This window comes from Mercenaria mercenaria, chromosome 7 (assembly GCF_021730395.1).
Source record: "Mercenaria mercenaria strain notata chromosome 7, MADL_Memer_1, whole genome shotgun sequence".
Taxonomy (NCBI): domain Eukaryota; kingdom Metazoa; phylum Mollusca; class Bivalvia; order Venerida; family Veneridae; genus Mercenaria; species Mercenaria mercenaria.
Window position 1 is genome coordinate 21,048,307 of NC_069367.1, and position 72,089 is coordinate 21,120,395.

Below are 72,089 nucleotides of genomic sequence, written 5' to 3' on the forward strand. Positions count from 1 at the left end.
ATACAGGCTTGATACAATCTCATTTTCACATTGCACTATGTACCTTCTACATCCTAACAAGAATAAGCTGAGTTTAAATAATATCATGTGACCATTACACCCAGCTCTTTATTTACTTCCATGCATACATAAAAAACAAAGGACGTGGTCTTGAAGATTTTACACAGTTTTAATGAACTGAGCACTGAACATTTTGCAAAACAGCAGAATCTAAATCTAACAAAATACAGTGAGATACATTCATCTATTGTTGAAAATACAAGTGCACGGAACTACGCATTTGTGACCGAAAGGCGATGCTACGATAATGAAACCGCGATGGTACGATGGTGATAACGCGATGGCACGATGGTGAAAAGGCGATGGTACGATGGGGATAACGCGATGGTACGATGATGAAAACGCGATAGTACGATGGTGAAAACGCGATGGTACGATGATGAAAACGCGATATTACATCGACATTTCACCATCGTACCATCGCACCATTGCGATTTCGTCATCGTGCCATCGCGTTTTCACCATCGTACCATCAGTGTTTCATCATCGTGCCATCGCATTTTCGTCATCGTACCATCGTGCATCGCGGTTTAGTATTAAATAAAAAGTCACGATTGTCCAAACGGAACACCGCAGGGTTGTCATCTCTATGTTTCAGATATATTTCATAACAACGGGGTGGGTACAAATGTGGTTGCGGAGTCTGGCTTAATTGTTAAATGCATAAATGACGACATTCCGTTTCAAGCAGACCTTCCATTCTTCAGCATGATATGAGCCGCGCCATGAGAAAACCAACATAGTGGCTTTGCGACCAGCATGGATCCAGACCAGCCTGCGCATCCGCGCAGTCTGGTCAGGATCCATCCTGTTCGCTATCAGTTTCTTTAATTCCAACAGGCTTTGAAAGCGAACAGCATGGATCCTGACCAGACTGCGCGGACGCGCAGACTGGTCTGGATCCATGTTGGTCGCAAAGCCACAATGTTGGTTTTCTCGTGGCGCGGCTCATATGTGATCATATGCTAGACGTAGCACTATTAATTATACATATTGGTCGATTAACAAAAGCCTTCGTTCAGTAATTGATATACGGAAGTAGAAACGTATAAACGTAAAATGGCTATTGTTCATTGCTCTATCATACAGCAACGATGAATAGTTACATTAAATAGTAATCAGACGGATGAAATGAGACGCAAAATCTGTGATTGAATGACAGGTTTTTTATCAACAGGATGATTTTCTTTAATTCAATTTCGTTTGCAAGAATCCTAGTTTCGATGAAACAGCCATTAAATGGGGACACTGGTGCACAGCTTGAGCAAATCGGGATACCAGTTATTTTCACTGAAGTAATAATATTAAACTTTTCATTACATGGGAGATGATGGATTGGGAATTCTCGCAGATAAAACTGTAGAAGAACTGGAAATCAATTATATTTTAGTTCCGAACGCTCCGTCAAAATAGGTGGTGTGAATTGAATCGTTTTATTTGATCATGGTCATTTTTACCGTGCAAAAACATTCAGTAGCGTGTCCAATTGTAATTTTGTGACATATGGCTTAGTTTATACAGAATTTAATTTAGGTCGATTGAGCAGCAAGTTCTACAACGAGGGTATATGAGATGAGAGGCCAGTTTCCATTGTTAATGCTGAGCGCCAAGCAAGGGAGCTACTGGGGCTATTTTCAGGTCTTTGGTATGACGCGGCTGGGGGTCGAACCCACGACCTCCCGCACTCGAAGCGGACGCTCTACCACTAGGCTATCTGGCTTATATGTATATAATGTGATCTAGCATCATGGTTATTTCCAAGACTGCTGAAACCTACGGGTCTACGTTTACTAATTGTGTTCTTAATGTTGATCCTTGTTTTCAAATTTCTTTATCGTGATCAAGATATTAAAAATAATATAAACCGGGTCTGAATATGGTCTAGTCATAGATGTAGACTGTGTCCGTTGAATCACATATTTGTGAAACTGAGAAAAGCAAACATGGTAATCTTTTGATTCTAACATGACTCGATGTGACTGCCAGTTAAACACAAAATATTTGTTTGTTTGTTTTGGGGTTAACGCCGTTAAACAAAAGTTTGGATCAAAGACCTGTAAGACGACATTATAACCGGCAGTTTTGTAGTCAGCCTTTTTAACGAGAGGCTTCTGCATACTTCCTGACGATACGGAACTTAAATACGTAACCGTTCACTTTTAGTATTTAGCAGGATAGAGAAGCACCGACGGATGACAAATTAGCACTCGACTAATATTTAGCAGGATAGAGAAGCACCGACGGATGACAAATTAGCACTCGACTAATATTTAGCAGGATAGAGAAGCACCGACGGATGACAAATTAGCACTCGACAAATTGCACCTGCAACTCGGACTGAAGGAACACAGCAAAACTCGGCATTGGAATGGTCAGTGGTCTTAGCAGAACTAGGAGCTTCAACCGAACTACTGTTGTCAAACCTCACTCTCTCGAAAATCCCACAAAATCCATAATACAGTGTAAGAAATACCCAACGCCAGGTGGATCCCTTTACCACAAGAACATATTGTTACACATTTTATAAATCAAATTAGTTTGTAATCAATGGCTTTCAAGAAGCCAACTTATTATCATACTTTAAGTACAACAACAAAGGGGCTTGAATACTTAGCATGCAGTGTATTTCAGTACAGGCATAGCTTCTTTCGAAACAGGCATAACGTATCATTTTGTCAAAGGTTAATGTAACTTTTCAATTTAGATAAAAATACCACAACAAACGCTTTTCGATATGTTTATTTTTGTGATCATAAACTTACTTATGACAGACATAAAGCATGTTATTTAACAGTCTTCTAGAATTTCAAAACGGGATGCAGTAAAGAGAATTTGGATTTGAGCTCCAGAAGTCTGCAAACTGACGTCTAGATGTAATTTTGATCGAGTGATAGAAAAATCAATGTATTAGAAATAACTATAGAATTTGATGAATATACTGTCAGAAGTAAAACATATTAGTTATTATTTCGAATTATTTACAAACATACAAAAAAGTCAAATACTCTAAAAAACGTACTAAACACCGTAATATTCTGAGACACATTGAAAGGTAGCTTGTACGCTTTAAAACATAATTTATGAACTTTGAAGGAGCAAATCGTTTTAAAATGAATTATGTTAAAATATACTAAATACACTGAATACTTTTCAGAACAGTTGGGAATATACTTTCCGAGTGCTTTCCGAATTATGTTGAAGCTTACTGAGAATAATTTGGAAGTTGTTTATAGCCTGAATCTTCAGCCCTTCAAAACGTACAGTAATATGTTGTCTTTTAGTCTGTCTGTGCGTATATACAATGATAACCTCTTGTTAATAATATTAATAAAACTGATAAAACAGGTATCGTTGGCTATTGAAAATGCAAGTGATATCTTTGTCAAAAAACAAAAACTGTTGTAAGAGGTTTAGAGCATATTCCGGAAAAACAAAATAGTATTAAAAAATACAACAGTTTTTAAACAACTTTTTCTTTTCCGTTTCCTTTAGATGTGTGTTAAAGCCTTTCGTATAAACTCAAATCATTTAATTAGTGATCATTGCGGCTGAAAATGAAGATGATTTCTTGTTTGATCGGTAAATGAGACCGTGGGAGACTGCATTTAGTAAATAGATTGGTAACTACAGCCCTTTTTTACATACTTTGTACATGTAGTTGTATAATTCAATAAAACATGTTTTATGTGCATGCAGATAAATGCCTCGTATACTGTACATCATAATACATTCGTGAATTCATAGAAAAGCACCTGTTATTAATCGATAATTGGTTTGTTTATATCGCCTTTCAATTATAGAAAGTTAAACAACACTATATGCACGAATTGTCCTTATATCCCTTCATGTATTTCTATTCTGATTTATCTATTTTTTCAGTTATTAATATTTCCCTTTTTTGCTGTTTGATGATATGCTATTCAATCGGCGAAGTAAATGAAAATGGATTCACACGGGTTAACTAACCTATTTAAATGTTACCAGTATGTTGAGATGGAACAGTAACTTTGTTTATCTATTTATCTTAGAATATCAAACTCAAATCGACTGATATTTTATTCATTTGCGTTTCAGGTTTGCACCTGCAACAGCTCGTAACGGAAAGGTTTTTGCAAGACATGTATGGCAAATGGAAACATCAATAAATCACTAGGAGAACACAATTGAAAATAGCATGCATTTATCTGATGTGTCGTTTCAATTAGGATGCAAAATGACTGTCGTATTCGTAGTTCTTATACTTGTATTTTCATTCTGGATTGTTGCGTGTAAAAATGACTGTATAACAATAGGTAAGTTTAAATAGAGTTTATTTTAGTGTATGAGTACTGAATAATTTGATTAGAATTTATGATTTTTAAATTATTGTTGTTTTGTCTGGCAAAATACTAGTAACTCGGTTCAAATGAAATTGTTTTGTTGAATGGCGTTCTCTTTTACTGTCGTTGATTTCGGACCACCTATCCTTCACTGGTGTGCGTTCGATACCCAGCAATTGATATAGATTTTGAGCATACCCGATTCAGACAGCCAGTATGCTGGCAGAGAACAGGGTCATGATGACAGTTATTATGATAAAGTGATAAAATAGTCAATATATACAACACAAAAGAAATTCCATAAGCTCATCAATTATAATCAAAAGATGAAATTCAAGAATTCAAGGAGAATCAAGTAGATCATGATGTCAACTTGTATTTGAGTATGCCACACCGTTAATTTTCCTAGGCCTGTTTAAAAATAGACTAAGGTTTAAACATGTGTTAAAGCACAACAGTTGTTTTTTTTATAATTATTTTATTTTAAACTATTGCTTAATTATATTCCTTGTTTATCTTCCTTTTGTTGAACGTCCTCTAGATTTCTTTCATAATGATATTAATTAGTTCACATTGAAGTACTGTATTCTACTAATAGTTTTGCTTTTTACAGATTTTATTAACTATCACAACAGCAATCTGTCTCCCCGCACTTGGATTCATTGTGGTCCTTTGGGATCACGAGTCAATTAAATACATGTGTAATAGAGTTCCGCTTCAGCCGGTGTTAGGGCGCGTGGAAGGTGTTGCATATTTCATTACCTTTCATGAACTGACTCAATCAAACTGAGTCTGCTATTATTCTCTTTGTTAGGTTTTGTTAGGTTTTATGCCAATATCAACAATACTGAAGGATAGTTTGCTCGATTTCGTGCTAGAATGATTTTACCTCATAGAATTATTTTTAGTTCTTAATAGATTAAACTTTATTTCATACTGGATTCAATCCGTTTTCACTAGTAACCCTTTAACCACTGGTATCCGACACAAGGGGTATGATAGCCTCAATGGGAAGCATACTGTTATACATATTCGTTTCTATATTTCATGATTTGAGCATTTCATTCTTTTTGATCACCAACATCCACAATACTTTGCACTTTTGAACATCTTCCCATTTATGTTCTAAAAGAACGTTATCATTTATACAATTTTTTAAATAATGTATTCATTATTATCAATACATTTTCTGTCTATTTTTTTCTCACTAAATTGCCCCATTCTGTTACAATATATGTTTTCATTTTTCCTCTATATAGCTTATCACTTACAGTATTCACATTTTTAAATAATTTGTTGTGTATGACCGGCTAGAGACACTTGTGTCATCCTCGTTGAATAGAATTATTGTTAACATTATTATCATCATCATCATCATCATTATTATTATCATTTTTACAGCAATCACCAAGAGATTTAAGTTTTAGGCAAAATACAGGAAGAAACACGCATTGCCCTCGTCATGAAAGGAAACAGTAGAACAGATTTATTGTAATACAAGTCTAAAACATTATTTCCTACTGATATGCAACTGTGACTTCCGCAAAAGTATTGCATAACATCATTTTTACCTTCACGAAATCAATAGATCGGCGCTTGTTAACAGCTCGTTTAACCTAATGTTATTATTGTAACTAGATCAGATCATAAAAATCTTTCTGGGAAATCATTGTTACGACAATGGTAAAACAATAATGTCTGTTAATATTTATGGATATCATCGACGTACATTGAGTATTGTTTATGTATTTCGAGGGGTGTTTAAGAATGGTTGCAATCAGTTGAAATTGTCTTAGAATGTAACAGTCCTGGATATTATGGAAGAATGAATGCACACCTAACCCACTATTCCGAAAGAAAATTGCATACAAAGTCACGTTTATGTTAATACTAGATCTCTTGTCACCATTATGCGCCCACTCTCTGTATCAACTTTGCGTTCTCGCTTATATAAACTGTCATATGTAGCTTATTACGAAGTTACATCGTGTCTTTCTCAATAACATTGAATTTGGACTGACGTTATAATGTTCTCAGTGTCTCAGCTTCAGCATGTTTTAAACTTCCCTCGTACATATATCAGCTTAGATAACTGGGGTTATGGCCATTAACGCAGCTGTGCGATTTATCCAATTATTTTTTTCTCTCCAGGGACGTTTCATTACTGTTCCATAAAATTGATAGTGAAAACAGTAAAACGATTCCGATCCTAACAGCAATAAACAGATACATGGTATTCATAACGTAATCTAAACGTTATTTTCTATGTAAAATATATATAGCTAACGTATATTATTGTATCACGTTTAATAACAATCCCTCTAATCTAGGCCCGAGTATATCAATACAAATTCATATACATGACTTTATGTTCGTAACTGTAGAACGCTATGATAAATGTCGAAGAAGAAATTTTATAGATTGTTAAAAAGAGGAACTCGCCGTAAAAACGTAAAAATAGATAAGCATTGTAATATAATGAATACTTTAAATGAATTATAGGATTCTTTTTATAGGTATTATTGCTAACGGAACAGGATTGGTCGAGTCCGAGACATTTGCAAAACATGAACGGACCTTTGTGATTGTAAAACATCTCGTCGATGTGGCAGAAATCTTCTATGTATTCCGTGCAGGTGAGAACACTTACCTTAGATGCCAGTCTACACTTACCTCTGCTAGATGCCATCAATAGTACTTTGTCTATCATTAATTCTGAATCGTATCAGTTCTCTGTGGCATAGAAGTTTAAAACAGATCATGCTGCAGATATTTTACTTCTTAAATTGACTCAATTTCCATCGACAGAGTTGAGATAAAAGGAATTCAATTGATTTATATCTGCTATTTGCATTCCAGACGCTGAAGAAATAACTAGTTTTTTTTAAGATAATGCAGTATACTAGTTGTATATAATACAATTTATTTTCTGTAGACATCAAAAGCCTTGTATAGAATTGTGTGTTTTTAATCACGGCTACATTTTATTAGTGTTCTACGGTTGGATTTATTTCAGAAGTGTTTGCCATTTTCGTAATGGATTAAGACAACACAATGAATTTATTTGCTACGAAATAAAAGCAGAATGGTTGAAAACTATGTATTTGGGTCGTAAAAGACAAAATTAATTCAAAAATAAATTTTTAATCTAGGATGGCATGTAATCAATTATCGTTAATTGCAAAATTGTGTCAATTAGAATATTTCTAAACGACCCAAACGAACGTACCTTAACGAAACTTGCATTGCACGTAACATAAACAAACTTCTAATAGAAGATAAACACGCATTCTTGACTAGTTGAAATAGAGCGAAGGAGCAATGTATAAAGACGATCTGATTTTATACGCCAGACATTGTCAAGAGAACATCTTAATCATTGAATGCAAATATTAACAAGGACATGCACATGTGTCAATTTCAGTTCAAAGATTGGACGCTAATTCAAGTGTCGATGTGATCATCTTGCTTGAGTATGACACTACAGTTTTGAGAAAGCCACAGATTTTGGCAACACAAAACAAGAAGCTAATAAAACTAGGGGCTCGATCTAGGCATCAACATAAGGTATTCGAGTTGTCATTTCTTTGTCTATTTAGTTTGCAATTGAACTACATGCATTCTGTATAATAACATAATTTCTTTCAGTCTTCTCGAGGTTGTTTCAAGATATATTTTGAAATGCCTTATATAGTGATAAAAGTAACACAGCATTACTTTATATCAAACCGAATTGTGCACAGTTAACCCAAATCAAAGGTTTTATTGCATATGTTGCGATTTTTCATATAAAACCATTTACTGCTATTTTAGTAAATGTATTTTGTTACAATGTTCATTTTCAGACACCGGTAAGCTTTAAAGAAAGGCAGATGACGCCACGTTCATGTGATACTAATGATGGTTTTATTCCTGACTATACGTCTGAAGAAACCTATTGTTTAACAAATCTCAACATCACAAACATGAATGGGTAACAAATAGAAATTACATTCGTTCCACGCTGTTTTTTTTTTATTATTTTTTTTTTTTTTATTTTTTATTTTATTATTTTTTTTTTTGCAGTTTTAAATCCAATCGAAATAATTTCGGTTTTATATAATGGTAACTTTCCACTTTGATGATCAGCAAAGACTCCTATATGCCTCTTTCGACATTTCATATCGTCATATGAATATACACAATACATGTTTCTTAAGATAAATGTATCATTTACGAAAACGGTAATACCTTGATAATTTCAAACAAAATTAATTTCTTTAGGTTTCATTTAAGTTTTTTAAGATATTTATATTTGTATGTTGTTGCATTTTCAATTTCAATTCTGAACAGGTTTGCTTAACACCTTGTTTTCTTATCTGATTTAAGGAAAGTATAAATGTTTTTACTTTGATGCATATTTGTTTACACACATTTTATCATAAAACTACGAGTTTCTCATAATTTTCTCAAAGAATTCTCCTTGACTTCAGTTTTGATTCATCTATTACTCTCATTAAATGAAACATAACATAAGAATATGAGGCAAATAAATATTGACATGTGATATCGTTTAACCGTCGATGTCTCAACATGAAAATTAGCTTTGTTTCTCTTTGTGATAAGCAAACTGCATTGTTTAAAATATTTACTCTTCAATTTGCTTTGCAGGGATGATGTTTTGTTGACATTGCCGGTACCTCGGGCAATTCGTTCTTTGGTAAAGTCTTTGAAGTGGCATTTCATAATTATATTCTACGAAAGTTCGACAGGTAGGCTTTTCCTGTACTATTAGATCTTCATTTTCAATAGAGTGAACGGCATTGCCATCTGTTGCAATCATGAAACAGAGAGCTATAGTTTGCAATTAAAAGAAAATAGTGTGCAAAGATAATGGTAGATGTGTCTTTGTCTTACAATCTCATTGTTGTTTCATGATTATAGATTATGTTCAATTTTGCTGTTTACTAAAATGTTGTTAAGATGTTGCATATTTTATTCCCGCTCATAAAAATATGGATTACAGCTAAGCTATTGGACAAAGTTATATCATGTTGTTAGTATTTATTCTTTAGATAGTTGACTTCATTATTCTTTCAGTAAATAAAATGGTTTAAGTTAGTGTGTACCTATTTCATGTCTCCTTCAAAGACGAAGAATCGTATTGTTTTGCTAATTGTCTGTCTGTCAGTCGGTCCATCTGACGGTTGGTCCGTCTGTCGACTGGACATTAAGCCCGTTAGTCGTCCGTCAGTCCGTCGGTTGGCAAACCATTTAGTTCTGATAAATAGCTAGAGATTGAGAATACTTTTTCTCACAATAGTCAAAATTTATTTTAAGGAGGTAGGTTACCTTGATATTTGTAAGTGCGCATGTCCAACCGGAAGCTAATTTGACGACTTACGACGACGTTTACGACAAACTAAATGTGTTTGTATATCCATTCTTCTGGAAATAAAACTTGAACCTGCCTCCGATCTTATGTTTAATGGTTCAATAATGCAGAAATAATGAATGAATTGCCGCAGAAACGCTTCAAAACATTGTTGCCTTGAAATGACGTCATTGACGACATGACGTTACGTGTCAGTTACCGCGCAAAATTAATAACTTTTATTTGAAAGTACGTTATTCTGTGCTTTTTCTTTATTTGAACTATTTTTAAACAGCCATTATTTGCTGAAATACTTTTTATTAGTCTTTTGCTCTGAAAAATGATCAATCATTTTGCTTCTTTTATGTAATTATATTGAAATGTTATGCGGAATGTGACAAAATGGATGATGGTAACTGATGTGATTGGGAATATAGTTGGCTGAAAGGTATCTTATTACGGTCATTTACAAATAAAAATTGGGCAGTTTGATTTGTTATACCTATTTCCCAGTTTCCGTTGATAATTTGTTACTTAAATACTAAAACTAAGCTCTAAAATTGTTCAAATTTCAGTATAAAATTGTGGTGTCTTGAATTAAATTGATGTTACCATGGAAACGAAGCCCGTGACCTATATGTCTAATTGTAAAATTCAAAAGCGTTGACACTGGTCTATTTAAGGAACACAGCTCCGGCTTTTTATTTTCATTTCAACAATATCCATGAGAATAATAGCAGCATGCAGAACGGTTTTTCAATAAAAATGTCAGACGACGGGCACTGCTGTAAGTATTTTAAGCTGTGAAATTTGTTAAATTAACTGCAATTCATACGAAAATATTACTAACGTTAGAAATAAGATGTTTTAAAGCTACATTAAGAAGAAAGATAATTTTATATAATATTTTTTTTATAAGAAATTACGATAAAAAGCAACATATAAGCTATTTTAAACATCTCTGTTGCCATGGTTACTCTAATCTTTAAGAAAAACATAGTACTATGTAAAGTTCTTGGTATTTTGCTTATCATATTACCCAAATATTCCATGTTGGTCAATAACAGAATGGCACTGAAGCCGTCGAAAAACCCGTTTTCATACATAATTGTTGAAAAATGAGAGAAAATGCGTTACCATGGAAACACGAGCCCCGCGACATATACATTTTAAGCTTTTATAAGAAAGCTAATGCGCATACTAGTAAAACTATTAATTATGCAGACTTCTACGGATAACAATGAAACCAAAATACACTGAAAAGTGTTAAATATCCGTATTTTCCTTCTTCTTTCTATATAAAATACCTTAAGAGGGTCATGTACTTCAAACCTGGATAAAAATTGTACTTGAAGGGACAGAGATAAACGGAACTGAGATTGTAGCAGTTAAAACATTAAATTACACGAAATACAAAAAATCACTGCGGTTCAACTAATTTGAATTTACCCTGGTAACAAGGTAACCTACCTCCTTAAGATTGTCTGTGATCAGTAGCTGATCCCTCAATTGTCAAATGTCGTAGTGACCGTAAATCTGACAACGGTTTCCGCTCAATAACTAAATAATGATTTGGCCTACAGTAGTCAAACTTCAAAGGATGACTTCCTATGGTCAACAGACGGCTCTTGTTGGCTGTTTATGGGGACAGTAGATCAAAGGTCAAGGTCCATGACAACTAGGGTTTTCAAACTGCAAACCCTTTTTTCATAATTCTTAAACAATGCATAAATGAGACACTACTCAATCTATGGTGATGAACAAGTGTTAATAAAGTTCAATGTCAATGTGTTAAAAGACAACGCAAAAACAAATCTCAGTGCGTAAAGCATATTCAGAATTATAGGCTGTACTCGTCTATTATATTGGTTAATCGGTTTTGAAAGATGACTATCAATTATATTAAGGAGGTAGGTTACCTTCATATTTGTAAGTGCGCATGTCCAACCGGAAGCTAACGTGACGATTTACGACGCCGTTTACGACAAACTAAATGTGTTTGTAAATCCATTCTTCTGAAAACAAATCATGAACCTGTCTCCGAGCTGATGCTTTATGGTTTAATAATGCAGAAATAATGAATAAATTGCCGCAGAAACGCTTCAAAACAATGTTGCTTTAAAATGACGTCATTGACGTCATGACGTTACGTGTCAGTTACCGCGCAAAATTAATAGCTTTTATTTTGAAAGTACGTAATTCTGTGCATTTTCTTTATTTGAACTATTTTCAAACAGCTATTATTTGCTGAAATATTATTTATGAGTCTTTTGCTCTGAATAACAATCAATATTTTGCTCCTTTTATGTAGTTATATTGAAATGTTATGCGGAATGTAAGAAAATGGATGATGGTAACCGATGTTATTTGGAATATAACTGGGTGAAAGGTTACTTGTTACGGCCATTTTCAAATAAAAAACTTGCAGTTTGATTTGTAATACCTATTTTTCAGTTTTCGTTGATAATTTGTTAGTTATATACTAAAACTAAGCTCTAAAATTGTTCAGATTTCAGTAGAAAATTGTGATTTCTTGAATTGAATTGATGTTACCATGGAAACGAAGCCCGTGACCTATATATCTAAATGTAAAATTCAAAAGCGTTGACACTGGTCTATTTAAGGAACACAGCTTCGGCTTTTTATTTTCATTTCAACAACATCCACGAGAATAATAGCACATGCTGAACGATTTTTCCATGAAAAATGCAAGACGAAGGGTACTGCTGTAAGTATTTTAAGCTGTGAAATTTGTTTGAATAAATACAAATAACATGAAAATATAACTTACGTTTGAAATAATATGTTTTGAAGCTACATTAACAAGAAAGATAATTTTATGCAATATTTTTTATAAGAAATTGCGACAAAAAGCAAGATATAAGCTATTTTAAACATCTCTGTTGCCATGGTTACTTTAAACTTTAAGAAAAATAGGGTACCATGTAAAGTGCTTGGTATTTTGCTAATAATATTACCCAAATATTCCATGTTGGTTATTAACAGAATGGCACTGAAGCCGTCGAAAACCCCGTTTTTATACATAGTTGTTTAAAAATGAGCGAAAATGCGTTACCAAGGAAACACGAGCCCCGCGACATATACATTTTAAGCTTATATTAGAAAGCTAACGCGCATACTAGTAAAATTATCAATTATGCAGACTTCTACGGATATCAGTGAAACTAAAATACACTGAAAAGTGTTAAATATCCGTATTTTCCTTCTTCTTTCAATATAAAATACCTTTGGAGGGTCATGTTCTTTAAACCTGGATAAAAATTGAACTTGAAGGGCCAGAGAAAAACGAAATTGAGATTGTAGCTGTTAAAACATCATATTACACAAAATACAAAAAATTGATGCGGTTCAACTAATTTGAATTTACTCTGGTAACAAGGTAACCTACCTCCTTAAGTATAATATAAACAACAGAGACACCAACCACAAAGAAGATATTAGCAGAAATTTGAAATGGACAAACACATCAACAGAACGTGATTTACATGCTCACCAAACATTTCACCTAAAGACAAGCATGTGTAAAAATAGCACATCTTTGTTTATACTCACTGAAATAAACTTTAATGATATTGTAAAGAATTAATTGTGACGTTTTCCACTTACAGAAACGGAAACGTCGGCGTTAGTTGATGGATTATCAAAGGATGGTGTACTTTTCGCTATGTATAACACTGATCATGTTGCAAATGTGAAGAACGTTTTACAAGAAATTTACCAAAGAAATGGAGATGTAAACAAAGAGATATATGTAGTTGTTGTTTGCAGGCTTTACAATACGAAACAGATTATTAAATCTGTGAGTAACTTGTTTAGTCCGGTTAGACTGTATTCTTCATTTAGCTACAAAATATTTGTCACTATGGCAACCGAATCAATATCTCGCACATAAGGTAGACATAAATAGTTCTTTTATGTAGTGTTTGTCTGGTAATCTCATGATTAAGGTACACCAGGCGTATTGAGCCTTTATTGCAAATTCAAAATTTAAAAACATCTACTAAACATACTTTGAATATAATTTATTAAAGTTAATTAATGTAACATTCTTAAATATCTAGTAAAGGAAATCTGGTGACAATTAGTTATGTTATGAGTAAATTGCTTCACTCCACTGATACACTCCATTCATGTGATGAAAACTTGAAATCATTGAAATCCCAGTACGATGATATATTTATGACTGAAATGAATGACTAGACATAGTGTAACACAAATAAGTATAATCCGCTCTGAAATGTCTCGATCTTTTATTTTTACTATATCTACGGACATTATAAAATGTATGAATTATGTAAAAGAACGGCAAATATTATACTTTATTTTAGGGACATTACAAGACATGACATTGTTTGGCTATAAAATACTTTTCACTTCTAGGCAAACGAATTTGATTCATTAAATAATCGAACGACGCTTCTGCAAATGTTCTCTAGATGGTTGATTGTGTTATACGACTACAGTCGGGGTGCTTCCGAAGCTCTTCAGGATTGTGGGAACGACCTTGACAACATCGCCATACTTGCAGTGCCAAAACTGCAAACCATTGGTATAGAGGTTAGACATAGAGATAAACACGTTAGAGGAATAGTGTGATAATTCTAAAGTCTTTTAATTTTTATTACAATTTTATAAATTAAAAAGATTGATTTGCATAGTGCTTACAATAGTACCACTGTATATGAAATATGGATACTTATACAAACGATAAAACATTCTATAAAATAGAAAATGAAAATGCGAAAAAAATCTTGGAAAATTATAAAATGCAAATTGTCTGAACTATTCGAATTCGAATCAAACAATGCTTGTAATAAGATTGAAATTTCTAAAGGTATACCCGCTAAAAATCATATCCAACTGTAATGATAAAGTAATCTGTTCGTTAATAACCAGTCCTCTAAATCAATTGCGAGAACTTCCTTTGTTATTGTATCGCAAATGATATCTCACAGGGGAGTCAAGAGTATCATGTTCAGAAATAAGAGCCTTAGTAGTTTTCAGTTCTCATGTAGCGACAAAAGAACAAACGACGCAGTACGATGTCCTGTATTGAACAATGAAATATACATGGTATTTTCATCTCTAAAAATGTTTTTTGTCGTCTAGCTAGTCTTCAGATAAAATGTTTGAAAGCATGTTACAATTTTTTAAAGGGTTTCTATAAAGGCATTGATTGCACTGTAATTGACATCCTAAGAGAAGATAAAAGCCATGACGAGTTTAGAAAGGAATTCATCGACAGGCTCGAAAAGGTTCGTTGAAATTTTACTTTCAATTCAAATATTAGATATAAGATATTCTGTCTTAATGTTTAAACTTACAGTTGGGCTATTCTAACTGATTGCAACAGAAAACTTTCTCAAGTAATTGTACACTGTAAGAAGTATTTTGTTTTGATTTTGTTTGGGTGAAGGTCACGCTATACAATAGGTTACATGGCGACTTTCCCTGCTTTCGATGGTGGAGGAAGACTCCAGGTGTCCCTGGCATTATTTCATCACGGGAGAGCACCTGAGTAGAAGCATCACCACCCTATCGTAAACTAGCTGGGTGACTTCCGCATATGAAGAATTCTACGCCCCAGGCGAGTTTCGAACCAACATCAATGAGGGAAAAATAATGTGAGGCCCCTCTTTATAGAAATGGGAAACATGGTGATGTAGTAAGTTTATCGAGGTTTATAGGTATTCATTGGACAAATATTCTTCCATACAAAATGAGTTTATTTATGTATCCAATATAGCCTTAACACATTTTTTTTTCAGCTTAATTAGTCAGTGAAACAGTGTTAATGATTTGCAAGATGTAACATTTGGTTTGTCAGTACCAAAGATTTTATTGTCAGTACTTACACGTTGATATTTTCAAGCAAAGTAATCATGTAAGAGTTTAATTGCCACCAAGACTACCACAATAAAAGATAAAAGGTAAGGATAGATTTCCCGGAAGCACAGAGCACCCCAAACACAGCCATAGAGAGCCATGCATCGCAAACGCTTATTCTATTACCCATCGTTCTTAGCGTCAGCCTTTGTTATTATAGCTTCATTTAGTATACTGTTGGTCAGAATAAAATGTATTAGATAAAATCACCGAAAATCTAATACGGCATTTCTGTATTATTAGAAAGCACCATCTTGGAATCCTAGTTATAAATGTAAGGGATATCACATCGACACATTGCTTTGGAAGGAACAAGGCAGAGCATTCAGTTCCGTCGGTCATGCTGATATCAACGGCAATATTGTCGTCAACCCGGACATCTTTCCAAATACAAAATATGGATATAACAGAAGATCCTTTCTCGTATCTACCTTAGAGGTATGTAATACATGCATCTCTTCATTTTACTTATATTGAAACAAAAGTTGTGAGCTTTCTTACAATCAAAAGACAGCTTTTTAAGTTACATATGTAGCTTATTTATTTTGTTTGTATCTTAAATATGTGACTCAAAACACCCGCAGCATGCACTTCTTGTTAAATTCTTACACACTGGCCTGACTTGATATTATCCCGTGTTTAGAATTATGCATGTAGTATTGCTGTTGGAGATTGTATGTACACATTGTAAGATATGATAGTGTTCGAAACAAAATTTCATTACTCTAAAATAAGAGTTTGATAATATATTTAGACAGATATATGAAAATTTAAGAATCTAAATGAATTTAACTCCAGCTTGAAACGTTTGAAGGAAACTGGAAAACATTTCAATGAAAACCGGCGTCTCGATTTTGTTTTCAAAAACCATTTGAATAATAAATCAAATCTTTTCTGATATATTTTCAGTTTTGCTGGATGTCCTACTTACGAACAAAGTATGGAATGTGATTAATTTTGTATATATTTATAACATTGTATATCCTAAGTTTCATTCTTTCAGTATTCGCCGTTCGTCGAAAAAAGAAAGGTTAACAACTCCTATATTTACGAAGGATTTTGTATGGATCTGTTAAGCGAATTAGCCAACAAGCTGAACTTTACGTAAATATTTTTTTTTTAATTTTACGTCACATCGTTACAACTTAGCTCGTATGGTGACTTGGCAGATTTAAATGCGTCCCTAAATATTAAGATGGAGGCAAGTATTTGAAGAGAATCAATAATCGTTTGCAAGCATGTTAAGAAGTTTTCTCATAAAACAAGAGCTTACATCCCAAGATAACGGGATTTTAAAAACACAGCAAAAAAGGAGCAAGTGATTCAATGTCAATGGTCACTTGAACATCAAACACAATTAAATGACCCGCGCTTGTAAATGTATTTATTCTCATTCCTAAGGCTTATCTGTTATAAAACAGAAAACGTAGCTTGGCATTTTTTTAGCCCACCATCATCAGATGGTGGGCTATTCAAATCACTCTGCGTCCGTGGTCCGTCGTCCTTCCGTCCGTCCGTCCGTTCCGTCCGTTAACAATTTCTCGTTATCGCATCTCCTCAGAAACTACTAGGGGGATTTTGACCAAACTTTGTCAGAATGATGTATTGGTACCCTAGTTGTGTCCCCCTGAAAATCAGACTGGTTCAACAATTTTTTAGTAAGTTATGGCCCTTTGTTTATTTCTATAATTTACATAGATTTATATAGGGAAAAACTTGGAAAACCTTCTTGTCCATAACCACAGAGCCTAGGGCTTTGATATTTGGTTTGAAGCATCATCTAGTGGTCCTCTACCAAGATGATTCAAATTATTTTTCTGGGGTCAAATATGGCCCCGCCCTGGGGGTCACATGGTTTATATTGACTTATATAGGGAAAAGCTTTAAATAACCTCTTGTCCAAAACCACAGGGCCTAGGGCTTTGATATTTTGTATGTGACATCATCTAGTGGTCTTCAACTAAGATTGTTCAAATTATACCCCTAGGGTCAAATATGGCCCCGCCCTGGGGGTCATATGTTTTACATAGACTTATATAAGGAAAAACTTTGAAAATCTTCTTGTCCAAACCACAAAGCCTAAGGCTTTGATACTTGTAATGTAGCATCATCTAGTGGTTCTCTACCAAGTTTGTTCAAATTATCCCCCTAGGGTCAAAAATGGCCCCGCCCGGGGGTCACATGGTTCATATAGACTTATATAGGGAAAAGCTTTTAAAATGTTCTTGTCAATAACTACAACATTCATATTTGGACCACATATATATTTTTGAGTGGCAAGATGAACCTTGACATGAGTTGACCTTGCTTTTGACCTAGTGACCTACTTTCACATCTCTGTAGCTACAGCCTTCAAATTTGGACCACATGTATATTTTTGAGTGGCAAGATGAACCTTGACATGAGTTGACCTTGATTTTGACCTAGTGACCTACTTTCACATTTCTGTAGCTACAGCCTTCAAATTTGGACCACATGCAAAGTTTTGTGCACTGGAAAAAACTTTGACCTTGATTTTGACTTAGTGACCTACTTTCACATTTTTGAAGGTACAGGCGTCAAATTTGGACCATATGCATAGTTCTGTGTTTCAAAATGAAATTTGACATTGATTTTGACCTAGTGACCTACTTTCACATTTCTCAAGCTACAGCCTTCAAATTTGGACCACATGTATAGTTTTGTGTACTGAAAAAAAACTTTGACCTTCACATTGACCTAGTGACCTTCTTTCACATTTTTGAAGGTACATGTTTCAAATTTGGACCACATGCATAGTTTTGTATTCCGAAATAAAATTTGACCTTGATTTTGACCTAGTGACCTACTTTTACATTTCTCAAGCTACAGCCTTCAAATTTGGACCACTTGCATAGTTTTGTGTACCAAAATGAACTTTGACCTTATGATTGACCTAGTGACCTACTTTCACATTTCTGTAGCTACAGGCTTCAAATTTAGACCACATGCATAGGATTGTGTACCGAAACAAACTTTGACCTTGACATTGACCTACTTTCACATTTCTCAAGCTACAGCTTTCGAATTTGGACCACATGCACAGTGTTGTGTACGGAAATGAAATTTGACCTTGAGCTAGTCAGTAAGTCTTGAAATTTGGAACACTCCAAAATGGCTCATTGGTGGGCGCCAAGATCACTCTGTGATCTCTTGTTCTGTTTTAGAATAATACAACATCATCTTTCTTTATAGGGTTCTTTCATTGAAATAAGTGGACACTAATCTTATATCTAACAAAATACAAATGAAGTTTATTTTGAGTCTCTAAAAATGGTGACAATGTGATTAACAATAACAACATATTTTTGTTGTTCTATGTAGCTACAACTTGACTGAACCTGCAGATGGGAAATGGGGGAGTTTAACCAATTCAGTGAATATTACATTCAATGGTCTTGTAGGACAGCTACAAAAAGAGGTTTGATTCATTAACTTACAGACTATTTTTAACCCACAGTGCGTGTTTGTTACAGGCCGCGGGAGGAATATGGGTATGCTTTGCGAAATCTTCGCGACAAAGTTTAAATATTACTGAAAGGTATTTTACAATCAATATATTGTGTCGGTAAGTTTCATTTATAGGCAAGTCTTTTGTCGAACATTTAGCTACTTTACTGCCCTTTTCAACAATTTGCCAAAAATATAAGCATTCACAGAAAGGAAGAGTACGCCACTTGTTCTGAACTAAACTGAAAGAACTATGATCTTTCTTTATATCACCGGTTGTTCACCCTAACTGGTTTATCACTTGTGAAATGATGTACGTTGATGAAGACAGTTAACTTGTATCACTTTTACTACTGCTTTGTTTTCACCATGTTACTTTTTACTACATACTACAATCGTTTGTATGCATGGAAAATTCCTGTTTTTCTAATGTACAAACTTTGCCTACTGTCCATGTTTATGATCTTTGTTACAGCTATTGCTATTCAAACAGTTCTGAATCTAGCAGCTATTATCTTGTTTACGAAGAAATAAGAATGTTACGATTTGTAATTACTTATCAATATGGGCTTACATTTCTATTGGCAATCCATATGCTAGTGAGTTGTGTGCTAAAAGAAGATGCTACTAAGTCTCAAACTTTTGCTTTCATCGCATCGCGCTTCCTATAGGACGTAGTTATTATATACAAACACAAGACATGTTTTATGTTTTATGACGAGGCAATTAAAGCCTGTGTAAATGAACATTTATTATTCTCATTAAGATACTTACAAGTTCTAGCAATTTGGTAAGTCATGCAATAAGATCTGATGTCTAGAAACTGATATGTTTATAATTATATTCTATTTTGGTATAGGAAGTTGATATTGTAGCTGCCCCAGTATCAGTGCAAGCTGAGAGAGACCCAGTGATGGATTTTAGCTATCCTTACTACTACGAATACACCACGGTGCTCGTGAAGAAACCAGACATTAATGCTACAAAATGGAGAACATTGATAGATCCTTTCAAATGGGAAGTTCTTATCACCATAGGTAAATGTAGGTTGTAAATAAAAAAAATAGAAGTGATAATGAAATTATGAATATGGGTAAAAATTCTGGCAGGTAATTAGTATTTTTCTAAACTGCTCCATCGCTCAATTCAGTTCATTTACTAATTTCTTGTCATTTAATTAGTTTGATTCTACCGTTTCAGAATAAAACATATCTTAGAGATTTCGGCCAAACCAAGTAAGTAATTCAATAACTTGTTTCCTCGCGGTTCCATTGCATTTAAGACATAATTAACGCAATATGTATAAGACATATGCAACAGCTGATTTTACGGTGTATTTACTTTTCTATCTTCTTTCTGTTTACAGGAGCGTCTTTGTTGATAGTTACAATTTTAACATTTATCCTTGAGAAGTACAATCCGTTCTATGATATACCACAGCATGCTGAAAGCAGACAAATCAATGGCGGCCTTCACACCTGGCATAGTTCATTTTGGTATGTCTTTGGAGCACTATTATGTCAAGGTATGTTCTACTGTATGTCAATGTATGTTTTATTATGATAACAATACATATATGTACATCACATGGTTTCTTTGAATATTGTTATGTCAAGGAATGCAACATTATATTTACACTTTTGAAGTTAGGCGCATTATATAAAGATATAGTGCAACATATAACAATATTACGCTGTCTTCGGAATATTTGTTAAGATATGTAACATTTCAGTATCTATTTAACAAATAATCTAGGCCTTCGAGTGGTTTATCGTCTGATTTACCACGGTTCAGAGATCAGATGCGTAGGAATTGAACCACGAGGGCGTTAGCCCGAGTGGTTAAATACTGAAGCATCTGAACGATGAACCGTGGTAAATAAGACGATAAATCACAAGAAGGCCTAGATTGTTTTCATTCTGACATGTGCATTGATATATTTTAATAAATATTATGCTGGACTTCATTTACGCGAGGAGTAATGTATCAGATGTCATGCGGCAATTTGACGTCATAATTGACGTCATAATGCTCTCGCGCGTCAACCGTTGTTAATCGCAAAATATACAGAGCTTGATTTCCTTCTTTGTTTAACTGGAAATCTAACCGAGTCATGTTAGAATATAATTTAGAACAAAATTACGTGTATTATGTTCATGACAAGTATCGTGTAAAATCTAAAAAGCAGCATCAAGGTATATGACGCAGTTAGATATTAACTGAGAAAGATACTTTGTAATTAAAGTCATTATATGTTGTAGCCTGTATATCATGCAGTGTCTTTGTAGTCCTGTTCGTCAGTTTTATCACATACCAGTAGCACAAGTTTAAAATTCTTCTGATCGCATGTAGATATTCTTTGCAAACTACAGCTTCTGATAATAAGCCGTGATGGATATACGTTTTGAATACACATGTAGAATGACCGAGCATTCAGCTATATGAATCTCACTTTATATGTGACATTATTATTCAACTTTACAATATTACACACTGTATTAGACCAATTGCAAACATCATATGAAACAGACAGAGCTAATACAAAACATAACTGAGCCAATATCAGAAAAACAGGGCCAATACGAGAAAAACAGGGCCAATACGGAATTCAAGCATTTTGATTGGTTCAAAAGAGAGGGCCAATATGGAGAAGTCACTTCCGTTAGATTTTTAAATGACGCCATTTTGTTTTACATCAGAGTTATAGATAACATTTTTTCTTTCACATTTTGACAAAAAATCATCTAACATGCAGTGCCGTAGCCAGACACAAATTTTAACCGAGGCAATTTAGGGGGTCCAGGGACATGCCCCCCCACCCCGGAATTTGTTTTCCCCAGGACGTCTCTGGTGCGTTCTGGAGCACTCTCAGACTGTATTATATCACAGTAAAAATCATCCTTTTAGCCATATTTATCACAGTTACTTTCATATTTTAAGAACAAATATATTGCCCGGCGGGCTTACGTCAGGATTTTTTTGGTAGCCCGACTAAAATTTATGGTAGCCCGCGGGCTCCGAGCAATGGATTTGTCGTACACTGACTTGTAACAAGGATAATTGTGCATTTATCCTAGTCTAATAGGGTCGATACGATCATCTTTGTAATTGAAAGGCAATAAAATCAGAAGCACATCAGTAAAGACATACAACAACATGCTATTTATCAGTTTACTAGTAGTTTTTTAGTTTATAGCCTGAGAGTGAGTAGGTACGGGAGGGGGCTCTGTCCGTGTTAGGGGTGGGGTGGGAGGAATCAGGGTTGTCGCCCTAGAAAATTTTGAAATACAGGTATAAAATGGTGGCCTCTGATGTTTTTTTTTATATTTGAGGTACTGAAGGGGATAACCTCCTCATTCTTAGGGTCTTGGGGGTGGTAGTGGGGTGGGGTGAGAGGGGGGGGGGGGTCAGGGGGCTCTGTTCCTGGGAAATTTTGAATACAGATACGAAATGGTGGCCTATGGTGCATTTTTGGTCTATGTTTTGAGGAATTGTATGAGAACCACCTCATTTTATGGGGCTCTCACCCTTGGAAAAAAAATGAAATACAGGTATGAAATGGTGGCCCCTGGTGCTTTTTTTGGGTCTAAAGTTTTAGGTATCGGAAGGGGTTCCCCCTCATTTAATTGGGGTCAGGGGCTCTCTTCCTGGAAAACTTTGAAATACAGATACGAAATGGTAGCCTATGGTGCATTTTTTGGTCTAAATTTTGAGGCACTATAGGGGATAGCCCTTCATTTTAGGGGTTGAGGGGGCTCTCGCCCTCGAAAAAAAATGAAATACAGGTATGAAATGGTGACCTCTGGTGCATTTTTTGGTTTGAATTTTAAGGTATTTGGGGGTTCCCCATCATTTTAGTTGGGTCAGGGGGGCTCTCTTCCTGGAAATTTTTGAGATACAGATACGAAACGGTGGCCTCTGGTGATTTTTTGGTCTATTTTTTGAGGTACTATATGGGTTCCACCCTCATTTAAGTGGGGTCAGGGGACTCTTCCCCTCGAAAATTTTGAAATAATGGTATGAAATACTGGCTTCTGGTGCGTTTTTGGGTTTAAATTTGATAATAGTAATAAATAATTTGGTGCAGCTTTGATAAGTATAGGCATGGACCCCCTCGGTCTGGCCTTGATCCGACTATCAATATGACCGCTAGGATTTCTGCCTCACCTTGCCTCAATGATGTCATGAGACAAATGATATTCTGATGTATTCTAATGATATTAATATATTTTTTGAACTTTTATAACTGAATTTTATCAGTGGCCTTCTTTTTACTGTCTTTTTTCTGGCCCCTCAAAATTTAACCGAGGCAACTGCCTCGGTTTGCCTCAGTGTGGCTACGGCGCTGACATGTTCATGTAATAACCAAGTATAACTGAGCGGGGTGTACGTCTTCATAGATTACAACGATACTTCGCTTATTCGGTACTGTGTAAAATGCAAGTGTTTCCTGTCAGAAATTCTGGCAGTTGTCAATGAAAATAATGAGAAAACACGGAAACTCAGAGTAATTAAAAGGATGAGACTTATCTTTAACAGACATTTTGATAGTGTGGACTATTTGTGCAATGATAAATAGCGATTCAAATGCTGGAAAATGGATGAATAAATTGGCGAACAAGAGTGTCAGTTGTGAACTGCAGACAATTTCGGATAAGAATTAAACGAGGCATGGGAGTGTATAATGTGTGCTTGGTTGGTTGTATTATCTTGATCAACACATATGTGTACAATTTTGTGTCTCGTTGCCTGCAGCCTAAAAGGAAATGAATGACTTTTAAAGCAGTTTTATCACAGTTCAAATGATAAGATAACTCACTAAAGAAAATAAATAGGAATTCAAAAAATAAGGTAAGTTCTAGTTACTCTTGATTATGTCACATCAAAATTATCTTTCAAAATAATTCTCAAGTACCCACATACATGATACAACTCATTCTGTTTTACCGGCTAAAATGATTATGATTTCTAAAATAAGTCTAAACAACTTGTCAAGATTTTTCACCTGAACGCGCATAGCTGCCATAAGGTAACTCACTGAGTTTTTGTACTGTTACCGCCTAACAGTCGAAAGTTGAATAATAATATTATCATTAATCAAGCGATTTCATATTGGCCTAGTTATTTGTCCTCGGGCAGTCGTATTGGCCCTCGGCCTACGGCCTCGGGCCAATACGACAACCCTTGGACAAATAACAAGGCCAATATGAAATTGCTTGATTAATAACATTATATTATGATACAAAAATGCAAAGAGATAATGTCGTATCAGACATGCAAATTGATATATTAAAACTTAAAAGGGTTATTATCGGTAATGTATAATTAAATATTATTTTTCAGGTGGTGTGCACTTACCAGAATCAACATCCGGGCGAACATTGATGAGTTGTTGGTGGTTAACCTGTATAATTATTGTCGGTACATACAGTGGGAACCTCATTGCCTTTCTAACAGTGACCAAAGAAAGGCCTCCTTTCAATACCCTGGAAGAAATGAATAACTTAAAGGGTACATACAAATGGGGAACGCTTGGTGGAACAGCTTGGGAGACATTGTTTCCGGTTATACACCTCTCTAACGTTTTCTGTTGTGTTATATAAAATGCATGTTATATTATGTAGTGCAAAATATGCTGCTATTGCCATTCCTAAGTATTTTTTATTGCATTTATGAATAATTTACTATGTATTGTCACTGGTACAATAGTTAAAACATTAGCATGTCTATTTGATATTTTGCTTACAAAATTTATGTCATTATAACCGCACACAACAGTATAAAATAAATTCAAGCACTCCATCTGATAAGCAAATAAGTACTTTTTAGAATTTACATAATTCTAAATTACATTTTCGTCACTGACAAACTTTTAAATAAAATCTACTGTAGAACTCCAGCCACCCGGCATTTAAAAAGATGGGAGAGGCATATATAGAATTCAGCAAAACGGACCCAACAATATTGCACCAAAATCCAGACTTTCATGTCGAAAGAGTGAAAAAAGGAAAGTATGCATGGATAGGTATGTATTGATGCGCCGTTACACTTTGGATTCTCATATAGTTTCCAACTTACACACTTAACTGGAAATTAGAATAATGTATTCCGCACCATTTACAGATTGTTCACTGATACTGGGATTAATGAATCAATTCTGATTGCATCCTCGTGTCTGAAATCTACTAACCTGTATAGTTAAGATAGTCTTGCAAGTTTGATAAACCAGAATTCATGATGTAACGTCATTTGTCCGTACAATTAAATCATAATTCGGTGTACGGAAACGAAAATCATTTTATGATTGAATGGCAACCCGAGTATAAATTCATCATTTCTCCAGTGCGTATTAGTGGAGACCTACTGATTTAGCGCTGTCCGCCTGTCTGTCCGTTCTTCTGTCTGTTTGTCTGTATGTCACAAAATTTGTCCACGCAACTAATCAGACACCATTGGACAGAATTACACTGAACTTCAGGAGAGTAATCATTGCCAAGCCTAGTTGTACATATCGTCGGTATTTTCTGGTTCGATAATTTTCGGCGGGCGTATGGCCCATCATTCCTCAAATTTTATGTTTTGGCCACTTTTCTCATATTATTGGACAGATTTCCTAACAGGAGTTATCAGTGCTCATTATGCATGTTTTCGACTTTTTCTGGTTCGATGATTTCCAGGGCTGATATGTCCCTTAGTTCATCAAATTTTATGATGTTCTGGCTCCTTTTCGTAAAATATTACATGTATTTACACCAAACCATCAGTGATTTTCTGTTGGGTTATGGCCCTTGATTTGTCGTATTTTACCTTGTCCGGGTAACTGCTCCGATAGCAATAATAGATAGTAATAATGATAAAGTTCTCTGCATTATGTTACTTTTTTCAGTAATCTTAAAACGTGCGGGAGTTTGATTTGCCTTCACAGAGTAAAAGATAACAATGCCTAGAAGTGAAGAGCAGAAGAACCATAACTCTGTCTTGAATATTGATAGAATAAAATTCTCTTTCACACTTAACTTTTTTTTTGACAATTTAAGGCATCAAGACTTTAAATCCAGTGAAGTGAATCCCATAAAACTTGATACAATGCTAGACGAAAATGACATCAACTGAAAAGCAAATTAATCGTCTCTCTTTCTGAACTAAATATGAGATTATTTATCTCCTAGATCGAACATAAAATGTACAATGAGAAGAAATTAAAAGAATACAATGAGTACTATCATACTATTATAACCTTTTCAAACAAAGGTGAATCACATTTAGTGATAACTCTAGTATTCACACGGTTTCTGCATTCGCAACAGTAAGCCTGTATGACTCGTGTGTTTTCAGTTTCTAATTAAATCAAAAGGTTATGTTGTCAAGTGAAGGTTGATCATTTGAGACTTAATGTATTAGGCCCCCAATAGTAATGTTTAAAAAGTGGCATTTGCTTGGTATGTTCTTACAGTTGACCGTGTTTTCGCGCTTTGTGGCACATTTTTAAAAAAAATATTTACCGTGCCGTTTTTCTTTTTTATAAATTTTGTGTAATTTATGGTATTTCCTCAAGCTCGAGTAGAGACAAGTTTATAAGTGGCGACCTTTATCCAAAACGTTTGCAGAGAATTCATTTTACCATAATTCTTTATGAAAGTAACAACAAACTATTGGCAAACAATTATAAAACTTAAAATAAAACTGTCATCATTTTTTCTAGGGTGCCTCAAGTAAACGGATTTAATGAGGCAGAATTCTAACTTCAACATTGAAAAATTAAGGTCGAATCCTGCGGGTCTGTTTTGAATTTTGCTCACCTCATTCAAAAATAACCCTGGGACAGAAGTAAAACCTACCTACATTTCTTCCACAATATGTAATCTAAAGAATGAAGGCAAAATAGAGAACTTTTACCGCATGTAACTCAGTATTTTTAATGATGTCTAACTCTACCCCTTCTGTTTCAGAGGTAAATTCACTTTGAACAACAAGAAATCGCTTATCAAATGATTTTTTTCCACTTCTGTACAATAGATCAATTACAAGTCTTGAGAGAAGTAAAAACTTACTAGGAAAAAAGGAAAATAAGGAAAAAAAAATGTTGGTCCCAGTTGGGCTTGAACCTATGCCCCCCTGAAAATTGCAGTCAAAGTAGGATTATGGTAGGAATTGAATACTCTTCAAAAAGGAGGTACTCTATTATGGACCTAATACCTTAAGAAAGCTCGACGGTTTACATACGTTACGTCGTCGTATGAGACACATGTATTTTACCGGACGTTACCCATTGAAAGCTTGTGTTGTGACGCGACGTTAGAACGTTTGCTATTCCAACATTCGCGATAAGGTGACGATATTGTCGTTTTAAGACCTAATTTTAAACGAATGTATCATTGATAAATCAAAACAATTAGACAGAAAGAAAAAAACTGTGATAAATTTAAAACAATAGGAATGAGAAAAAAGTTATAAAAGTAAGGCGACATCTGCTTTATTTTTTTTGGTTAAATTCTATGCTTTTTAAACTTTTTTCAGGATATTCTTACAGATTTAATATATTATAATAACAGCTATATTTCAGTGCCGTCAGGCCGCTGTAAAAAGTTTCCATGTTATCGGATTTAGTGCTGTTATACTTTCTGGTCCTTTGGCATCATGGAGTCTTTTCAACACCTGTGTAATAGAGGCATCAAGGGTGATGCAATTTAAATTACCTCTCATGAACATACTAAATCAAATCGGATCTGCAATTATTTTGCTTAGTTACATTCTTTTCTTCCAAAAGATCTTACAGAGATTATAGATGGGCTTCATTTAGGTATGAAATACATGGTCATGTTCAAGTACATGTAGAGGACGTCGAACTTCACAAACTTTAAACACGTTCATGTATGTCTTACCCAAATGTAAAAATAACCGCAATTATTTCATAACATTTGTAAAATCACTGTCTTGTTTTCACAAACAATGTTTATGGGCATTTACCGAATTAATCGACTAATTATTGTTCTGCCTTCACGTATTATTTCTGTTTAGGTGATAAAACATACATGGAGATTGCAATGGCAACAGAATGCAATCTTATGTCTATCAAGGAAGAATTTATGCCGCTTATATACGTGTTTGGTTTCAAGAACAACTCCCCGCATGCCGCAATTTTCTCAACACAGTAAGATATTCATTTACTATTAACAAAAAAAATAACATATACACGTCTGTGTCTTTAAAACCTATTACCTAATTGTTTATATAATATGTTTAATGCTAATAAAATCTTTGTATTGTATTGTCTTATTGTATTATCAAATATGAACCAATTCCATTAGCTAATAGCATTTTATCAATTTTGTAGCACGCATTGTAAAAGAATTTGCGTAATTAGCAGAGTGTTGATTGAACAGAACATGATCCGCAATACAAAAATATTCCACATAAATGATCAAAATACAGAGATTGTTTATAAATGAAGCGTAACCACTGAAATGTAACCTTACAGTAGTTTAAATCTTTTAGATTTTAAAAAAGGAGTTGTCAGTCTTATCAGATTTTACATTTTCTCTTTCAGGATGATGAAAATACATGAAGGAGGTTTATTCCAAATATGGAAGCGTAAGTGGTGGCCAAAATCAAGTTTCTGTGCTGGTAGTTCGATACCAGAAGCCAAACCGATTTCTCTAATGGATGTGCAAAGTGCATTTTATGTTTGTTTAATTGGCATTTTTATAGGTGTTTTTGCCTTTGTCATCGAAATACTTTTGCATAAATACCGGAAGTACCGATCGCATAAGCAGAAAACTAGTAACGCCCCAAAAAGTGACACAATGGACAGTCAATACCAAGCAAAGAGTAATATTAATAAGAATAATAGATAAACACGGCTGTGAACGACCTGGAAACGTCTCGCATTACAAAACATAGCGGTAATAGATCTGTACAAAATGAATGGAATGGAAAATTGTTGATGTTACAGGCCTATGATAAACAATTGTTATCGTGTTCGAGCGTGATGATGAATGATGATTTCGAAGTCAATTTGATATATTAAAGAATATTTCTCAAATTAAGTTCTCTTATACAAATGTATGACAGTTTGTTTGTCGTGATGACAACGTTTATTTTGGATAAAGTCTAGTTTATGTTTAAACGATTACAGACAGGAGAATCATCTTTGGAAACCGGATGCAAAGAAATAACACTAATTTTCAGCAGAGAAAATCAGCGCTATTACGTTTAATTATATCAAGATAATTTTTTTCATTTAATTGTTTATCACGCAAATAACATGTAACTGTTACTCCCAGATATTCGATATTTATGATAACGTTAAACACAATAATGCTGACAATGGGTTTCAGTAATGCATGAAAATTTGTCTCAGGCAATTTACAGACTAAAATATTTAATCAAAATCGTCGAATTATATAGTCCACATGTTTATTATTTCTGAGCATTGTGGTCATTTAACGAGGAAACCATATCATGCGTAATGTTTGCTTATCATGAGTGAAACACGTACCCTTTACTGAGGATATATATTACACAAACTCACAAACTCCCAATATACAGTTATGGTTATCTATTCAAAATGAAATATATAATAATCGTTGCACTTGAGAGAAACAATAGTGTGATAAAAAGAAATGATTTTCATTTTTTTGCGCACATTTAGCTGAAAAATAAGACTAAAGACAAATACACTATTTGAAAAGAAATTAACAGTATGCTGAGATTTCATCATTAGTCTTTCTTTAGAAATACTAGTATCGTTTAAACATTATAACATCTACATAATAATAGCGCTATCTGTGTGGAAAGTAACTATGTTACGTAATCTATTACTTTTTGAAGCGCTGCATACATATTAAATTAAAATAAATAATGATAATATGTGGGGTAACAATTATGAGAAACCATATTGGCATTTTTCCTATTTGTGAATTCTTAGACATTATAAGTTCCATAAAAGTTATAATTTTATCTACATTTTGAAATAACGATTTCATTGTTACTAATACATTTTCTTTCTTTGTTTTTGTATTTTCTCTTGTTATCTATTTAACTGTGCACAGTTCGTATGACAACTCTTTCTCGATATATATTTTTATGACTACATGTAAATGTCTTTGCAGCGTTTACATTTTTATGTAATTAGTTATGATTTCTTCAGTTTTATTAATGTTATTACAAATATTTAATTTTCCGTATTGTTGTTGTTGTTCTTTAATGTAAACCAAAGTTTTCATGTACTTTTCCATATTGCAACCACTACATAATTTTAGCTTCTGATGTTGCCTAGATATCAAACTATGTTCATACTTCTACATACTATTTATACCACTAAGGATTGGTTTGTTCGTAGTACGTTTTCTTAATTCATGTCCTATGTTACTAAGGTTAGATTGATGTTAGAGGACTATATGTTAGACTAGCTGTTACCAAATATGCTATCCTCGTTAACTAAAGTTGTTACTGTTGTTATTAACATTAATTCTATTATTATTACAACATATACATTTCCGCCCGCGCGCAGATCTACGGATCTCGGGGTCGTGAGTTCGAGCCCTGGGCGAGGCGTATGTTCTCCGTGACGATTTGATAAAAGACATTGCGTCTGAAATCATTCGTCTTCCACCTCTGATTCATGTGGGGAAGTTAGCAGTTACTTGCGGAGAACCGGTTTGTACTGGTACAGAATCCAGGAACACTGGTTAGGTTAACTGCCCGCCGTTACATGACTGAAATACTGTTGCAAAACGGCGTTAAACCGAAAACAAACAAACAAAAACAACATACTAGTATACATATAAGTTTATTTTTACAATCAATACGTCAATAAGGTTACAACAAACCATACTTATACCATTCAAAGAAACAAATGTTTAATTCATGAATTTGATACGACTCATAATAATTTACTTAGTTTGCATAGACATGAACTTTAAACAATATTATTTATTTTTTAATTATAATTATAATTAAAAAACAATACTATTAGATTTGTCAAAATATGTTGAAATATTGGTAGAAAACGATGAATAGGAAATATTGATGATATTCATACATGCGTTTTGACGCCTTATGCAGTTTATCCAACATACTTCTCATTATATTTACTAAGTGTAGCAATGAATTTGACATTTTAGGGGAACTGTCAGTGTTGCAGGAACATTTATACAAAGTGTTTATTGGAAAGAGTTGTACTTACAATATTATTGCTTTGTACATGTTAATGATAAACAGTCCATTTATGTGAGTTAGGCACAAATCGTGTTTGGTCATACGATAAAAATTATATTGACTACAACAAATAATCATGAGCTCTTACAACCGACTTTGTTTAATTAAAAAAGAATTAGTTTTAAACGGTGTAAACATATAAACATAATGAGTTGTAACATATAATAGGTGATGGGATAAGAATAGCAAAATCTCATCGGCCGCATCATTCTATAAGTGATAACAAAATATGTACAGATTTCCCATGGACTACTAAGACAAATATAGAGAGGACGTTGAAATTAAAAATAACCAATAAAAAATCTTTATTAACCTAAATATCCAGTGGTTAACATCTTTACATATTAAGGATTTAGTAACATTGCACCAGGCAACGCATTCATCGTAAAGCGAGCTTTCAACGAGGCAATCATGGACAATGATAGAAAAACGCAAATTTAAAAAATACAGGACACAGAAAAAAGCAATAGCAGAAAAAAACCCAACAAGCTGCAGAAATCTAACGTTTGTAACATAACTTGATTACATAAACCTATTTTACTTATTTTAGAAAGAATTCGCAACCACAGTCTTGAATTCTGTACTTTCAACAAATCTAAAGAAAACGTGTAACACCTTGAACGCCGCCTAAAGTTTAATAGTCTAGTCCAGATTTTAATAAATATGTGAGAGGTACAGGCATTTTGTTAGTATTTGGTCCCATATACTTTTAAGTATAATTTGGGAATGCCGAGTTCATAAATATATGTTGGCCGTCTGAGAAATGATTTTTACAGGTCAAAATAGCGGAAAACAAAATAGCCGCCAAGTTAAGGGGAAATGAGACAGCTGCCTATATGTATATAGGCAAACATTTTCCTACGGGCAGAATTTCTTTAAACTTTGTGTTCTGACTGAGAATCAAGTTTAAAACGGAAATATGTATTAAAATCATAGGTGTCCAGGCGCAAGGAGAAAATCAAAAAAAAAAAAAAAAAAAAAAAAAAAAAAAAAAAACACTCTAACATGACTATATTCGCTAAATTGAAATGATTTTCACGGTGTTATAATTGCACTGCTATTGATATATACATGACTAAAGTTCTATGTTTAGAATCAGTTTACAACACAAAAGCTAAATTCATAAACTGTTTATCATATAATCGCTGTAAACAAGAAAAAACATGGATGAATATCAAACAGGGAATGCCACGTTCCAAAAACGCAGCCTCCCCAAAACGAAACTCACAGCACGCAGATGTGCACACTACCAACACACACACTCACATACAAAGCAAACACACGAGGACAAAACGAACAAATAAAGGAACACAGTGGGACACAGCCTTGGAACGGTCAGTGGCAAAACCACTACTGGGGAGCTTAAACTGGTTTATGGTGCGCACCTAACCTTACTCTTACCCACACCATGTTCCAAAGTCACGGGACCCCGCCGGTTGAATCTCTAACACACGCAATGGAAAAAAAAGGCATGGCATGTAAAACACAAAGATGCTCCTCTCTAATCAATGTTAGTCAGTACTTGTGGAAGAAACAATGTCCAGAAAGCCGGTGTTGTTATCATGTAAACCCTCAATCCTCTGCTGTAGTAATTTCCAGCCAAACCATAAGCTGCGGCTGTAGGGCCCTGAATATTGGATTGAACTCATATTTCAATTTGTAAACCACGCCCTTTCATATAGTCACCTGTTTTTGTTTCAAATAATTCAATGATATATGCAAACCACTCATTCTAGTTAGAAGCTTGTCCCTGTATGCACTATGCAGGCACTGCCAGTTTCAATTCCATAAGATTTAAGTAAACAACCAGATCTACAGTTTTAACTGTATATGACTGTCCTAGTCTTTCTGAAGTATGCTATACACTTCTGAACAACAGTGTCTAATGTGTTGATATCATGGGCTGGTGCTTGTATGATCGGCATGTAGCCAACTTTAGTTATATTTGACTCAGCTCCACCGATAGACTGGTTGAAAGCTGACCAGGTCGGACGAATATTTGTTTATTCCGAAACAAATGAAATTCCGTATCAAATGCTTTTGCTTGTTTTGCTGATTCTTCTTAAGACTCTTTTGTTTGTTTTGCGTTTAACACCGTTTTTCAACAGTTTTTCAGTTACGTAATGGTGGGCAGTTAACCTTAGAAAATTTCCTGGATTCTGTACCAGTACAAACCAGCTCTCTGCAAGCAACTGCAGACTTCCCAATATGAATCAGAGGTGGAGGATAAATGATTTCAGACACAGTGCCTATTATCAAATCGTCGTGGAGAACATACGCCTCTACATAGGATCGAACGCACGACCCCTTGATTCGCAGATCTGAGCCCTCTGTATTGAGCTAAGCGGGAGGGCTCTCAGATTCTTTTGTTAAAAATAGCTTTAAATCAACAGTATCACAAATCACCGGAGTACTTTTCTCTTCACCAATGTCAGCAGGCAAAGTATACTTTAATTAATTGTTAAAGCACTCCAAAGTAACAACATTCTCTGAGTTTAGATAAGGACTTTAATAATAACACCATAAGACTCAGATTGTTTATGTACTAGAGACTCCCACCACCACAACTACCCACTTTTTGTACTAATTCAGTTCACATTAGCCTTAATCTTAATACCCGTCATGACTATAAGACTGCAAAACTTTTTCATAAAAAAAAATTTTTCTGACTAAAATTTCAGCAGATTTCAATCTAATACTAAGTCTCATTTTTCCATTTCTTTTCTGTTTTAGTTTCTGTTTAAAACTGTCTTCAAGATCACCTTTTTTAATCCCGGAAAGTACACATTTTTAACTAGTAATACTTTTTATTGATAGATAATTACTCAAATATGCTAATAATATGAAATGATTTATTAAAACATCTCTGAAGATAAATATTTTTTTATAAAGTTATATTAACGGAAATAATAATAAAAAATAGTGATCATTTTTGCCCCTTTCAGAGGCATTTTCCAGATGGCCAACATATTTTTTAGATTCAGCATAGTATTACCCAAAATATGTTAAAAAAGGTATGTTGGACCAAATACTAACAAAATGCTTGTAAGTTCTTAAATAAGCATATATCGTTCTGCTATATCGGACTAAACTATAAAGCATTTAGGATAATAGCAAATTCGGTGATAAATGTCATCCCGTTTTGATGGTAACTATCTATATAACTGAGACCATTCACGTGTTTGGTGAAACTATTTGCATAATAAGCTGTCATCATGATAAATATATCTAAACTATCATCATGCAATGGAAATTATCCAGTAAAAGCATAATTTATTATCAGATAAAACACATTGGAAATAGTTTCATACAGTTACAGTCGCATCTGACTTGCTTCAAATTTGCCAAAAGAAATTACTTTCAGTTACGAAAATCAAAGTTTGTTGAATTGCATCGTAGAATGTATTGTACACTTACTATGATCAGTCAGAAAATGCTACAATTCTTAAAAACAAAGACAAATATCAAACAGGGAATGCCACGTACCAAAATCGCAGCCTCCCCAAAACGAAACCTACAGCACGCAGACGTGCACACCACAAACACACTACAAAGTCGTTTAACATTAAGATACATTTGGTATTTAAATGACAAGGGTAAAATTCTAGGAAACATTTAACAAGCTCAAGAGCTCAAGACAAAATAATCTCTATAACTATTATTCCTTTTGTTGAGAAGGAAAACTGTAGATTTGTACACAAATTCGTGACGGAAAAGGCAGAAGTGCGAAGAAATCCAAATATCAGGCCAATGCAGTTTTTCAGTCATTCACTGGATGACTATCCATTGCAAAAGTAAATGCATGTAGCCCAGGTAAAGTCACATGGCGAGTAGCCATAATAAATACAAGATGTATTTGAACGCAATTGATGTTTACATTGAATAAAATAGCTCGAGCTTAAAACATAATTTAAACTACAACATGTATATCTACAAAAAGGCGGGATATCATATTAGTTGTTATTGATAACTGTTTGATGTAAATAATATAGTATTCGTCTTTAATGATAGACTAACAACATTTAAACTGTTTTAGAACTCTCTCTTGGTATGAGTATATGTAAATGTGAATGCCAGTGTATGTAAGAATTCATTTATAAGTGACGTGACCGGGCTTCGTTTGTAAACGAATTGTGGAGCTCACGGTCATCTGCTGCAGTGCTTGTCCTTGTAGTCGAAGGTTATATGTATGTCCTATACTTATGGTATACACTTTAACGAGATATGATGATTATTACACGTGGAAAAATTAAAAATATATCCCTACGTAGTCTTACCAGCCATCGAAAAACAATTTTCCTGGAAATTAAAGGCCTGGGAAATGTATGTGAAAGAATCGGTATGAACTTTAGTCTCTCTGCAAATACGCTGTACTCAAAAGATCCATTTTTAGGAAAAGAGCTTAAAGGAGCATGTACGAGGAATGGACCGCAATCTGGTATGAGAAAATTATACTTACTTCTAATCTTGGACAAGCCCTAGAAGGAGACCATGTCAAAATTGACGTTAGTTACTTTTGTAAAGTTGTAGCAGAAATATATACCTGACAAACTGAAAGGTTTGCGAAATAGAGGATATTACATGAGTGTCTTTTCATATTGAATTTATTAAACTCGTTGAATAAAATAATAAAAAAAATATCAATTTAATTCAACGAGTTTAATAAATTCAATGTGGAAAGTCACAAATGTAATATTCTTTTTATCACATGTTAGCTTTTCTTGTTGAAACATCAAAAAATCTACTTTCTTCTACTATATCTCCTATACTATATACGACGTCGACATCAAAGCTTTATTACACTAGTGTATTATCATGTTTATGTAATGGCTTTATTACACTCCCGCGACGTCAAACATGTGACAAATTGCTATACGTTGACTACAAGAGGGTGTGTAGTACGCTCAGTTTTATGAATATGGTAAACTCGCTTCTCTTGAATATCTTATGATAGCAATAAAACATTTTTTTTCATAGCCAAAAAAAAAAAAAAAACAACAACAAATGGACCAATTTTAAACACAACATTAAACATAAGCTGATAAAAGTAACCATTTCAATAAATCTATGAATAAAGTAATTGTTTCTGTGCAAAGATAGTACTCGCAATTAACTTTATGTGTACATTTAAAAGGAATACATGTATCAGGAACATTTTGATTCTGTATTAATGCCGTATGTAAGAATTATTTTTCAGTAGAGCTTAATGTTTAGAACTGATATTTTGAATCTGACGGTATTAATTTAAATGACACGGGGGCTAATATTATATATGAATAGTGGCATGTCGCATATAATTTAAGCTTTGAGTATATTTCTGTAGACATTTTAGAAGGTGTACCTTAGAAAATGACTCACACAATCTTGATTTGTTATGTTATTTATTTTGTATTGACGACTGGCAGGGGATACGCACGTATGTTACACTTTTATAAATTATTTAAATTTATTTCTCGGACAGAAAAACAAAATTACTTATTTTCATTGAAATTACACTACCTAAGGCAGTTCGGCACATTCACATGATTTTTGTTTTTCTAAAATGCAGATTTTTATTAAACCCTGATTTTTCTAAACTTAGAATAATCTCAGAAAATAAGAAAGATCGTGTGGTCGATTATTTTGCTAAACTCATTTGAAAAATTTCGACCTCACACAAGATTTCGAATGAGACTGTGGGAAATCACAATTTTGATAACATTTTCGCGAATAGAATTCTTTGCAATGAAGATTTTAATGAACATTCTCACAGTCGTAAATAAACATAAAGCCTATAATATGGTGAACCCTATGCTTTTGAGGTATTTGTCTTGATTAAAAAGATCCGCGCATTTCACGCTTATTTTGAAACATTGTTCGAATCATTTAACGTGACAGAGTTTTGAATATCATATATTAACTTTAGAAACATAGTAACGTTGTCATTGTAATACATTTACTCGACGGTAGCCGTTTACTCAGAACAAATCTCCATTTCCGTACGCCGAATGCAAGCGTTATTGTACGTTTTCCGGACTAATGACATCACGCCATTATTTCCTGTTTATCAAACGTGCAGACTTACCTAGTTTAGTTTTCTATGATAAACATTAATAATGGATGTGGCAACATTTCTACTTAACTTTGTAGCGTAAAGCAAAGCGACATTATAGAATTGTCTTTTTTAATGATATATAATTCTAATATGACTATCAATGCTTAAATTATCACAACGACATTATGTTGACGTCACGTCGACGTGATATTTAGCGTCATATATGGTTCGAGAAATAGCGCTTTCAACTTTGATCAAATATATAGTAAAACACATTTGAAACGAAATGTCACACAGGACAACTGCCTTGATTAATTTATATACACACTGGGTTGAGTGGTTCTATTCCGCAAGACGTATTACCATTTCCGGTCCTTGAGTGTATAAACAAGGAACATGACACCCTACTATTTGGCGCCATGCATGCGCGAAGTAAAAGTCCTATCATATTTGATCTAAATTTGACAATGAAAACATATAAGAATCGAAATAATTGATAGCAAAACCGTGTTTTAATACTATTTATACACGATGTGTGGTTATACGTCGGGTGTAATTAAAAGTTTGAATACATGATTGTTTTTGTTACATGAGATCAAGAGAGTATCAGCAGTATAATCTAATTATCTTGATGATATGTTTTTGACATATAATTTCATTTTGTATCTCCCAGAGGAATCTAGTGATGAAGAAGAAAATGATGATGTTTGCGTCACACCTGGTTGTGTGGTGGCAGGTACGTTCACTTTAAAATTTTAAAACTTTGTTTTGGATGTCTTTACTATTTTTTTCACATTAACACCATTACACGTTTGCTAAGGTTTTATTACAGCTCTTCATCTTTAATGGTGGAGACCACAGCTGCACTCCGACATTATTTCAAGAAAGAGTGTGTGACAGTCCCTAGGTCAGCTTAATGGCCTCCTTGTATGGAGAGATATTCATCATAATAAGGCTCATGGATATATCCTTCGATGATTTTATGACACTGTACATCATCAGTTTATCAAACAACATTTAGATGATTATGCATATGTTTTGTATTTATAATAAATGACTTTCAAACATCGCATTTCTTTGTACTCGACATGTAACGGTTAATATTAATTAGTATTCATTATGTTGTTTTTCATGTATATATCGGAGCAAATATCATTTTCACTAAGTTGTGAAATTTGTAACAATATAGAAGGAAGTTTGATTATATTGTTCTTCTGTCCGAGGTTGTTTACAATGTTGTCTATACTAAAAACAGTTCATACATAACAATCCGTTCTAAAAATAGATGGACGATAACATTACCTGCTTAAAATATTTTTGTTTAAATTTTGTTATCTCATTCAAGATCAATAAGGATTTACAAACGGATGAGTACATTAAAACTTTTCATTTATTTTCATTCTAGCTGCCCGTATCATAAGTGCAATTGATAGAAATGTTAACCCCTGTGACGATTTTTACAACTTTGCTTGTGGAGCATGGATTAAGGAACATGTGATTCCAGAAGATAAGAGTTCGTTTAATGTATTTGCTGAAGTCAGGGACGATGTAGATGTCACGGTCATTGGTAAGCCGAACAAATTTACTTAAAACAAATGGTTGGGCCTATTATAAATTTACCGGTTCATCCTTGAAGCAGTAAGGCACGATCTTAATATCAGTTGAATTGCATGAAGGAAACTTTAGTAAGAGTATATGATCTACACGGGCCTTATTATGATGCTTATATTCTTTGGAATCGAGTACGTAGCATCATACACCGTGATTTCAAAACAAGAAACATGTTTATCTCATTGAAAATAATCATAGAAATAATTCATAATTTAAAATATTCACATAAAAGCATCAGATTATAATTATGTTACATTGTTTATTTGCATTTTATCTGCAGAGAGGAAGACAAAATATTGCTTAATTCTTGTTCATTTCTGCTCGTAATATCGCCTTATTTGACCTTGTTAAAGTAAGATTAAAAAAAAAAACAACAACAACAACATCATATTAGATTTTCACAATCATGCAGCTATCTAATAGGATTTTGAAATAAACGTTCACGATTACCATTTAAACTTGAGTGAAAACATATATACCATACAATAATTGAAAATTTATACCATGTCTTATTTAATGGAATAATGTATCTACCATTCTAGTGACAAGAAAGTTATTTTAAAAGAATAGCAATGATTCAAGTTTTATGAGAAAAGACTCCTAATTCCCTTGATTTCGAGGATAAAGTATGTGAATCAGTTTTCCTAAATATGGTGCCATCATGTGCGACCATATATGAACAAAATATTGATTTAAGTTATCTATATATTAACTGACATATTGTATAACACTTCCAACGTTTGAACTCAATGGATCCTATTTGAGCAGATTTGCTAAGACAAGGCCGACACTATGATTAATTTCTTTTGTGTGTTAGAAGCCTGTTCTTTTACAGTTAAGCCAGTGTAACTGAAGAGTTCATGCATAGTCAAAATGACATTGTGAAAGAGTTTGAGCCAGCATCTGCTCCAAATTCTCTTTTTCTGTATAAAAACTAGTCTGACATTAGCTTTAGATACGATAATTACTGATGAATCGAGAACAGTACCAAAATATTCAATAGTGTTTCTCAAGACTCGTTGTTTAACTTCGTACAAAAATGAAACAAAAATACTTAATTGGATAAATTATGATGTTTAACCAATTCATTGTACTTAAAATGACGACATAATTTATTCGAGCACCAGCGTATTCAAAGGTTATTGTCATTTGATAAAATGAACTTTTTTATGATATTTATGTCTGTTATCTGAATTATACATATTATAACCTTGTTACAAGCTTCTAACAAAGCCACTGATCCAGAAGTAGTCAGGAAGGCAAGAAACCATTACAAAGCTTGCATGGATAAAGGTAGGTCAGCTGTGATAATTAATTAAATAAATCAGTGCACTAGCATTACTTAAATTTACTTTGCAGAAATACATCTCCCCTAAGACGTCTGCTATTTCTATCAACCTTGTCATTGTAAACTCTATGAAGTCTAAGAATTTAATTTATGTGCTTGTGTTCGAGCACCTGTTTGATATGTCCGATATGTAAATTTACTTATCATATAGGCATTTTAAATCTTACAAGACCAGGCGCGTCAATAGTTTCCATATTCACGTGCAAACTACATATCAGGTGCACTCAGTCGTCTGTGATGTTGTGATGTCATTCAATTGCATTTCTGGAGTTATACAGTTATTTAAGGTATATATTTTCATTTCCCCCCTCATCCTACAGATGAGATTGTTGCGATCATACCAGGTGTGTACCATGAAATCTTTATTATTCATGGGGACTATATTTCGTGGATTTCGTAGAAATAACGAACTTAAATCCTAATGAACAAATATTTCAACATATTTTGTCTATTAAATTTGATATCAAAATATTTATTCTACTACGTAAAAGCCATGTCAAAAATTATGATCATGTATTCATTAAATATTTCATCAAAAATATCAAATGCCATCTTTCACTAGATTTTTTATTACTAGACATTTACCTCAAATGTAGTAACTTCTCACAAAATGTATTCAGCTTTAATACAGATTTATATCCATTTATAAATTAGTTGTATATTTAAGAAATAATTTATAGGAAAAGAGTGTTTTAACACTATTTATGCACGATGGGCGGTTATACGTCGGGCGTAATAATTTCACGAGGGCGCAGTCCGAGTGAAATTATTTGTACGACTTATTACCGCCCGAGTGCATAAATAGTCTTAAAACACGGTTTTGATATAAATTATTTCGATTCCAATATGACCGTAATAAACAGTAGATAAAATATAGTAGCGCTCTTTCTTGGTCGCAACAAAAACATTGACTTCACCGCACGTTAACGTGACGTCATTCTAGCGTAACAGTGTTTTAACACAGAAAAACATATTAGAATAAAAGCTAATTTCAAAATGAAATGTCATACATGCGTTTATTATGAAAACTTCCACATTTTTATCTGTCACGCTGTAGTTCAAATAGTCAGTGTGATTTGGCATATTGCCCTAAGCCCTTAACTGTAACATTCGATCAATTTTCTTTTCATCCGCTTCATAAAAACATTTTCATTACATCTATAATAAAGTAACACCACAGTTATATAGCTGAAACAAGATGTTATGTTCACATTACTTCCATAGTCGAAGAATTGTAGCGTTAAGTATCCGCTTACATCTCTGCAATGTATCAAGGATTGCTGTTGATTTCAAAAATTATATTTTTTTTTTCAATCGAAGATAAAGCCGAAGCACTAACACTAAGGACTATCCATCAGTATACAGAAGCATTTGGAGGTTGGCCTGTGCTTGGTTCAAATGATGGTGGAAAATGGGATCCTAACCGGTACAATCTTGAAAATTTGCTAGTTCATTCAAAGCAGCGGGGGACGAGCATGCCACTAATCGAAGTTGGAGTCGTCAACGATATTTTAAATCCAACGAAATATATACTTTATGTAAGTTTTAATATTTATAATGAAATAGGGGTATTACAACACTAACTTGATCTAGCTTGTAGGGAATAATTATTGTTCACTTTTATTACAAAAGATTATTTACAAAACAGAAACGAGTAAAATAGCTTTAAAATGGTTCATTGTCTTACTATAAATAACAATAAAATGCTTTAAAAGCGTTCATTGTCTTACTATAAATAGCAATAAAATGGCACTACCCGTACCAGCAGCGGAAAATGTGCACACCAGCCGGTAATTGAAACGACACGTGCTGAGCAAACCGGACGTTACGTTCAAGATATGATAAAAACATGTTTAGATAATAGCGGAAGTGGTAATTGTCATTCCTTAACTATATTGGCACTCGGGCTAGACCTTTGTGCTCATTGCATATTTTATATTTTTTTAAGGTATCAGATCACTAATAGAGAGCCTCCTTTTTGAAGAGTATTCAATCCCTACCATAAACCTACTTTTACTGCAATTCTTAGTGGGGCGTAGGTTCAAGCACTACTAGGACCAAATTTTTTCCCCCTTATTTTCCTTTTTTCTAGTAAGTTTTTACTTCTTTCAAGACTTATTATTGATTTCTTGTACAAAAATGGAAAAAGTTGAATCTTATAAGCGATTTCTTGGTGTTCAAAGAGAATTTACTACTTAAACAGAAGGGGTAGAGTTACACATCTTTAAAAATATTGAGTTACACACTGTTAAAGTTCTCAATTTTGCTTCCACTCTTAGATTATATATTGTGGAAGAAATTTAGGTAGGTTTTACGTCTGCCCTAAGGTTATTTTTAAATGGAGTAAGCAAAATTCAAAGCAGAAATACAGCATTCGACCTTATTTTTTCAATGTTGAAGTATGAATTCTGTCTCATTAAATCCGTTTACTTCAGGTACCATAGAAAAAAAATGATATTGACATTTTTATTTTGTGTTTTATAATTGTTTACCAATAGTTTGATGTTTCTTTTATTAAAATTAATGGTAAAATGAGTACTCTGCAAGAGTTTTGGATAGTGGCTATCACTTTGAAATTTGTCTCTACTTGAGCTTGAGGAGATACCATAAGTTATACAAAATTTATAAAAAAAAACGGCACGATAAAAGTTGTTTAAAAATTGCAAAATAGTGCAAAACACGGTTACCTTTCAGAATATATCAAGCAAAGGCTATTTTGTAAACATTACTATTAGTGATCTAATACCTTAATGTATATCGAAGAATATAAACACTTTTGTAATAGTAACAAGAAATTGAATAAATGTAAGAATGGCAATTATCAGTAAAGCATCACAATGTCATACCTGATGTCGATCCAATAATCAGTAGTGTGTTGTGGTTTTCAGATCGACCAAGCTTCACTTGGAATGCCTAGTCGAGAGTACTACCTCAAAGATCGATATGACAAAATTCTTATGGCGTACCAGACACTGCTTGAAGAAAGCTATGTTGCCTTCGGTGCTGATCCGACTACTGCTGAAAATGATGCAAAAGATGTTGTTGACATGGAAATAGAAGTTGCTAATGTATATGTACACTATAACGACTTTAGTAGTAAAATCTAGTCATGAACTTAATACCACATATAAAAGAAGTTCTGCAGACAGATACCCATATAACGTCTGAATGATAAATATATTTGATATAGTAATATTATAAACATAAGGCAAACCAAATAGGAAATGAAGGGAAACGGTTTTCCCGCATAATAGCATACACAAAAAATTAATGGAATGGAGTCAATGTAATTTATTTAAAACGTTGTTTTGGTTATTATGTAATAAAACATAAAAGACACCGTGAAGTACAGTTCAATCAAGAAATCCAAAGAATCAAACTTTTATGTAATGCCGGAAGGTTATATGGGATCGAATCACTATAATTGTATAAAAGTATCAAACATATAATTGGCAGTAGCACGTGATAGTATTTTTAAAATATCAGACACGTCAGTATTATAAAGCTATACAATATCTTAGCATAAGCGAGTCGGATATGTTTCTTTCGGATGGGTGCATATCCAAATACTTTTCGTATTGTACAAAAGAATGTCTTTTATTTTATTATAACAATTAAAAACAATGCAAACGGTCCCCATTTCATCTATATTTAACGTGACTGGGACGAGTGATAATGCACACATATGCATTGATTTTTCATTGACGATTGACTTTATGCGGGTATGTTGATCGTTTAACGGATTTAGTTGGAATTCGTACAAAAAAGCTACACCACATTATATGGAATACGTGTGGTGTTCCATAAATACATAGACTGACTTTACAACGTTGTCCCCGTTATGTGCAATTAAATGACATGCCTGCTAGTAAATGTGCGTATTAGAATGGGATGACGTCACAAAGTGCATTTAACAACCATAATAATGCGCTAGAGGCCCAGTCGACGTTTAGCCGTCTTAAATGTAAAATCACCAATAACTGCAATAAAAATTACCTCAACTATCTGAATTATATCTTATAATATCTAAGTGAGTTTCTTCAAATTTAACGTCATTCGAGACTGAAATAAACAATGCTTGTCTATGTATACGTCACAATAATATCTAGAATTCTTAGTGTAAAAATAAACAGTGCAAGAACTCGGTAAAATACCGGCACTAACTTCTGAATCACTGTAGAAATCAAAACTTTTAATTGATCAAACTGAAAACTTACGTAGCTCAATCATCAATTAGCAATATTTTAAGAACTTGATAAGGCATCACAAACCTACAAGTAGTTTGTTGTATGGTTTCCAGAGACAAAATGACAACAAGTCTAATACCTAATACTTCTGCTAATAGAGACTGATATTTTGATAAATTGACTGCTCTTATTTTTTTGAGGATACACTTCATTTTTGGTGAGAAAAGATGATAAGACTATAATTTCAGCGATGAGAAAATGATAGAACTGATTTTGAAAAATATCGTACACAAGGTGGCCGTTATGAAGACGTCATTGACGTGGACCGAGATGTGTACCCTTTACAGAAACAAATGACTATAAAATATATATAAGACAGATATCTCAATTTTGGTACATTTGTAGCAGATGCATTATTTTTTAAACTGATACAAATTTATATGTCTTTATTGGCTTATTTAGAAGTTATCGCATTTGTCTACATATTTTCTGAACAACCGTTTCTATTGTTATATTGTACGATCACGTGGTGCAATGGTGAACCGCTAGCTGGACGCGAGAATTGGTATAGAATATAAATCATGACATAGATGTTTCAAATGTAAAAGCTCAGTGTTATAAAGAAAATAGCTTGTTCACTTTAGATAACACTGCCAAGTGAATTAAGAAGAGATGTTACGAAATGGAAAAACAAAAAGACCATTGGAGAGCTTGGTGATAAATTTCCAGGGGTAATATTGCAGCTAGTTTTAATGTTTAACATACTATAAAAACCTCAGGTCCAAATATACAGACTGGACATTGATATTAATCAAAGCAAATCTGAAGTCCATATTGCATTTTTGTCTCAATCCCCAGTCCATAATATGCATAGTCATAGACCCATGTGTCATGTATTATTTGTGATTTTATATCAAGGTAGACAAGTATTTTTTGATCTAATAATTGGTTTTACCGTCTTTTTGCTGAAACAAAATGTATCAAGATTGTGCCATAAAAGCGGAACCGCGACCTTAATATATCAGAGTCGTTCAATATACATATACTGTTTTGTAAAGAGAGGCATATAACGGTGCTTTTCTATGCTTTGTTGTATGTATTTAGTGGAATATGCGATCTATTTCTTGTGAAGCGGAGTTACATGTTTTCTGTAATACCATGTTTTATAAACAATTCAATTTGTGTATATGCAGTTGACTTTTATAAACAATACTTGTACGCTTTGTAGGTTGACTGGAAAAAACTAATAACAGGCACGATGAAAATTATTGGGATGTCAATAAATGATTCTGAGCCGGTTGTAGCCGTATCACCATCCTTTCTCCAGAAAATTGGTAATGTCATCAGCAAATACCCGTCTAGGTATGTCAACACGTGCTTTGACGTGCATAACCTTACTAGTATTATTTGAAATGACAATATTTTTTCAGATGACAGTAAGCCGGATGGAAGACTGATGGAAAAAATATTTTTATACATAGCAGAAAATCACTTTAGGTACATAAAATATGTATTGTCAATGTCACTGTTATTCATTCATGTAAATTGTTTGTGTGTGCGTGCGTGCGTGCGTGTGTGCGTGTGTTCGGGTAAAGCTTCTTCTTTCAACAATTACTTTTATACAATGCAGAAAATCACTTCGGGTACATAAGACATGTATTGTCAATGTCACTGTTATTCATACACGTAAATTGTATGTTTTGTGTGTTAAGCTTGTTTTTCAACAACTATTCAGTCATATAAACGGCATGGTACAACTTTATAGTGATGTCTCACTGGAGAAGACACGTGACATGATACACCACCAAATCACATTACGCTGGCACCTGACTAACCAGTCCTAGTTCTATCCTCTCAATGCGGTGAATGATTCTTTGATAACCTTTTTTACCAACATATAACTTTTTACGAATTAAAATCTAACAAATGGAGATATTGCTTATATCTAAAACAATAATCCTTTAAGTGCGCTTAAAGTGGTCAAGTACATATAAATGACCAACTACTCAGTTGCATTAGACTATTTTTATGCCCCAGAAGGTGGGCATAGTAAAATCGCACTGTCCGTCCGTGTGTGCGTGCGTGCGTCCGGTAAATTCTTGTCCGGGCTGTAACTCTTCCATCGATAAAGGGAATTTGAAATAACTTGGCATAAATGTTCACCATAATGAGACGAAGTGTCATGCGCAAGACGCAGACCCCTAGCTCCAAGGTCAAAGTCACACTTAGAGGTCAAAGGTTAACATGGTCTGTTTCGTGTCCGGTCCATAACTGCCATCCATGAATGGATTTTGAAAGAACTTGGCATAAATGTTTACCATAATGAGACGACGTGTCATACGCAAGACCAAGACCCCTAGCTCTAAGGTCAAGGTCACACTTACAAGTCAAAAGTTAATAGGGTATATTTCGTGTCCGGTCCATAACTCTGCCATTCATTAAGGGATTTTGAAATTACTTGGCAAAAATGTTCTCGATAATGAGATGACGTTTCTTGAGCAAGCCCCAGACCCCTAGCTCCAAGGTCAAGGTCACACTTAGAGGTCAAAGGTTAACATGGTCTGTTTCTTGTCCGGTCCATAACTATGCCATTGATGAAGGGATTTTGAAATTACTTGGCATAAATGTTCCTTATAATGAGATGAGGTGTCATGTGCAAGACCCAGACCCCTAGCTCTAAGGTCAAGGTCACACTTAGAAGTCAAAGGTGTTTCTTGTCTGGTCCATAACTCTGCCATTTATCAAGGGATTTGAAAATAATTTGACACAAATGTTAACCATATTGAGATGTGTCACACTCATGACCGAGGCCTCTTAGGTCAAGGTCACAAAATGATATGTGATGTTTTGCAAATACAGCTGTGGCATTCTTAGGCCTACTTAGGGGGCATTTGTCACCAATAGTGACAGCTCTTGTTTTCAGATAAATTTACGCACCTTGATAGAATGATTCCGTGTTTGTGTTGAAATAATGCATTTCTCTTTTAGGGTGATCGCTAACTACATTATTGGGAGTGTGGTAATGGATGGCAAAGTAATATTTTACCTTCCTCAAATATTTAAAGATATACAGCATAGATATCAGCAGGTATGGGCTACAAAAATGATTTATGTAAAATCAATTAAATGAAGAAGTGAATGAAACTTCTAAGGTTATAGCCAAAATTACAAAGCTTCAATTATGATTTTATGAAGAAAAAATGTGGCATCCAAATAATTCTCCGATATTACCCTAACATAATTTCACTTGGACCACTTGCATGGGGTTTTATACAGCGTCACTGTTATATCGCTCTTCTCGACTAACAATGAACAACATGGGGCCGGTGGTCTAGTGTGACTGTCAATCCAGAGGTCCGGGGTTCGAATCCCGGTCCAGGCACTGGATATTTCTGAGATGCTCTTGAGTGTCTCTCGCCTAATTAGAGGCCTGTACTGGTTCTTCGGAGGAAAGACGGCTTCGCGTGTATCGGTGTTATACACCGGGCACGTTAAAGAACCAGACTGTCTATTCGCAAAGAGCTAGGCTAAGTGAGCCGGACACGTCTGTATCTAAAAAGTTCTCTCTGTCTTTCACTCTATCCGTTTGGTCAGATCGCTCTGCGTCTGTACTAGTCGAGGCTGAATTTCGCGCCCTATGTGGCTGCGTTTGGTATATGTAAAGCGCCTTTGAACGTGTTTATCATGAAAAGGGCGCTATATAAATCTGGTATAATAATAATAATATCTTAAGGTAATTGACCCGTAATGACAATCGGCAATTTACGTGACATTACGTAATAACCCGATACTACTGCGGCATTTTCCGGCTGTTGATGAAGCTTGTATGAGCAACCATACGGAAAATGCCGAAGTCAAATACTGAGAATACGTAACCGCACGGAAATAGCCGATATTCATTACGGGTCCACTACCTTAAACGTTTTATTTAGTCTGGAACAATATTTCTAAAATTATATATCATTTAAAATATTTATTTTTAATATGCTGCTTACCTCTGTCTGAAAACTGTACATGTAGATAAATGGGAATTGCTTGCATGAAACACTGAGGCATGCACATTTTGTAAATTTCAATGAACACAACAAAATTAATAAATAATAGAAACATATAGAGGTCACCCATCAAATATAATCAGAAATTTTGAGGTTAATTGTTAGTATAAATGAAAAATATTTACGTTTTCTATGATCTAGGTAAATATCAAATGGGAACTGTGACATTCAATGTCGCAGTCAATTGATTTACATCATTTTCTATTCGTAACTGTATCTAACATAAAACAATAAGCACGTTTGTTAGTATCAGCATTTTATATTGCACATGCATCTGTCGCTTACGAAATAGTGTGCTCTTATTTTCGATGACCTTTGTCCATCAGGTTTTAAGTGGAACTACACAAGAGTCAGCCAGGTGGCAGAAATGTTCCAACAATGTAAAGCTCGTGTTTCCAGAGGCTGTCGGACGACTATTTGTTGAAGAAAAATTTAGAACAGGTGCCAAAGAAAATGTAAGCTTTAATAATTGTAATGCCTGTTTATGATTTAATATTAAACGTAATTTTCGAGAAAATAACTCTCACTGATGAATTCTAAACACATATCATTTTCTTTCAAAAATATTTATTGATAGAAATACAATGAACTTTAAAACAACTCATCCGTAGCTTATGAATGCAATACTGCGGTACAGTAAGTTTTATAGTTAAACTTATTATTACGGGTCGACTTAACTTTTCAGGTTCTTGAATTAGTTGACAACCTGAAGAAAGCCTTCAAAGGAATGGTAGATGAATTAACTTGGATGGAAGACAGCACAAAACAACTTGCAAAGGAGAAGGTAAAAAAAATGCAATTCTGATACAAAAGCAATGAATACAAATGTTCATGTTTAAAGAAATACTAGATAATTTATATAATTGTCTTTACTTCGTTTATATACCAAAAGAGCATCCCTCATATTTTGTTTCTGTAAGAATAGATCTATTACACGCACTGGTACGATTTATGTCCTGAATAACGTTAATCACGCGTTAATCAAAATATATGACTAATATCATGATCATTGTGTTTTAACAAAAAGTGAATGGCGATTTTCATGAGAATTTGGACAACGCCAACACAGACATTCCTAAATACCAGAAAATCTATAAAAAAAAGTCTGGTTCAAAGCTGGCTTTCGTGCATTGGAAAGTGTATAGCTCATGGATGGCTTAAATTATCAATCGTCAGAGTGAAGAAATTGAATGACACAACGACGTTTAGAACAAAAATCATCGGTTTCTTACAGATTCATACCTGTTTTTATGCCTAGTGATTTTCATAGAGCTGTTGCAATGCACAACTTTCAATTATAGTTAATCATACAATAAAGTATATATATTAACAATCTCTATGATTTTTCAAGTCATTGCAATCGGCAAAATATTTACTGCGATTATTCCCATCATAAATGTTCATGCAACAATACCATTAAAGACTGTGACTATTACGTTTTATTTTACAGGCAGATGTTATGGAGGCAATGATTGGTTACCCAGATCTATTATTCAATGATAGTGCTCTTCATTCCAAATATGAAAACGTAAGTTGCTATGTTAATAGATCTAAAGCAAAGGATAAAATGCCCTTCAAAAATATATGTTAAAGGCCTAGATTTTGGCAGTGGGCCAAGGGATTTCTGTCTTCACCAGCACAGTTGGGGGCCAATGACCATCACAGTATGGTTCCAATAAACAAGGGTCAATGTTTATTGGAGAGTCAGTCTACCTTACAAGTGTATCAATTAGTGAGAAGGGGAAACAATGTAATTTATTTTAAATTGATATATAATTGCAAACTTTTAAAGTTATACTAGGTTGTTTTTTTTTTGCATTTCTATGTAAAGAAAAATATTTGTTGATCAAACACAATAATAAGACAATCAGAAACTTATTTTCACAATAATGAAATAATGATAAACTTACTTAAAGAAATATGCAAGTTTTTATTTTTTCAAAGTCTGTCTGGAGAATTGTGATATTTCAGAAAAATTTGACTTTCACAGCTTGCAGAATACTGTAAATAACATTTGTCTAAAAATTGAAAACAGTATGTGCATTTTAAAGTTACAAAGCAAAGCATGAAAAAAGTCACTATTGGCAATATAATGAAAATGAAAATTCAGTATGGAACACAATAATTTGAAGTTCAAATAATGTTGATTACATGAATACAAGAAACCCAGTTTCCAATTAGAAAAATATTGTTTGTCAGCACAAAGAACTCATGAAGTTTTCACTATACTTGTGTTTTATTATCATTATTATTTTCAATATTATTACTGTATCTTTAATCATCCTTTATGTAATATAATAATAATAATAATAATAACATTAATAATAATTATTATTATTTATTTATTATTTTTATTATTATAACATTAAAGTAATAGTTATTATCATCTATATAATATCAAAATAATAATTAATATTATTATCATTCCACATCGCTGAAGAAAAATTAATTTCTTTCAACTCCACTGCACACATCTTCATGGTCTGGAGGTCCCTGCTGTGCTAATTGCCCTCTAATCAGTTACGGTTACATAATCGCTGATAAGCAGCAGATAAGATGGGAGTTGTATATTGGATTTGGGGGGGGGGACACTTATATAGTAGTGAATCTAGGCCTTTAAATATATAACCACCATTGTTTTATTCTATATTAGGGTTAAGTTTTGCCTCAGTTTTGATTATAATGAATACTTGAATGTCAGTATTGTCCAGATATATGAATACGTATTTTTTGCTAATTACAAGTTACTTAGAATAGTCAAGAGGTATAAATTTTGACCATCAAAGAAGTACTTGCGCGATAATCGATCAAACGTATTGGTAAAATAAAATTTCATCTTTTTCTCCCTATCTCTCTCTTAGCTCGCTTTAATAGATAATTTATTATGATACAAATAATGTAGGTGAAAATGATAGTGTAATGTAAATTCCCATCTTACAGGAGTTATGAATTCTGTCAAGATATGTATATATTTACATGTACGCCATTTTAGGTGACGGTATACATTGATGATCCATTGAGAACTATTATCAATGCAGGCGAAGCTGCAGTGATTCGTGGACTTCAGAAACTACGAAAAGTCGTTGACAAAACCGAGTATTGCTTTTTAACTCATCTTTGTTTTCATTTAGTGATAAACTGTGTTATGATTTATTAAATATCTTAATAATGAATATGTTTTTCATTCCTGTGTCTAACATGAAACAAAACAAATATTGAAGAAAACAAACTGTCAGAAAAGGTTTATTTCAGGTGGATGTCATCCGCTGCTGATGTGAACGCCTTCAACCTAATTTTCAGGAATCAGATCCGTAAGTTTCAACTTACAAACAAAACGGACAAATATATTCGTCCGAATATAGACACACTAGAATACTAACATCACCTTAAAAGAAAACAAGACCAAAAGTCCATATCTGAAAATATATAAACATTGATAGAAACATAAAATAAACTAGTTTGCATATACTAAAAATACTATACATGATGTTTAAAATAGTCCACATGTTATACATGTAAAGCACTAAGATCTGATTTTTTCAAACGACTGTAATTGTATGACATTTACTTGTGTATGTAGAGCTACATTTACCATTAAATGTAGTTAAGTGACTTTTTTTTCTACATTTTAAGTAAATATCTGAAGTTAAAACACTTTCGTAAAAGATGAGCATTGTATATCATTGAAAGACGATAAAACACATTCAAAATGTTGCGCTTTCCCTTAGCTGATGCAAACATGGTAGGACTTGCGTTTATAATGACTCTGTTGAATGGTTATTCTGTTATTATTGATGAAATTGTTTGAAGTTTACCACGATTTTTGATTTTCGTATCCTATTTTCACGGCCCATTTCATATAAAGGATGTTTGTGCGACATTCCTTACATGTGCAATACAAACCTTGTTTCAGAGGTTAATTTCTGCACTATACACCATAACTCAAAGCTAATCAAGTTGAGTCTGGAAGCACTTCAAACCGATCGTTACACAAAGGAATCCATTCATTGTTGAATTTGTTGTTAGAACTCTGGGAAAAGAACTGATGATTAAAAGGGTAAAAGAAACTAAATTAAATCCTATTTTGTTATTATAACAGTGTATTAAATAGTTCGATGTATTCCAAGAAAGACTTATTTTTATTTCAGTGTTTCCTGCAGCAATACTTCAGCCACCTTATTATTCATATGAGCAGCCTGAGTAAGTTTTAAGCTTCATCATATTGAAATCCACATCGACTTGTAAAATAAGCCAAAAAGCTTATGATGCGCTTATAACAGACATAGTTTACTTTTATATCCGTAAACTTTCATTTATTACTAAATTTTTATTAATTGTAATATGGAAACAATGTTTTATCTGCGTTGATGTTCTCACTCTAAGACACAGAATCACTTCAAATGATAGCTTTTTATTGCATAATTATAATTTCTGTTTTCATTGTTTTGAATTATGGAATTGTATTATATCATCATATTAATATTAACTTTTGCTTTTATGTTCGAACTAAACTACAGTAAAGTTTTTAATGAGACAGGTATCTGAATTATGGTGGTATAGGATATGTGATTGGACATGAGATCTGTCATGGCTTTGATGATCAAGGTATGACTATAGAACAACTTAGAACTGTTAAGGAGACGTCCGTGGTCGAATGGTTGTGTTGGCCGACTTCTAATCTTTAGCACCTCAATGATATGGATTCGAAATCTCATTAGTGGTGAAGAATTCTTTATGTGAGGAAATCCTCAGCTGGCTCTTTATTTCTAACCTACCTGTACGAACATAGGACCTGTTTTACAGCTGTAAAACGTCTGAAAAAAGACCTGTTTTGAAATTACAGCTGTAAAAGACTAGTAAATGGAGAATTACCAGAAATACAGTTGAAATTTACAGGTGTACAGGTCGCAAAAAGACAGTTGTAAAAATTTTAGTTCAAAGTTACAGCTGTAAAATGGTCATGTCTAAAAATTACAGCTGTAACATTTTTTTGGAGGGAAACATAAGTACTGTCAGCCATCTTTAATGCATTTTGGCGGGATATAACTGAATTTCACAGAGACACCATATAATCTAAAATATTGGAATTTTAGCCATTAAGAATAAGTGCAAATGTTTAATTATCTAATACAGTTGTAAGGGGACATGTGTAAGCACATGCATTAACAATTTACTCTTTATTTGAAACTGATAAGTTTAAAGGATATAATTACAAGATTGTCATATGTTTTCATGACATAGAAAGTTTTATAAACAAGATATGATGCATAGTTTCTACTTTGTATCCTACTCTTTAATTTTGCAATTGCTATACTAGAAACATATTGTTCTTTACTTACTAGATCATTTATTTTGCCATTTGTGTAGTAATTGCTACCTTTTCTAGAGAACTACAATTCATCCTAAAACTTTTTGTACTTCTGCTTTCGTCCCTTAAAATAATGTTCTCTTTTTCACACCTGTTATATTTCTACAGCTGTAACTTTTGGGCATATTGACAGCTGTAACATTTTCATTTTTACAGGTGTAAAATTGAAATAATCATGACTGTAATTTTGAACAAATATACAGGTCTTTTACAGCTGTAAAATTTCGTACAGGAAGTGTCTGTTCATACCTGAAATAATATTTGGTAGGACATCTGGGGTTTCCTTCATCATCAAAAGTTGGAAAAGTCGTCATAACACTAAAGTGTGTCGCTTTGACTCTTTAGCCAACAAAAGTCAGTAAAGTAAGACGTGTTTGCCATAAACTAAACGAAAGAGGCTAATGTCAATCATTACTTTTAAATAGCATATAAATAGTTAACCAATACATTAATAGGGAATCGATCCGACTTCGCGACGAATATCGGGATCGATCCCTCTACGGTAACATGCGATATACCGAATGAGATATATACTATTGAATTAATTAAAAAATGTGTCCTTCCGGCACGTGCACAGAGCGTCTGACTTCGTATTTTTGGAAGAATACGCTCTTTCCTTGTACCTTATAAGCGTCCACATAACTTGTCCGAACCACAACGTCTTGCGCATTAGTACAATTATGGGCAGTGTTGTTTTTATTCCAAAATCTACATAGAGAATCGATCCCTCTACGGTAACATGCGATATACCGAACGAGATATTTAATATACCGAATGAGATATTTACTATCGAATTTGAAAAAAAAGTGTACTTCCGTGCTGTTATTAGACAGTTCTTTTCAAATCTTATGGGATGAATTGACGTCGGATCGATTCCAGATATTTCATATTAAACAGCACATGTAGACCTAAAATCAAATCGTCGTATACTTGATGATAAGATATAATAGTTAGCATTTGAGTTAATTCTTCAATGTGTTTTAACATATCTTCTAAACACTGTTTATCTAGTCAAATTATCTGTAAGTTAACTTACCAGACGTGTAACTAATTTTAATTACGTACAATAGGTCGAAATTTTAACAAGTATGCTGGAATGATAAACTGGTGGTCTGACAATGATTCGGCTAAGTACAAAGATCGGGCACAGTGTATCATTGACCAGTATGATAACTTTACAGTACCAGGTACGGACGGAACGAAGGTAGGTGCGAATGTTATCATTTATTTTAATGTAATATAAGTTTATTTCATGAAAGCATCTCAATATCAAGATCTTGATACAAAATAGAAGAAAGAAATGGTCCAATGGATAGTAATAAGTATCGTATCCTCCTGGTATCATGTAAGGCCGTCAGAGTGAGAACAATTAAACGATTATTTGAAATCGAAGAATAAAATGATTTTAAAACTATGTATTATATCATTATCTAAGAACAATGAACATTGATTCTTTATGTTTCTCGTTTTATAATAGAAAACTTTCTAGTGTTAAAAGGAAATAATCAGATGCGAACAGTTGACTGTTATAACGGCTGTTTTTTCTATTATTTAAAAATCATTCAACAAGTTGTATTAGTGTTTATTTAAAAATTCATATACGCTAGAAATAAGCTGCAACAATTGATTTTACCGTACCTCAGTATCTGTAGCATTAATAGCTTACTTCGTGTATGTTTGTAACGGTGCTTAAGTAAACAGCAGTATGCGATCAGTTAGGATTAATACTTGTTACTTGAAGAGTAATAGTAACTTACTGCAATTGTGTATAAATTGACAAAATTTGTACATTTCAAAGCAACAATATTTACTTTAAAAACGTTTATTAAATGGCTCGGGTGGGAAATCAAAGCGTCACTCTTTTATTCAAAATACTAAATGGCAAACATTAACTTTGTCATCACCAATTATTGTTTGTCCTTTCTTTTACAGTTAAATGGTAGACTAACAATAGGAGAAAATATTGCAGATAATGGTGGAATCAAAGAAAGTTTCAAGGTATTATTTCTTTCGCGTATGAAAATGATATACTACGTTCTTTATTTCATTATAAAAGTAACGCCGAAACTGCATTTTATTATTTCATCTAAAAAAAAATTCTTGATCTTACCTTTGAAATTTATTTTGACACCATCTATGAAAATTACTTCATTCTTGACATAATTGTAAAGAAATGCAGTACACGTGAATGTGTTTGCAACGCAGAAACGTTGTCCGACATCAAATGTGAATTATCAGAAATCTGTCTCATTTTAATTTACAGTAAATCACACTTGATGAAACACTAATGTATAACTTTGAAATTACATAAAGTCGTCCGATAACCAGATCATGTTATTACAGTAATGTTCATTCAGCACAGCATTTATTTCTGTTAGAAAACTACTTTAACACTTTTCTTCCATGCATGATTTTTAGTTCATATTGTTCTTACCAGGCGTATCGCGAATGGTTGAAGACAAACCGACATGGCAAAGAAGAGCAAAAACTACCCGGGCTGAACTATACACCTAATCAGTTGTTGTACCTAAATGCCGCACAGGTATGCACAACACAGAATAAAGTATATATTGCTTGTTATCATCCGCAGTATGTTGTACTCAGATCAGCCCTTGTAAAGACAAAATTCACTTTGTATACAATTCTGCAATTAATATTTTGCTCAATTTAATCAAACACGAGTCAGCCTCGTGCAAAACAATACCGGAGGTAGCTATGCCTCAGAGGGGTTTGACAGTTCGAACTCATGGCGGGAGACAGACGGCTTACCCGATAATTGTTGTTCCTCCCCTGATGCTTTTTCTTAGTAGATATACAATAAAGTTAATGTACCAGGTAAGTTTTATTAAGAAAATGATCACAGAAGTAAACCATGCGCTGCTTTCAGAAAGTATAATGCCGCTATAGCAGGATTAAATCTAACAACAATGAACTTTCTGTATTTTCTTAGGTATGGTGTGATGAAACAAGAAAAGAAGAAAAACTCAAGAGAATATACACAGACTCTCATAGCTATCAAATGTTTAGGTATTGCAATAAGTACATACTTTATAACATAAAGTAAACTAAAATATCATTTAGTTTGAAAACTTTTGATAAGTACTGTTTAAACAAACTTCTAGTCACACGTGTTATACTATAATAAGTGCCAATCACTTGTAAGTATGTGTAATTTAGGTATTTTGTAGAAGTATTGTCAATCATCTGTGCTTGTCAGAACGAAATATTTCACCAGCAATGTTCACAAAGAATGAATAGTCATAGATTTGATATCAATCATTATCCAGAAACTACTACTAATGTTTCTGAACATTTTAATTCTCAAGGACATACTATCCAGGATTTCTCTTTTATGCCCATTGATAAAGTAACTAATCCTTGGAAAAGGCTTTTAAAAGAGACTTCCTGGATGTACCGTTTGGGCACTGTGTCTCCACAAGGAATGAATTCAAAAATTCTGTATTAATGCCTTTCTGAAATACTTGTTATATATGTATATATGTATATTTTATTACTTGTATGTATTCCATAATCAGTTTTTACTGGTGCCATTCCTTAATCATTGCACTTATACTGCATTTTTTCACCAGTTTTTATGTATCATACTATGATCCTGTTTATGATTTTTACGCCAAACTCTTTGTTCAATTTTGACGTTGTCGTCATCGACGTCGTTTGACGTTGACGTCACTTCCTTTGTTATGTTTATTTTGAACCCTGAAGAAGGCTGATGTAGCCGAAACGTTTGTTAAAAATAAAGTGACTTGTTTTTAAAAAGTTTTTGTAGTTTTGACTACTTTTAATACTTATATTTTAAATATTTAATCAGAAATTAGAAACTCAAGTATGATTAAATCCCATACTGAACATTCTAAAAGTAATCAAAATGTCGGACCAAAAGTTTGTTTCTTTAGGCTACTGGCATTTACAATAACATGATTCATCTTGTCAGCTAGTAAAAATTATAGTTTTAACCCTAAGACTGCCAGAGGGCCACTTTTGTGGCCCGACTAATGTACCAAATTTGCCAGAGGGCCACTTTTGTGGCCCGAAACCCGTTCAGTTTGGGATCGATGTAGAACGTTTATTTCAGTATTTTATTGCTAAAAAAGAAGATTTGATGAAATGTAAATAATTGTTATTTTGCACATTATTGACGTCATTTCCGCCGTGACGTCGACTACGTGAAATTTCGCGCCGTAAATATTCAATTACGTTGATAATTGAACGTGTCTATGTAGCTTTATCTGATCCTGTATACCTAAAAATTACGTGAAAACAAAATTTTTGGCACATTGAGCCCTTGTTTATACTGTCTTGAATGAAATGCGTAATTATCTAACGTATTTAATTTGTATGATATATATTGTACGAAACAATTTATTTGTTCTTAGTTCTGAATTGGATTTGCGCCTTCACTGAATATAGACGGTGAAGTTTGTATAACTATGGTATGTTTTCTACCCTACAATTGTATAACACATGTATGAACGTTTCATTTGCTGTCTTAAAGCATTTTACTTGCATGTTAGTTATTTCATATTTTTTTCCATCCTGTAAAATTAGGTTAATCATACACTTTGTTACAACAAACTACATGTTTGTTGGTTTACTGCCTGCTTGAAATATTGAAGCGCGGGCAGAACTATTTCAGATCAGAGCATATTCCATATGACGACAGTATTTGAAAAAAAGAAAAATTATGATAATTGAAGTGTACGTGGAAAGACGTTACACACCTAGACATGTATAATATCATCAGCGTAACATTTTTCAAAATGGTAAACATATGGATCGAAGTGTTTTCCGCCGGAACGAAAAAGTAACATCAATGCTGCTGATGAAAGTGGCCCAAAACATATGCCAGAACGTTATGCTAAGCATACGTTTATTTCACATTGATGTACACAATTAACATGATGATAAAATATGTGACAAAGACGAACAAGTAACAAATTGATATTATGTTGATGACAAAAAAAAAATATGTATGTTTATACGGTACCACCTGAATTATTACTAGCCCACCCGCTTAGCTCAATAGGTAAGAGCGTTGGTCTACAGACCTGGGGGCCGCGAGTTCGATACTCGGGCGGGCGTATGTTCTCCGTGACTATTTGATAAACGACATTGTGTCTGATATCATTAGTCCTTCGCCTCTGATTCATGTAGGGAAGTTGGCAGTTATTTGCGGATAACAAGTTTGTACTGGTACAGAATCCAGGAACACTGGTTAGGTTAACTGCCCGCCGTTACATGACTGAAATACTGCTGAAAAACGGCGTTAAACCTACATCAAACAAACAAAACTGAACCATTACTTCCACGTTTATGTTTCTAAAGTTCAGCCTGCACCCTACCCCGAATTCACTTTTCTTTAACTTTTAAATTTCGAACTTCGATTAACAGCGAAAAACTCCATGAATAAGGAATGGCAGTTTTAGCAGATAATAAATGAGACAGTTTCTGTCTGAGTTCCGCCGGCCACTACATTAAAGTTACATTTTTAATCATGATTAGAGTATAAATGATGGGGAAATGAACTTTGAAATGTAGACAAACAAAATATTTCAATAATTTTCTAACACCACAGACAAATAAGAAATCATTTCCAACATACACAATTACTCGTTGTGTATACCAAATATATCAAATTTAGATAAAATTGGTTGTTAGTTTGCACAATGATTAAAAACGACACATATATAGGGAAGACGGTGTTAAAATGTTTATCATTGTCTAATAAAATAAGCTTCTACATCTAGTCAACCCAACAGCTGTTGAAGGATAAATATACATATTCATTACAGTAAACAAAGACAGATTACAAATTTATAAAGTATAGTCATCTTTTGACATGAGATTTTGTATCCTTTTATAACTTAAAATTGAAGGTATACATTGGGTATAAGCAGCACATATTTATGATACATTGTACTGAGTAAATCTTCTAATGTTTTTCTAAAATATTAGAGTGATTGGTCCACTACAAAATTCGGAAGAATTTTCGATAGCTTGGAATTGCCCAGCAGGTTCCTACAAGAATCCACCAAACAAGTGCACAGTGTGGTAGACGTAGAAGACAACAGAACGGATGACGACCATGTTTATAATGTTTATACAACATCTGCATTGACTTGTTATTGAATAGATTTTGCACTTAATATAATGTGTTTAATTATTACTTTCGTATTACATTAGATTCAAATATGGATTTAACAAATATTAAAGGGACTGGACTCAAGATTTTGGTTGAAAATGATCTTTTTTTAAAATTGAGATTTGGCCATATGATGAACATTAGAACATGAGTTTTTGATTTTAAATTATCTATAAAAATAGAAATTTCAAAAGTAAAAGCAGTTTGCTTATGGTGCTTGATATGACTTTCTAGAACATGTGAATTTAATGGTCAAGGAAGGAAAGGATTTGACATCTGTGGGTGGAATGAAAGACTAATCTGTTTTATTATACCTCACTTTTGTCTACAATGATAAAATCCCATTACCCATAAAAGAGATATTATGACTATCAAACACATTTTCAGACTTTTTGCCACGTGACCGAGCGAAAGTGACTGTCAGGTCATGTGACCGCGCTGATATTTTGAATGTCATATAAGGGCAAATAACTGCTTCAATGTTTTCAGCCAAATCATGAAATGATTGCCTCCCTTGTACACATATAGTAGTGACGTCACTGTTTAATGTGTAAACAGACGATTCAGACAAAAATTAAAACAGTTGAATTAATTGAATTAAAAACTTTTTTTTATACTTTTTTATGTACTTAATTTTGTTCGGTATAATAAAATAAATATCATATGGCAGCGTGTGTGACATTGATATTGTCAACCCTCGAAACAGAATGTCACCACTCGGCTTTCGCCTCGGGTGACATTCTGCCCTCGGGTTGACAATATCAATGTCACACACGTTGCCATATGATATTTATATATTATCGGACACTATATAAATATCATATGGCAGCTTGTGTGACATTGATATTGTCAACCCGAGGGCAGAATGTCACCCGAGGCGAAAGCCGAGTGGTGACATTCTGTTTCGAGGGTTGACAATATCAATGTCACACACGCTGCCATTTGATATTTATTTTATTATACCGAACAAAATGTTAAAAAATGTTTTTAATTCATTTAATTCAACCATCCTCATGAACAAGTTCAACAAGGTAAACAAAATATCACATTGAATAGTGACGTCACTACTATATGTGTACAAGGGAGGCAATCATTTCATGATTTGGCTAAAAATTTGAAGCAGTTATTTGCCCTTATATGACATTCAAAATATCAGCGCGGTCACATGACCTGACAGTCACTTTCGCTTAGTCACGTGTCAAAAAAGGTTGAAAATGTTTTTGATAGTCAAAATATCTCTTTCTCGGGTTATGGGATTTTATCATTGTAGACAAAAGTGAGGTATAATAATAACGCTTGTTATTCAAAACCCGTGAAAACGTGACAATATTATCGTTTCAAGACTCATTAACTTCAAACGTTTGTAACATTAATAAATTAAACACTTAGAAAGAAAATAATCGTGATAAATTAACACAGTAGGGAAAAAAGAAACTGTAAAAGTAACTTTCATTTAGGTATAAAATACACGGTACATGGTGATATTCAAGTACACATGGAAACCGTCGGACTTCATAAACTTTTAACACGATCATACATGTCTTGCTAAGATGATGACTACTAACGTACAATTATTTCAGAACATTACATCTGTAAAAACGTTTTCTTAATCCAAAGCAATATTTTTAAGATTTATCGAAATGACCGTCTACTAATTGTTCTTTCTCCACATATTACTTATGTTTAGGTGATAAAACATACATGGAGGTTGCAATGGCAACCGAATGCAGCCTTAGGCATGAAATCCTTTAAAGGGTTTAAGAGATTCAGAGCTCAAGTCTTTGACCTTGAGTTATGACCTTGTGCTAACTTGGCTGACTCGTGAGTTCTGCATATCGCCTTGTTGAGATGATCATATGACCCAAGTTTCATAAAAATCCTTCAAGAGATTTTGGAGATACTTACCGGACACCAAATGGAAGGCTCACACCTTTGACCTCGGGTTGTGACCTTGACCTAGCGTCGACATGGCTGACACATAAGTTCTGCACATCGTCTTGATGAGGTGATCGTTTGACCCAAGTTTCATGGAAATCCTTCAAGGGGTTTAGGAGATACAGAGCGAACACAAAGTGTTACGGACGGACGGATGAACGGACAGATACCATTCCTATAACCCCACCACTAGTGGTGGTAGATTAAAAATAAAATTATGCTTTTCCTTAGCATTTACGATTTGCAGCGTCATTATAACCTTGACCTTTAACCTACTGACTTCAAAATCAATAGGGGTCATCTGCCGGTCATGACCAACCTCCCTATCAACTTTCATGATCCTAGGCTCAAGCGTTCTTGAGTCATCATCCGGAAACCAATTGGTCTACATACCGACCGACATACAGACCGACCGACCTATATCTGCAAAACAATATACCCCTCCTTCTTCGAAGTGGGGATGTGGGGGGGGGGGGGGGGGGGGGGGGGAGCATAAAAATATTTACTAAACAAAAACAACATACGTAATAACGGCAACTTTATGACAACTAATCATACCTTTTCCCCAGCAAATACCTAATACAGTAGATCATAGTATAGGTATATTGATTACTGGACCAGTAGCCACCGTTGACAATTACACATTTGCCGCCCAATATAGGGCTGTGGCATGCTTGCTTGGTCAGTCTTATGATGGCTATATTATTGTGTAACTCCATTATTATGTAACTCCAGAATCGAGGATGCTTAAGCGGGGGTCGTATGTTACAGTATGTAGGCCTACTTGGTCACGGAAGGGGAGAATATGTGTCTTGTAGTCAGTTAGTCAGTCAGTGGAGCGCTTGCTCTATAAGCGAGGGGTCACAGGTCCCAGACTGACTGCACATTTTATTTTCAACCTGTGGCATATATGCACCAACTTTAATTAAAATTTTTACTGTATTGCCAAATTATTTGGACTACGGCTTTAATGAGATTCTTTTTACCGAGCCACTTCTAAGGCCATATTCCTTCTTCCATATTGCCTAGAAAGAAGTTAAGAAGTTCAGTTGAGTTCAATTTTAAAGTTCTGTTTCTTGTAAATGCATTCAGGAACATAATTATTGATCCACTTGCGAGCATTGAAAGGGCTTTGTCGAACACAATTTAGACTATCCGTCCGCTGCAGCGAATGAGTCGGCAGTGTGCGTATCTGATATATAATGACTGCATTAGGTTCAAGTATCTTACGATGTACTATTTTTCATACCAATATGTACTGCAGTTCGTGGGAGAAGTCTAAAATAGCGTGAAATGTGGAGCTGTCGTTTGTGGCGCATCTATTTTTACCGCCATTTTGTGTGTCTGCATAAATCCTGCGCGCCGTCTTTCTTTTCATACATGTTCTGGTAGGATGCCATTGTCCGATTGGCTAATTCTTGGTACAATAGTAGTCCAACTTGTGACGTAATTATCACTTTCATTTCATTTCAGTCTATGGACGGACCGTCAGGGAAGGTGACAAGAGACACGGATTGGGACTAGTAAAATTGATGCTGTTAAACGCCACAGACTGTACAAGTTTTGGTAGATCCCCGATACTTCATTGGTTGATTTTTGGTAGAATCTTGGTAATTCATGGTTGCATTTTTGGTAGCATCCTGTTCGGCGATTGGTCAACACTACCAAAATATTACCGGGACGATCAGGTGGGGGATGCAAGTTAAGCAATTCAGGAAAAAGCTTTACGAAGCGCTGATCATGACTTGGTTCTGTTGTTATTAGATTTCACCTTAATGAATCAAGCTGATGCCTTTATTTCATACTCTAACACACGGCCGTGTAACAAGAAATTCTACAGGTTTTTGACAGCAATTTCACCATTATGCCATTGAATTTTAGGCGGTATTTCATGTACATGGTGTAGATTCTATGTCTCATCTAGAAAATACCTACACACACAGGGTTAACACGTCGATATACAAAATAAGGCTTAAGCATGAATGCCATAAATCAGACTGGTATTTCCAGTAGAATAATACACAGGAGTCTGAAATTCTATCAATAAGACCATAGAAAAGTATATCTTTATAAAAAAATACCCCCCCCCCCACCCCCATATATAAAATAAACACTGCGTTCCTTTCGTATTTTCAGGCGACCCCTGGTTTTTGACGTTTCGTTCCTGGTGTTTGTATAGGGGAGGGGGTATTTTTTTTTATAAAGATAGAGTTCTATGGTCTTAATAATTGATAGAATTTCAGACTCCTGTGAATAATATCACAGTTCAATCTGTACCAAAGACCGCCACTAAAGTAAATCCACATATAGAAAACCTGCTAATCAAAAGGCAATTCACTGGCTATTAAGACAGGACTTTTATTTTTGAAATGCGATATTTATTCCGGCATTACAGTTTACTCTGTTAGTCGCCATATGACCTATCATGTGTCGGTGCGACGTTAAATCCAAAAAAAAAAAAGTTTACTCTGTTACGAATTAATTAGGCATTAGGAAAGCATCGCGTGTAACTTATGCAATTGTTTATTTTTATTAATCATATCGACGATTTTTGGAATGATCAATCAGTCCGTTTTTATTTCATATCTTATATATATATATATATATATATATATATATATATATCTTTGAATCAGGGGCGTGCTTCTTCAGAGCGTTTTTGTTTGTTTGTTTGTTTCGGTTTTAACGCCGTTTTTCAGCAGTATTTGAAATTTTCAGTCATGTAACAGCGGGCAGTTAACCTAACCAGTGTTCCTGGATTCTGTACCAGTACAAACCTGTTCTCCGCAAGTAACTGCCAACTTCCCAACATTAATTATCGGAGGTGGAGGACGAGTGGTTTCAGACACAATGTCTTTTATCAAATCGTCACGGAGAACATACGCCCCGCCCGGGGATTTAACTCGCGACCCTGCGATCCGTAGACCAACGCTCTCCCTACTGAGCTAAGCGCCGGGCGGGCCAGAGCGTTTTTGGGTAGTGCAAAATAAACAATGGGGAAAAGGCTGCAGTACTGATTGCATAAATATTTGAAATTGATTCTATAGCAGTTCTTCAGAAGAGGAGTTTCACACTGCGTGTGGAATTCCAGTCCCAACTTTAGCTGGGTATGTGAATATTGTAATTTACGAGGATTCCGAGTCACGGTTCAGATTGAATCGCTAAAGTGGAGATCCGGTTTCACATTTTTCTCACTATATGACTTTTTGACATTTGTTGCCCGATGGGGGACTGCAGTAGATTTGCATGATTATTATCAGATGCCTGCTTTCTAACATATCATAATTTTGTGCGTATTATGTATATGCACACAAACGACAAGTAATGCAATCCTGTGGTTATATGACAGTTTACTAAATCTTGCAATTGTCAACATGTAACATAGTAACAAGGACCCCATTGGAAATAAGTCAAGGACCCCATTGGAAATATTAAGTAGAAAAACTTTATGGGTTATCCTGTGATATATATGTCACAAAATTTATTTTATTTATTATATAAAAGAGCTAGTCCATTTTTCCTTAATATCATTCTGAGATATAAGACATAGCTATTTCTGTGATAAAATTGAATGTATGTTTCGTAATTATGTTGGTTTTTATAATGTAATATTTCTAATATTTGTATTCATGACATATATGTTCACGAATAAATCTATCTATCTATCTATCTATCTATCTACCACAATACAATGCAATACAATATAATAAATGACTACTGCTGAGAGATTTTCGAATTATCTTTTTATGCATTTACATACTACTTTGCTGTACCAGTATATATACATAAGATGTAAACAATATTATAGTCTTTTGTTTTAGTATAAATTAAGAGTAAATGTGTCTGTTTCTCAAGGATTACTACGGTGATATGTTTAGTACATACGTTTATTTTTATTAAGATTGAATTATCTCGTGCGCACGATCTTATCTCAAGCGCATGACATCTTATCTCGAGCGCCCGACATCTTATCTCGTGCGCATGACATCTTATCTGGCGTGCACAACATCTTATTTCGAGCGCTTGACATCTTATCTCGAGCACTCAACATCTTATCTCATGCTCATGACATCTTATCTCGTGCAAACAACATCTTATCTCGAGCGAATAACATCTTATCTTGAGCGCTGCACATCTTATCTCGAGCACTGGACATCTTTTCTTGTGCGCTCGACATCTTATCTGGTGCGCACAACAACTTATCTGGAGCGCAGTGCATCTTATCTCGAGTGCTTGACATCTTATCTCGTGTGAACAACATCTTATCTCGAGCGAACAACATCTTTACTTGAGTGCTGGACATCTTATCTCAAGCACTGGACATCTTTTCTCGTGCGCTCGACATCTATCTGGTGTGCACAACATCTTATCTGGTGTGCACAACATCTTATTTCGAGCGCTTGACATCTTATCTCGAGCACTCAACATCTTATCTCATGCGCATGACATCTTATCTCGTGCAAACAACATCTAATCTCGAGCGAATAACATCTTATCTTGAGCGCTGCACATCTTATCTCGAGCACTGGACATCTTTTCGTGTGCGCTCGACATCTTATCTGGTGCGCACAACATCTTATCTGGAGCGCAGTGCATCTTATCTCGTGTGAACAACATCTTATCTCGAGCGAACAACATCTTTACTTGAGTGCTGGACATCTTATCTCGAGCACAGGACATCTTATCTTGTGCGCACAACATCTTATCTGGAGCGCAGGACATCTTATCTCTAGTGCACAACATCTCATCTCGTGTGCATGACATTTTATCTCGAGTGCTTGACATCTTATCTCGTGCACACAACATCTTATCTATATATATTAAGGCCCTTTGAGTGTATTTACGTCATCAGTAAAAACATACAAACAACTAGATAATTAGGGTCCCGCCTATTCAGAATGTTATTTAAACTTCCCACAAGTACAAGTTTATCATATCATTTTGGAGAGCAATGCACATAATTGGTCATCCTATCTTCAAAATTAAAAGAACATAATGAATGGTGCCTATTGCATGTTAGAATAGCAACAAATTGCAGTTGGACTGATAGTATCAATTCGCATATTGTCAGAAAAGTTAAACAAGAGGGCCAAGTTGGCCCTAGGTCGCTCACCTGAGAAACACATCATAACAATGTGAACATGTTTGACCTAGTGATTTCATGAAAACAAATATTCTGACCAATTTTCATTAAAATTGGACCAAAAAGGTGGCCTCTTAAGTGTAAATATATATTTTCTTTGATTTGATCTAGTGACCTAGTTTTTGACCCCACATGACCCAGATTCGTGCTTATTCCATAAAAACAAACATTCTGACAGTTTCGGAAAGATTGGAGCATAAAAGTGGCATCTAGAGTGTATACAAGCTTTTCCTTTAATTTGACCTAGTGACCTATTTTGTTGCCCCACATGACCCAGATGCGAAATCACCCAAGACTTTATGATCAAAAACATTCTGACCAAATTTTATGAGGATAGAATAAAAATGTTGCCCCTAGAGTGTAAACAAGCTTATTCTTTGATTTGACCTGGTGACCTAGTTTTTAACCCCACATGACCTAGATAAAAATTCTTAAGATATTTCCTGCAGACAAACATTCTGACAAAGTTTCATGCACTTCAAATGTAAAATGCAGCCCCTATTGCATACACACGGTTTTTCTTTTATTTTAACAGGTGACCTGGATGACCTAGTTTTTGACCCAACATGACCCAGATTCAAACTTGACCTAGAGGTCATCAAGACAAACATTCTGACCAATTCTCATGAGTTTTAAACTTAACTTGTGGTCTCTAGAGTGGTAACAAGATTTCCTTTTGATCTGGCCTACTGACCTAATTTTTGACCCCATATGACCCAGTTCCAAATTTAACCTAGAGATCATCAAGGCAAACATTTTGACCAAGTTTCATAAAGATTGAATCACAATTGTGGCCTCTAGAGTGTTCACAAGCTTTTCCTTTGATCTGGCCTACTGACCTAGTTTTTTACTTCACATGACCCAATTTCAAACATGACCTAGAGATCACCAAGACAAATATTCTGACCTAAAGTTTCATAAAGATTGGGTCACACAAGAAAAATGTTGACGGATGATGCACGCCGGACGCCAAACAATGACTGAATACCTCACCTTGAGCACTTTGTGTTCAGGCGAGCTAAAAATTGCATGCATGAATTAAGGGGAAATGGGAAAATTGTTTTATATGTAGTTGAAGCCTACATACTAAATCATTATTTTGTCAAGGACTTAAATTCATTATTTTGCGTCATCACTGAATTTTTGCTGCATTTTTTTTTATCAGTTTGTGTATTTAAATTACTGCCGAGCAAACACGTAAAATTGTTATAAGTATTGACAAAACAAAAGCAAAAAAGGTGGCAGCCATATGTTTTTACTAATGATCAGAATACACACGAAGGGCCTTCATATATAGATAGATAGATAGATGCTTTGCTCATGAGATAAGATGTTGTGCGCACGAGATAAGATGTCGTGCGAACAAGATATGATGTCAAGCGCTCGAGATAAGATGTCGTTCACCTGAGATAAGATGTTGTGCGCTCGAGGTAAGATGTTGTACACACAAGATGTCATGCACTCGAGATAAGATGTTGTGCGCACGAGATAAGATGTTGAGCGCTCACGAGATAACATGTTGTCCGCACGAGATCAGATGTTGAGCATTCGAGATAAGATGTCATGCGCTCGAGATAAGATGTTGTGCGCTCTAGACAAGATGTCGTGTGCACAAATTAATTTAATCCTAAAAAATAAATGCATGTCCTAAACATACCATAGATTACAGTCATACATATGTAATATTTTGTACTTAAATACACCTCTCTGTTGCTAAGGGAGCACTTCTTGTAGTGTTAAAAAACACACTTACTCAAAATTGTAAAAATCCTGGGTTCAAGTCCTAGCAAGATGCCCTTTGTACATTGACAGAACTTAACATCATCAGTATATATATAAACAAAACAGTTCTCTAGCCTAACTAAAATATGCAGTTTTATTTTTTTAAGCAAAATGAGTTTTTTTTTATTTTCATGCATACAACTATTGATATTTACATGCATACAACTATTGGTATAAATGAACATTTCAGTTTCCTACTAAATTTTCAGGTTTTATCCCTGACAAGATATTATATAGAAATAAATTGACTTATTGAATAAATACTGACAGAGCAGAAGGACCCATTTACTTTATATATGCAGAAAAATGGCTAAAAAGCACTGCAAAGTCATAAATACTTGTGGGGACTAATTTTCATGGATTTTATAGTTGTGTAATTGATTTCTAACAAGTCAATAAAAATACCATCATTTTTATCTTCCATAAAGTTAATTTATATCCATGGTTTCTGGTCCCCCTTAACACAATGACACAGAAGTTCAAAGTATTAAGTATTATCTGATCAAGTCAGGGGTGTCATTGGATGCCATCCAACTCATTGTTGCCAGATTTTGGATAAATACAGTGTGTCATCAGAAAAAATGTCAGAGATTAAAAATTCGGGTTGGTCTTTTTACCCTGGGACTCCGCATTTTGTTATAAAACAAGAGGGCCATGATGGCCCTATATCGCTCACCCGAGTTTAGTTGCTTGTTTGAACAAATTTCTTTGCTTAAGCTTCACTTAACAAAAACTAGTGAGTAGGTCACGGTAAAGATTATTCAAGATAACTACTGAAATCTGTTTAACAATTTAAACTGGTGGTCCAAATTTCTTTGCTGTGGCCTTGAAAACAAGAAAGTAGGTCAGTAGTTCAGGGTTAAAAATCTTAAAGATGAGTATTGAATGTTTTTGCTGAATGGATAAAAAATGTTGATCCTGATAGGATTGATCTCATAAAATGCTCTACTAGGTAGTTGCAGGAAGTTTAAATGAAGTATAGTAATATATGTTAATTATTTTCAAAGCACCAAAATTTAAACACAACTTTTTGTTTGTATTGTTATTATAAATTAGTTAACACATCTGAAATTTTAAAGTATCACTATTCCTATGTTTTTCGTCCGGTAGTTTGGTGGTACTAAGATATCAGTTCTTAAAAAACATGATTACATGTTTCTATTAATGGAAGGCCGTACACGTCATAATGTTATAATGTAAGTCTCTGGGAAAACAATTGGTGGTCTCTTACCTATATTAGAGCTAAAATATGACTTTCGTCGGAAGCCATCACAGGTAACGTTTAACGGTCACAAATGTGTTGTAAATGATGTAGAAAGACGTTTCTGTGCAAAAATAAGCATGAATATTGAATATTTTGTAAATTTTGGTCTCTTGTTTTGAAAGGTGTGCCAGCTTTTGGACCAAAAAGGGTCATTTTCATCCCTGTAATGAGAGATGTCTACATTTTCAACAAAAGTCTAAACACAGCATGAGTTTTCAGTTGTCACCGATTGCATGTGGACAATTACTGAACATGCATGTAAAATTGCAGTTAATGTGGCAATTATGGTTATAGGGAATTGATCTACGGTAACATGCGATATATATCGAATGAGATATACTATTGAATTAAAAAATGTGGTTTTCCAGCACGTGTACAGAGCTTCTGACTTCGGATTTTTTTGAAGAATACGCTTTTTCCTTGTGCGTAATAAGGGTCCACATAACTTGTCCGAACCGCAACATCTTGCACATCAGTATAAATACATGTATGAGCAGTATTGCTTTTTATTCCAAAATCTACCTTTAAATTGATACAAACACATATTTCTGGGCAAGCTGACGGACTGTAATGATTCCCAATTGAGGCATTGCTTTATTTCATATTAGATCTAATAGGAAGTGACCTGCTGGAAACATTTAATTTTAGGACTTATTATTCAAATTTGACCAAATTATTGAATTTTTGAGGAGGTACTGTGCAGATCATTAGATGATGCAAAATGGCAAGTGAGACAACTCTAGCTTTTTTCTTCATAATGGAACACAAAATTGTTGCCTGAATAATGACTGAGAAGGAAATCTGTGCTCTAAAAATTGTCTTGAGTACTTTCTGATTAATCCTGAACTATATCTGAACAGATCTGTTTTCTGAAGTGTCACAATGCATTCCGTCTATTTCAGAATAAGAATAACATTGTTTTGAAAAAGTGTCTGAAAATGTTCTGATTACTTCTAAATGATATCACAACATCGCAAATATCATAGATATAAAATGAGAAAAATGATTTAACATGAAACCAAAGATTTTAAAGGAACAAAGACACAAATTCAAAAGATTTTTATTAATGAAACCAAAGAATTAAAATTAGAAGGAAGAGTTTTAATGAAACAAAAAAATTCAAAGTAAGCCAAAGATATAAAATGAGAAAAATGAAACCAAAGATTTTGAAGGGACACAAAGATTCAAATTCAAGAGTTTAAATGAAACCAAAGAATTTTAAGTATGCCAAAGATTTGAAATTAGAAGAAAGAGTTTAATGAAACAAAAGAATTTAAAGTAAGCCAAAGATATAAAATGAGAAAAATTATTTAAAATGAAACCAAAGATTTTAAAGGGACACAAAGATTCAAATTCAAAAGAGAGTTTTAATAAAACAAAAGAATTTAAAGTAAGCCAAAGATAACGAAACCAAAGAATTTAAAGTAAGCCAAAGATTTAAAATGAGAACTAGATGCCCAAGGGCAACATGTCGAGCCCGCCAGCTATCAAAAGGACTGGGAGTTGCACACGAAACTCTGTCTCACTGAGACAAACATTTGTGCCAAACAGAACAATTGTGCCAGTTTATTTTATAATCCCACATTCAATGACGAAGTTATTGTCCAGAAAAGGTCAATTATAGCCATATTTGACCTTTAAACTCAAGTGTGACCTTAACCTTTAAGATATTGACAAGGGTTTATACCCGACACGCCGTCTCCTGGTGGTGAACAATTGTGCCAAGTTATTTTAAAATACCACAATCAATGACAAAGTTATTGTCCTGACAAGGTCAATTATAGCCATATTTGACCTTTAAACTTCAAGTGTGACCTTGACCTTTAAGATATTGACACCGGTTTGCACGTGACACACCATCACATGATGGTAAACA

At 34.1% G+C, this 72,089-nt stretch overlaps 2 protein-coding genes across 4 annotated transcripts; both read left to right on the forward strand.

Annotated features, from left to right (window-relative positions):
- Nucleotides 1-4,123: 4,123 nt before the first annotated feature.
- LOC123554774 (glutamate receptor 2-like) lies at nucleotides 4,124-30,289 on the forward strand. The gene is made up of 17 exons (XM_045345109.2): nucleotides 4,124-4,352; nucleotides 6,896-7,015; nucleotides 7,804-7,946; nucleotides 8,225-8,352; nucleotides 9,030-9,130; nucleotides 13,362-13,552; nucleotides 14,134-14,310; nucleotides 14,910-15,008; nucleotides 15,883-16,077; nucleotides 16,643-16,743; nucleotides 18,982-19,078; nucleotides 19,967-20,144; nucleotides 20,474-20,632; nucleotides 24,451-24,671; nucleotides 25,000-25,132; nucleotides 28,126-28,258; nucleotides 28,655-30,289. Exons 1-17 carry the CDS (start codon nucleotides 4,235-4,237, stop codon nucleotides 28,959-28,961), a joined length of 2,601 nt encoding a protein of 866 aa, XP_045201044.2. The 5' UTR covers nucleotides 4,124-4,234; the 3' UTR covers nucleotides 28,962-30,289.
- A 6,315-nt stretch (nucleotides 30,290-36,604) lies between these two features.
- On the forward strand, nucleotides 36,605-60,381 carry LOC123556011 (membrane metallo-endopeptidase-like 1). Of its 3 annotated transcripts, XM_053547739.1 has the most exons (20): nucleotides 36,605-36,742; nucleotides 38,034-38,096; nucleotides 38,766-40,264; nucleotides 41,640-41,857; nucleotides 43,208-43,387; nucleotides 45,151-45,237; nucleotides 45,735-45,868; nucleotides 47,495-47,594; nucleotides 48,888-49,016; nucleotides 49,247-49,345; nucleotides 50,012-50,089; nucleotides 51,554-51,657; nucleotides 51,814-51,872; nucleotides 52,710-52,761; nucleotides 53,099-53,166; nucleotides 55,000-55,133; nucleotides 55,862-55,927; nucleotides 56,367-56,471; nucleotides 56,880-56,956; nucleotides 59,903-60,381. In XM_053547739.1, the coding sequence occupies exons 3-20, from the start codon at nucleotides 40,255-40,257 to the stop codon at nucleotides 60,000-60,002; spliced, it is 1,800 nt and encodes a 599-aa protein (XP_053403714.1). In that variant the 5' UTR covers nucleotides 36,605-36,742; nucleotides 38,034-38,096; nucleotides 38,766-40,254; the 3' UTR covers nucleotides 60,003-60,381. The 3 variants fall into 3 exon arrangements, 2 of the variants coding, with proteins under 2 accessions (XP_053403714.1, XP_053403713.1); XR_008371636.1 differs by lacking the exons at nucleotides 36,605-36,742; nucleotides 38,034-38,096; nucleotides 38,766-40,264 and having other exon boundaries at nucleotides 41,024-41,857; nucleotides 56,348-56,471; nucleotides 59,903-59,965; XM_053547738.1 differs by lacking the exons at nucleotides 36,605-36,742; nucleotides 38,034-38,096; nucleotides 38,766-40,264 and having other exon boundaries at nucleotides 41,024-41,857.
- Nucleotides 60,382-72,089: the final 11,708 nt, after the last annotated feature.

What these genes read in the sequence shown, in the direction of transcription:
- LOC123556011 (XM_053547738.1), top strand. Translation starts at nt 41,585, where the DNA reads ATGTATCAAGGATTGCTGTTGATTTCAAAAATTATATTTTTTTTTTCA. An exon ending in ATCAGCAAATACCCGTCTAG is followed by an intron (nt 45,869 to 47,494) that starts GTATGTCAACAC and finishes TTTCTCTTTTAG; the next exon opens with GGTGATCGCTAACTACATTA. An exon ending in AACAACTTGCAAAGGAGAAG is followed by an intron (nt 49,346 to 50,011) that starts GTAAAAAAAATG and finishes TTTATTTTACAG; the next exon opens with GCAGATGTTATGGAGGCAAT.
- LOC123554774 (XM_045345109.2), top strand. Translation starts at nt 4,235, where the DNA reads ATGCATTTATCTGATGTGTCGTTTCAATTAGGATGCAAAATGACTGTC. An exon ending in GATCTAGGCATCAACATAAG is followed by an intron (nt 7,947 to 8,224) that starts GTATTCGAGTTG and finishes GTTCATTTTCAG; the next exon opens with ACACCGGTAAGCTTTAAAGA. An exon ending in AACATCACAAACATGAATGG is followed by an intron (nt 8,353 to 9,029) that starts GTAACAAATAGA and finishes TTTGCTTTGCAG; the next exon opens with GGATGATGTTTTGTTGACAT.